This window comes from Mus musculus, chromosome Y (assembly GCF_000001635.26).
Source record: "Mus musculus strain C57BL/6J chromosome Y, GRCm38.p6 C57BL/6J".
Lineage (NCBI taxonomy): Eukaryota > Metazoa > Chordata > Mammalia > Rodentia > Muridae > Mus > Mus musculus.
The window spans coordinates 48437973-48510061 of record NC_000087.7 but is presented as its reverse complement, the minus strand read 5'-3'; positions in this window follow the sequence as shown (position 1 = coordinate 48510061).

Below are 72089 nucleotides of genomic sequence, written 5' to 3'. Positions count from 1 at the left end.
CACAAATTTATCTAGGAGAGGTCGTTTTTAAAATACAGAATAATATCTGTGATATCAATTCCATGCATTCTTTGCTCTATTCAAATACTATCACCTGTTCTTTCCCTAGCAAGTATGCCAGTGTTTGTCTATCCCCATAGCCTCTGAGGAGGAATTGTATGGATAAAACTTACCCATTCATTTATGAGATGGAAACTGACGTCACTGAAAATCTCACTGACTACCTCAGGTTATAGGGATCTATCCTGGTGTAAAATGGACTTGAGATCACAGCCTCCTAAGAACATGTCCATTTTTTCATATCATGCTCTGACTTCAACAATTCCTTGTCATGACCCCTTAGAGTGGGCACCAGACCAGGTAGCATTCTGAACCCTAAAGAAGAGAGTCCTCGGGGTCCCTCCTCATTCAGAAACTTTGGGCGATTGCCGTGCTACCTGAAGCAGAACTGCAAAGTGAGGCAGCCTAGGATTGGCCAGTGCAAGAACAAGGACAACCAATCTACAGGTTCCAGATTGGCCTGTGCAGGCAAGAGGATAGCCATTATCTAGGCTCGGGACAGGCCCGAGAAGGCATGAGGACAGCCATTCTCAAAATTTGCTTGATTCCTGAGACCACTGTTACTTATATTCTGTGCGATTTGCCTTACGATATGTCCAAAATTTTCAGGAGAGAGCATCACTCTTAAAGGATGCTGCTTCATTGTTTCTTTCTGCAAGTCACCATTGGCAAGTCCATTCCTTGCCCCGTTAAGGGTCAGTCGCCCATTTCATGTTTCTTGAACAATTTTCTTAATGATTAAATGGCAAGACATGTGGAGAGATGGCAGCGAGCCTCAGCACAGACTTGACCCTATGACCACAGACCACAGGTTTCCCTGCTTCCAGAGCCTGGTACTGCCTTCAGTGTCGCCCAAAGAATAGTGATACCCTACCCCAATCGGGGAATAGCCTGGGGCCCACTTCACTGACCCCCAGCTGTATTTAACACCTTAAGCCAACAGGGGAAGCATTTGACCAGCAGAGACCCGAGGGACTTTGTGCCTCCAGGGCTCCTTATACAGAAACGGCACAAGTTCAGGTGCCTAAAGCCCTATGAAGACCACACATTCAAAAAAATCTGATGCTCAAGTTGCAGAAGAGCTACAGAAACCCAAAGCTCTTATAAAGCGTTCAGCCATTAACACGACCCTGGGCCCTCTGAAGGAGCTAAAAGAGAACAAAAAAAAAAAAAAAAAAAAAAAAAAAAAAAAGGACAGTTACACTTTCTCTGATGTTTCCTGAGTTCATGAGTAACCCACTGAGCAGGGTACCAGACAATCTGTTTTACCACCTTCCACCAGAAAATGAGTGGCCTCATCTGCTGTGTCCATGCATAGACAGGTGAAAAGAAGTCAGCCTATGTCCACTGGGTTTGAAGAACCTAGGGATTTTGACCAGTCGGGTGCCAGAGTGCCTGCAGCATCTTCCAAACACAGGGCTGGAGATACCAGTCACAAATTCAAAGAAGATAACACAGTGCCTGGGCCATCGTCTGCTGGACAACATGGACAGGTAATTTCCCCACACATTCAAGGTTCCCTACACCCTTCCCAATCTAACCAAGGAGATCTGGGATCTTCAAATTCTCAGGGCAGGTCCTTATGCACCAAAAAGTTTTGAGAACTAACGCAAAGTTTCCAAGACTCTATGGGACATTGCACATCTGCCCAGGCATCCCATAGACTTCCCACGTGTGCTTAAAAGAAATTCATAAATGCCTCCTCTTCCAGAAGGAGTTCAAAAGTTTGTTCCCTACCCTACATAACTGTATTCTTTCCAATTCTCCTCCAAAGCATTTTGGAGAAGAACTCTCTTGTCAAGCAACAGGCCCCATCAGACAAAGAGGGCTCCAAACCTTCTTCGCCTAACGGTAATGTCAGTGATGTCTTATTAGTCCCTAATGCATCAAGTCCCACCTCCTCTTCCCAGGAGAATTCAACATGTTTGACAGATGCCAAGGCGGGGCAGAGGGCTAAGTCCTCTCAAAATGACAGCCAAAGATGTTCCCTTTCTCCCCAAAAGTGCCATATGCAATCTGCTTTTAGTAAAATGAGTTTGAGAGTGGACCCTGCTGAACAAGGGGGTTTCAAAACTTCCCCATTAAACCAAGAGGGATTTCAAAGTCATTTATCATTATAAAATGGGCTCATGTCATCTCTTACAGTAAAAGGGAATTAAATGCACAACTTCCTAAGTGAGCCTCACACAGCTCATACCTGCCCAAGCAGAGAGAAAAAAATTCCACAAGGAGCTCAAGTACTTTGCCATTCATGGAATTGCACTTGAGTGTTCCACACATACTCAAGATGTGGTAGAATCACTTAAGTCCTCCAAAGGGACTCTACTTTACTTCTGCACAAAGTGAACTAGAACCATAGGCAACTTCCCCAGGGGTTATGATAAATTCTCATTCTGTCAGGGGGCCAAGAAGATTATCCCCCTCTATGGAACAGATTCAAAGACAGTTCTTAAGTTTTCTCTACCACAGAAAGGAAGATTATATCATTCTCCTGCTATGAAATGTGACACAAACATTGTCATTCTAGTAGAAGACTGAAAGATGCTCTGTCCAAACAATGGGTCTTCAGAAAGTCCTGATCTGATCAAGAATTATTCAGATATCTCTTATCAGCCAAAAGAGCCCTCGTGATTTGTCAGCAGGCCCCAAACACCTGAGAGATTATTCCAAAACACTTCCAGTGAGCTAAACAATTTCAATATTTGTCGTAGAATACACAACTAAGAGGATATCACCCTCTCAGCTGCCACTGGGCACACTAGAGGCTGTGAAGAATTCCTCATATATGTCCAAGTTTCTAGGATTTCCAAAACCTGTACAGGAGTCTCTGCATACTTCTCTATCACATAAAGGGACTGTAGGACAGGATAAATCTACAGAAGAGAGTTCTAGCCACAGTCCCATCTTTAGAAATGGCTCATGGATATGATACATCTTCAAAAGATGTTCTAGGACAGATTCCATCTGTAAAGAAGGGTCTGGATCCAATCCTATGTGAACATGGTGCTATCGGATGTGATTTGCACGCACAAGAGTCTGTAGCATCCTGTACAGCCAAAGAAGGGAATTCCATGTATTCTACCTGTGCACAAGAATTCATATGACCTCCCCAAACTTCACAGGAGACTATGAGAACTTCTCTATCTCTCAAGAGGATCAGCCCTCTTCTCCAAATACACATTCTTATCCACCTGCACAAGGGCTGTTGGTCCTTCTCCATGCCTGCATAAGTCTCCATAATATATTCCAAATGCCTGAAAAAGCTCTGGATTTTACTTCATCTTCCAAAGGGCCCTTGGAACCTGTTTGCCCATCAAGTAGTCTATGACACCTGAAATATCTACACAGAAGTTGTTATCCAATTCTCTAGCTGAAGAAAATTTTCTTGGAACTTCCACTGTTACACAAGGAGGTCTAAAAATTTCACTAAATGCCCATGAGGCTCTTAGACCTTTTACACATGTCCATGAAGCTCTAAGAGAGGCCACATCTACGCAGGTATCTCTAGGGCCTTCTCCTAATTCTGAAGCTATTGTCAAGACTTGTACATATACACAAGGAAATTTAGACCTTCACCATCTGTGTAAAAGGTCATATGTCTATCATATCTGAACAGGGTGCTTTACAATTATTTCCATCTACCCTAGAGTGTTTATTTTCCTTGTCTTGTCTGGTTGAAAGCAGTAGACATTTGCCCTCTACCAAAGTGATCCACAGGCATCCAGTTTCTAGGAATTAAAAAAAAAAAACAAAAAACAAAAAACAAACAAACAAACAAAAAACAAACAGGTTAATTGTTGATCATTCTGAAATAGGACACTTCAGAAATTCTGTTAAAAGGTAATACTTGCATCATGTCCTGCTGAAAAACAAAACAAAAAAAAAAAAAACATCAAAAGCTACAACTATTCCTCAGGTGAGTCCCACAACATCTCTATCCAAAATACCTTGAAATGTTCAACAAATGACCAAGGGACTGTGGAAACTTTCTTGTCTACCCAAGAGCATGTTGCCCACTTACATACCTTATAAACAGACTCTGCATTCTTCAATATCTACACTAGGGTATTTCCATTTGCAAAGAAATGTTGAAATGCCATCACTGGCACAAGGAACACTAGAGTCTTTATATCATCCCACAAGGAAAGGTACAAAATACAAACCAGAATAAGACATTCTGTGACAGTCTATATCACCACGGGGGACTGTAGAACCATCACAAAGTAATACAAGGGCTTTAGGATCTACTCAACATGCTCATAGGAAGGCTCAAATATTTCCATCTACTCAAGGAACTGAGAAACATTCTTTGTCTTATAGAGGGGCTATGGGACTACCCAAATCTGAAACTAGGCCCTAAAAAATTCACCATCTGAACCAGGACCTGAGAAAATTTTCAGTTTTTTTTTTTTTTTTTTTTTTTTTTTTTTTTTTGGGGAAGGCTTCTACACGTTCTCTATTTTTGTAAGATACCCTGTGACATCTACCATTTGATACAGAGGTTCTTACATCTTCTCCATCTAACCAGGGGACTAAGAAAACATTGTTATCTTCCAAAGGGAATGTGAAACCTTCATCAACTGCAACACATGCTCAGAAACCTCCATGCACAATGACGGGAACTTTAACATATGTCAGATGTAACCAAGGGCCTCTAGAAGATTCTGTGCCTGTCCAGGTGAAGGAGGGATTTTTACTTCTATCTCAGGAATTCTAAGAGCATTCAGCACCTTTCCAAAAGAAGCTATGATACTTGTCACACATGGTAGAATCTCTAGATACCTTGCCATCTTTCCATGGGACTACAAATCCTCTGCCTTCTACATAGGTTATGTGACCTCCCAAATCTGAACCTAGGAAGTCAGAAACATCTCCATCTGAAAAAAATTCTTCATCCACCAGGAAAACTTAAAAAAAAAAAAGAAAGAAAAACAAACAAACAAAAAACAAAAACAAAACAAAACAAACAAACAAACAAAAAAAACATTGTTATTTTCCCAAGTGACTGTGAAACCTTTGTCTTCTGTACCATGTGCTCAGAAATTTCCACTAATTACATCAGGTACTCCAACAACTGTGAGATGTAAACAAGCAGTTCCAGAATATTCTATACCTGTCCAGGAAACTTTGGATTTTTTGCTGACGATTCCCGGGGTTTCTAGAACATTCAGCATCTTTCCAACAGAAGCGAGGGAACTAGTCAACATGGTAGAATCTCAGGATACCTCACCAATATTCCAAAGTACTACAGGCCCTTTGCCACATCCCTCAAGTCATACAGGATATTCACAACCTGACCAATGATCTCAGGAGTATTCTTTAGAAGTCCCAAGGGATCTAGCACCTTTGAAGTCTACCAAATTTTCATATCTGTTGAGGCATGTCTAGGCCTTTCACTATATACTCAACAGTCTATCCAGCAGTCATCATCTTCCCAAAAGATTCTGGGAACATCAGAGTGTGCCAAGTGTATTCATTAACATTTTTCTTTTGTCTCAGGTTCTTTGGGAATGTATTCATGTGTCCTATGGATGACAGGAACATTGCTACAAGTCCCAAAGCCTATTGGACATTCCTCACCAATACAAGCATGTCAATCCCCTCCACCATCTATGAAAAGAAACTGTGACAACTTGTATTCACAAGCAACTCTTGTAGCATAAATCTCTCCATTGTTCTCACCATCTACTCAGGTGAATGGACAAGCTTACCTCAATCAAGAATCTACTTTGGGACAGCCCATAGCTGCCCAGGGAGTTGAACAACTTTTGCTGTCTAGCCCAGGTTATAAAGAAAGTGACAAGCAGGAAATAGGAATTTTTCCATCTTACCAAGTACTTCTGGGAATTTCCTTACCTGCAGAGGTAATGGTAGGATCTTGACCATCTGTACAAAGGGTTCTGGGAACTTCCCTATCTGTCCAAGAGTCTCTGTTCACACCCAAACAAGAACCTGTAGGTACTCTGCATCTCTAACAAAGTCTTTCAAACATCAATCTACACACTAGAGGGCTCTCAAAATTTTTCCATGTGCTCAACATACAATGTTCATCATGTTCCCCACACTAATGAACCTCTCCTTTCTAGCCAGAAAAATCAGAAGAAATTTTTATATTTGCCAGGTTATCCAGAACACTACCTATCTGCACCAGATGGTCAGGGGCATATAATACCTACTCGAGTAGCTGTAATACTTTTGCTTACTTCTCAAGGGCACAAGAAAAACTTAACAATTGCAATGGAAACTTTGCATTTTCAAAGTTCTTTGTCATCCATTCAAAGGAATCCATTACCTTTGTCAGATTCCATAGGTATATTGGAATTAAGACAATGTAAACACACAGAGACTTTTTTGGACCCTTTGCCTCAAGTGAGGAAGGATGCCAGATCTTCTAAATCTGCTTTTCCTACTCTAGGAAATTAGTCACCATCACCTCGAGAACCTGTGAGACATTCATCTTTTCCTAAAGGAGGTATAGAAATGCTCTCAACTGGTCCAGGGAATCTAGTGCCTTTGCAATGAATCCAGGGGCCTTTGACACTTTATATCTCAGCCCAGACAATGACACATAACTCAGGATCTGCCAATGGGGTTGTACTGCATTCAGCTTCTTCCCCAGCAGTTTCAGAAAGAAATGAATATTCTCCATTTACCCAAGGGACTTCAGAAAGTTCCAAAAGATCTGGATTGCATCTGGATCTTACTACATCACTACCGGTAACACAATCATCTTCAAGATTTGAACAAGGAATTGTGGAACCTTGCTTATCTGAACAAGGGACTAAATTTAAAGAAACATCTATAGGGTTGTATGCTTATGCTCAGGATACTATGGGGCATTATTTATCTGCACAAGCCACAGTATGAACCTCCATGTCTGCAAAGCAGACTTGGAAACTTTGCCTACCACTACAGGACCTTTGGGGTCTACACAAGTGACTCTTGTAGTCTCAGAGTCATTGTCATCTGATCAGAGGCCTCTGGGAATTTATTTAACTTCAACGGGAACTCTAGGCTCTTCGTCTTCCATAGAGGCTTTTGGAATATCCCTTTCTGACCAAGGGTCTCTAAAACTGTCCACATCTAAATTAGGGTGTGTAGAAACTGTGACATCTTCTCCAAAGACTGTGCATCATCCAACATATTGCCAGGAAGCTATGAGATTTTCTCCTCTTTCTAACATTTTGGACAAAAATCTCCAGCTTTTTCAAGGTTCATTGGTCTGTTCCTACCTCGCCAGAAATCTCAAAAATCCATTTCATCATTCATCACGAGATGTAACATACTCATCATCTGTACTAGGTACTCAGGATCACCCTCTTTCTAGTCCAGAGTTTCAAGGATATTTTCTGACCTCTCTAAAGTCTAAGGAATGTTCCACAGCTGCAAAGAAAACTTTGACTATGCAAATTTCTTTGTCATCCATCCAAAGGTATGTAGAACCTTTGGCAGAATCCACAAGGATATTGGGAATGGGACAATGTAAAGACACAGAGACTACTGTGGGCCCATTGCCTCAAGTAATGAAGGATATAGAATCTTCTCCATCTGCTTTGCCTATTCTATGAACTTTGCCACCATCACCTCAAGAACCTGGTAGACATTCATCTTTTCCTAAAGGTGGTGCAGAAATATTTCCATCTGGTCCAGGAATTCTAGCACATTTGCAATCAGCCCTGGGGCCTCTGGCACTTTCCATCTCAGCCCAGGCAATGACACATCACTCAAGGCCTACTGACAGGGCTCTACTGCATTCAGCTCCTTGCCCAGCTGTATCAGAAACAAATGAATATGCTCCATCTTTCTGAGGGACTTCAGACACTTACAGATGTGCTGGACTGCATCTGAATCTTACTACATAGCTACAGATGACACCATCATCTTTGAGATCTGAGTAAGGAACTGTGGGATTCTTGTCTATCAGAAGAAAGGTGTCTGAAAGTGACTAAATCTAAAGAAAGTACTATAGGGTATTCCACATCTGCTCAGGCCACAGAGGGGCATTCTTTATCTGCACAAGCCATAGTAGGGAAGTACATATCTGAACAGTTGCAATTGGAAATTTGCCTGTGCAAAGTTCTTTGTCTGGGCACACTGTGCAGACGGTGGGAACTTTGCCTCCCACTCCAGGACCTTTGGGGTCTACCAAATATACTCAGGTGCTACCAGAATCTGTGTCATCTGATCAGAGGCCTCTGTGAGTTTCTTTAGCTTCACAGGGAACTCTAAGTTCTTCATCTTCCCAAGAGGCCTTTGGACATTTCTGTTCTACCCAAAGGTCTCTCAAACTGTCCACATCTAAACAAGGGACTGCACAAAATGTTTTATCTGCTCAAAATAGTTTGAATGCTCCAACTTCTTTGCAAACAGATATGGGATTTTTTCCAACTTACTAACATTTTGCATAAAGATCCCCAGCTTTCCCAAAAAACACTGGAATTTCCCTACCTAGTCAGAAATGTCAAGTATCCATTTGTCCTTCACCATCATATGGAGGACATTTCACACCTCTACTAGGTGTTCAGGAGCATATTGTACCTATGTGGTTTTAGAAGCTTTTCCATCTTTTCAAAAGCCCAAGAAAATTTTCAGGACAGAAGAGGGAACTTTGCGCATACAAAGTTATTTTTTCTTCAACCAAATAAATCTGGAAAATTCAACAGGTTTCACATGGATATTGACACACACACACAAAAAAAAAGACTCACAGAGTAGTTTAGGGCATTTGCCTGGAGTGATAGAGGATATAGAACCTTCTCATTCAACTTCAGTGACTCTATGAACTTTGCCACCATCACCTCCAAAAACTTTTAGACATTCATATTCTACCCAAGGATGTGCAGAGACTTTCCCATTTGGCTAAGGGTATCTAGCACCTCTGAAATTTACCCAGGGGCCTCTGAAACTTTCTATCTCAGCATAGGCAGTGATGAATACATACCAATGATATGAATGTTCTTCTAATTCTCTACGTCTTTCCTCCTCAGAACAAGGGACTCCAGCATCCTCAGATTCTCCTCTTGGAGGTGTGAGTCCCTGCCTCTCTGCACAGGGGACCTTATGTCTCTCCACATGTCCACAAAGGTCTACCCAAGATTCTACATGTTCCAAAGGCTTTTAAATCCTTCTTTACATAAACAAGTTATAGGAACTCAGTCCACATCTACATACTATACAGTAAAAGACTCACCAACTTCCCAGCTGTGTCAGGGATATACTGACCCTGCTCCAAATAAAGCAAGGACTTTTAGATCTATCCAAGGACCTCTGAGTATTTCAGGAACTGCATAAGGCTCTATAGAACCTTTGCCATCTCCCCAGGGGACTCTAGGATATACATCATTTGCATCAGGTGGACAATCATTTTCAACAGCTACCCCAGGACATGTGATATGCAGTGACTCAGCAGTGTAACTTGCAATTTCTGTCCATCTTAGTTCCTCACTTTTTTACTTAAGCATTTTGAATCCATTCATTTACACATAATCACTCTAAACCTACAGAGGGGTCTTAAACTTCATGCTACGGACCAAATTATTATTTGATTACTCCACAAATGGTCCAACAAACAGATCCATATGCTTCAGATGCTTTAGGATCTACTCATTCTTCCAAAGGCTTCATGGTAATTTCTTTATCTGGACAGGGAACACTATGACCTGTACCATCTGCCCTAGAATCTTTGAAAATGCCCTTATCTGCTCAAGTGAATCAGGACCTTTTTTATCTATTCTAGAAGTTGTAGGCCCATGCCTGTCTTCTACAGGAAAATCTGGAAGCTTGTCATGTACAAAAAGCAAGCCAGGAATAGCGAATGTTTCACCAGGAGCTTTGAAAATTTCACTATCTACCATAGTGAGTCTAGGGTTTCCTTTATCTGTCCAATTGGATTTGAGTGATACAACCTGGATTTTTTTCCTCAGAGACTTTCTCTGTATTCCCATGGTATAGTAGGACTATCAACACCTGCACAATGACCTTCAGACACTTCCTTTTTATCACAAGAGACCCAAAAACCCTGTTTGGAAAAAGAGGCTTTAGGTTATTCACCATCTGATTCTAAAGATCTTGGACTTTTTGCCGAGGACAAATTATAAACATGGCCATGGATGCAAAACCATTCAGATATAATACCTGTCACCAAAGAGATCATAGCATCTTTGTCATCCATGCAAGATACTCCCAGATAGATGGGTGGATGGATGGATGGATAGATGGATGGATGGATGGATGGATGGATGGATGGGTGGATGGATGGATGGATGGATGGATGGATGGATAGATAGATAGATAGATAGATAGATAGATAGATAGATAGATAGATAGATAGATAGATAGATAGATAGATAGATGAGATAGAAGAGATAGATGAGATAGATAAGATAGGCTGAGAGGTAGAGAGGTAGATAGGTAGATAGATAAAATATATGAAATATAAAGCACTTTAGGTTATTTTAGAAAGCTTTTTAGGGCTTTTTTAGGGTTTGTTTAAAGATGTTAAGGTTTTTGAGGGTTTCCTATTTTTAAGGTTTTAGGTATCTTTATGGTGTTATAAGTATTTTAGAGTTTTTACAATTTTAGGGGGGATTGAATGACTTGGGGCCTTTATGTAGGGTTTTAGTTTTTTTATGATTTTAAAAATAATTTTGGATTTTGGGGGGTTTTAGGGTTTTTTGGGGTTTATTTTTGGGGGGGTTGGATGTTTCTTGAATTCATATGGATTTTAAGGTATTTTGGGGTACTAGGATTTTTTAGGGCTTTTAAAGAATTTTAGGATATTTTTTTAAACCTTCTATCTGTTTTGTTTTGTTGCTGTTGTTTGTTTCTTTTTGGCTTATGGGTTTGTTAAAGGTTTTAGTTTTTTGGGGGGGCTCTTTTTAGAGTTCTAGAAATGTGTTTGTCTTTTTTTTAATTTTGGGATATTTTGTTAGTGTTTTATGTTCTTAGTTTTAGAATTTAAATGTATGTAGTTTTCTTTTTTAGGGTTTTGTTGATTTTTTAAAGCTTTCAGTGTTTTTTGGGTCTTTTCCAATTTTTCACTTGCCTCTTGATATCTGTTTATCTCAGATTTTAACTTGGCTTATTGTTTCTGACTGGATCCTGTTCCTTGTATGAGCTTGTGTACTGGTTGTGATGGAGCTACCAGGAATCAGGCTGTCTAGGGTTGTGGGATGGGATCTGGAAAAGTGGCTCTGGCACAGGCTAAGAAGTGGTCCAAAAGGAAGATGTGTCTGTAGCAGGGCAAGACAAATAGGTTTTGCCTGCACAGGGACCCTGGAGGTCCCAGGTAGTCCAGGTATTGCTGCAAGGGGTATCTCATCTGTGAGCTGGGCTATGACAGATCTCCTGGTAGTCAAGGTATCTTTGTATGTGGGAGGAGATCTGGAGCCCCAGCTCTGCCTCAGGGCTGAGTTGTGGCATCATTAAGAAATCTTATCTCTCTGGAATGATAAGACAAAAAAAGCTTTCCTTCTACTAGTTGTCTTGGTAATAATGGTTTATCACGGCAATAATACAGCAATTGCTACACACCATTTTATATTTTTTATGATATGTATTCTACTTTGTTTTCTATCTTTCTCCTAGATAATAATATCACTCAACCACACATATGCATGAAAATATATAAAAATGATCTCAAACCCATATGAGAGCAAACCTATGTTAATACCCTCATTCCAAATCTGTGTTAACTCACCTAACAAAACACTCTCCTTCCATCCATTTTCCTCCAAATGCCTTGATTTCAGCAACTGCTACAAACACACGAGTAGTGACCAGCCTGACAGGCCAAAAGCCTATACATGGTCCTGAGGCGAAAAATTCATGAAAACGTAGTCTCCTGTATTCATGGCAACATGTATAATGAATGCTCCAGTGCCCTTGCTTTAGTCGGTAGATCTGTGTGCTTTCTCTTAATATTGATTTATTGTAAGTGCCTCTAAGGATTGGTTTTGACATATTGCTAAGTTAGATTCCACACATATAAATTCCTCTCCTAGGCAGTCCTTGAGCACCCATGGTCTTTGAAATCAGTAAGGATGCTGCCTATTTGGGTACATTCAGATTAACCTCTAGTATTGTAAGAGAGACAGTGAAAGAAATCAGGCATTACTAACTGCTACTTAGAGTTAGAAATCTCAGGACAAACTACTACCATATGCAAGAATTTACCATTATCTCGAAATAAGGAATGTTATGTTATAAGGATCAAGAATAGATACTTAGAACTATAGATAGTTGAGTTTCAACCATGCACAGGAATTTACAATGGCCTAGGGTGGAGGGGTACTATATGATAGGCTAGAAGAGGAACCATTGCAAGGGCATGAGACCCTTGCCTATGGCTTCTAAGATTAAGCAAACCTTGGGGGGTGCTGCTTTTAATCACAGTTGTTAACATTGAATTCTATCCCAATTGGTCCCTCCCAGTCCTTTGTAGGCATTCCTATATTTTGTGTAAAAGTCACTTATAAGACTAGTGCTCGCTTTGAGACAAATTACATTCAGATCAACCCTCTGTTTGGTCGTGTCAGTTTCTCAGCCCCTCTTCTTGGATAATCCTTGCCCACCTGTACCCAGAACCCAAGTTAGGCCAATGGATCGGGGACCTAAGTGAGGTTTTTCTGTGGCAAGCTACTTTTCCTTTGACTAAAATTACATCATATATATATATATATATGTGTGTGTGTGTGTGTGTGTGTGTGTGTGTGTGTGAGTGTGTGTGTGTGTGTTTATGTGTGTGTGTTTATGTGTATGTGTATGTGTTTGTGTATATGTATATACATACACATATAAATCAATACATATACATATATATACATTATACACATATACACACATACATATACATATATGTGTGTGTGTGTGTGTGTGTGTACATATGATATATATGTACAGCTTCATACATGAAAAAATGTTATACATACATGCCATTGAGATCCACCCCCATTCTGTCTCAGCCATTCTACACACACACAAACACTCACACACACACATACACACACACACAGAGAGAGAGAGAGAGAGAGAAAGAGAGAGAGAGAGAGAGAGAGAGAGAGAGAGAGATGGACATGGAGATGGAGACAGAGATGGAGACAGAGACAGAGAAAGACAGAATAAATTTGGAAATCACCAAGACAACAGTGGATTTTTCTATTACACAATGCAATAAGTTAAACCAATAAAAGCATATTTGTGAAAATGCTCTAAGGAATCTTATTCCTTTGTACTCTGACAAAGAAAATGAACAGAATTTAAAAGCTTTATTAAAGAATATTAATTACTGTGCCAAATGCTACAAACCTACTATTCATTTATTTTTGTTATTAAATTTACAATGAATAAAAGTCATTTTGTTTGAACAACCTTATACTGCTGATATTAATAATGATATTTTTAAAAATTCACAGAAATCTTTTCCAAACACAAGTTAAGTTATCATCTTCAGAGATTTAATTTCAAAGTGAAAAATTGTAATTTCTTTTCAATATTATCAAGCTTAAAGCAGATGTTTCTTCATTTATAAACCACTACTCATTTTGCCTTTATAGATTATCTGAGTGAAACATAGCAACTGTAACTTAAATCAAGAAAGCTATTTTGTGTGGACATTAGAAATGTGAAGCTAATTCTCAAAAGTTATATATTATCTGAATCGATACTTATAATTTCCTACACATTTTACCATGCAGCAAGTTCTTCATGCCTAGCAGGATTATTCTGGTACTTAAATTTAATGTTTTCAAAGAAGTAAAAAGACCAACTGGAAATTCAGAAAAGCACAGTGAATACAGAATTAGCCAGAATACAAGTTACCCCCTATTGTAGGAAAAGAGTGGATATTCTGACAGTAAATAGCTTTTAAATATAAACTACTGAGATAAATTAGAGTTAAACAAAGAAAGGGGGTGCTAAAGCATTCAGGAATTCCAAGAAGAAAGAACTTATGGCATAGCATTGAGGCAATGACACAAGGAAATAATTAGATATTAGAAAGTGCCCCTGTGTTTCTGAATGATGCAAGCCTTTATTGCTGTGTAGCCAAAGGGAAACCGAAATCCTTCAGAAAAATCAAAGAGAGGAGCCAAATAAACACCTTTCATCCAGCAAGATCAAAAACTGCTCTTAGAAAACTGGCAAGGTATGCAACAGGCAAACGAAGTTTCTGTGTCAGTAAAGAAGGATCTTCACTTATAGCCTCAATTTTACACTTTCTTAGTGTATCAATTTCTATAAAACATGACCTCTCAAAGAATCAGTTTAACTAAGGGTTTAATAAATCATTCTGTGCAACTATATACCGGCTGCATCATTGGACTGAAAGTGAATGGTCCATGTGTTGCCACTGATGTGAGCCATTTGCCTGTTGTCCTTCAGGAGAATTATATGACCTTCAACAAGCAATCCAAATATGAAAAAGTAATAGGAACCCAACTCACGAACTGTGACAGACAAAGCAATTGTTTAAGGCCACAAGTGCTATTTTCAGGAGTCCAACTTTGTCTGTGTTCTGAATCTAGTCAAACACAGATATAAGTATTTGAAATAAAACTTTCATTTGTACTATAAAGAGATTACTAAAGTTTTGCCCTTATTCTCTGAACAATAGCATATTAATTGCACAATAATGATATTGTAGTAAGTATTATTTAGTAATTTAGAGATGTCTTTCAGCATCCAGTTATCACAGATTTATCTAGGAGAGGTAGTTTTTAAAATTCGAAATAATATCTGTGATATCTATTCCATGCATTCTATGTTCTTTTCAAATATTAACACCTGTTCTTTCCCTAGCAAATATGCCAGTGTTTGTTTAGCCCCATAGCCTCTGAGGAGCAAGGGTATGGATAAGCCTTTCCCATTCAGTTATGAGACAGAAACAAACATCACTGCAACACTCACTGATGACCTTAGGTTAGAGGGATCTATCCTGGAGTAAGATGGACTTCAGAGCATAGTCTCCTAAGAACACCTTGTCCTTAATTTCCAACCATGCTTTGCCTTCAACAATTCCTTGTCATGAACCCTTAGAGTGGGCACCAAACCAGGTAGCACTCTGAACCCTAAAGATGAGGATCCTCTGGGTCCCTCCTCATTCAGAAACTTTGGATGATTGCCCTGCTAATATGAGGTAGCTCAGGACTGGCCAGTGCAAACAGGAGGACAGCCAAACTGCACGCTCCAGATTGGCCTGTGCAGGCAAGAGAACAGCAAACATCTAGGCTCGGGAATGGCCTGAGAAGGCTTGAGGACAGCCTTTCCCAAACTTTACTTGATTTCTGAGGCCACTGTAACTTATATTCTTTGTGATGTGCCTTCTTATATGTCCACAATTCTCAGGAGGGATGCTGCATAAGCGTTTCTTGTTACAAGTCACTTTTGCCAAGTACATTCACTGTCCCTTTAAGGGGCAGTCATCTATTTAATGTTTCTTGAACAATTTCCTTAATAATCAAATAGCAAGACATGTGGAGAAATAGCAGTGAGCCTCAGCCCAGACTTGACAATATGACCACATACCAGAGGTTTCACATCCTCCAGTGCCTGGAACACCCTTAAGTGTAGCCCAAAGAATAGTGATACCCTACCGCAACTGATTTCACAGCCTCCATAGCCTTGGACTCCATTCACTGTCCCCCAACAGGATTTTACACCTTAAACTAACAGGGGAAGCAGTTGGCCAGCAGAGACTCAAGGGATTTTGTGACTCCAGGGCTCCATATACAGAATCGGCACAAGTTCAGGTGCCCAAAACCCTATGAAGACGAGAGATTCAAAAAAAAAAAAAAAAAAAAAAAAAAAAACCTGATCTCATGTTACAGAAAAGTTACAGAAACCCAAAGCTCTTATAAAGCATTCATCCAATAACAGGACCCTGGACCCTCTGAAGGATCTAAAAGAGAACATAAAATGGACAGTTACACTTCCTCTGAGGTTTCCTGAGTTCACGAGTAATCCTCTAACCAGGGATACCAGACAATCTGTTTTACAGCCTTCCACGAGAAAATGAGTGGCCTCATCTGCTGTGCCCATGCATAGACAGGTGAAAAGAAGCCAGCCTATGTCCACTGGGTGAAGAACCTATGGATTTTCACCAGTTGGATGCCTGAATGCCTGTAATATCTTCCAAACACGGTACTGGAGATGCCATTAAAAAGTTCAAAGGATATCACACAGTGCCTGGGCCATCTTCTGCCTACTCTTCTGCTAGCCAACATGGACAGGAAATTTCCCCAAACATTCAAGGTTCCTTACACCCTTCCCGATCTAGCCAAGGATATCTGGGATCTCCTAATTCTCCCCAAAATGCTCAGGGTCTTTCCTTATCCAGCCAAGAGGTAATGGAACTATCCAATTTTTTCCAAGACTCTATGGGACATTGAACATCTGCACAGGCATCTCAAAGACTACTCACTTGTGCTGACAGTAAAATCATAATGCCTGCTCTTCCAGAAGGCTTTCCAAAAGGTTATCCAGTACACTACATGACTCTCTTCTTTCCAATTTTCTTCCAAAGCATTTTGGAGAAGAACCCTCTGGTCAAGAGGACCTACAACAGGAGTGTAAGTCACATAAAGGGGGCTCTAAACCTTTTCCCCCAAGGGTAATGTCAGTGATTTGTCCCAAAAGTATCATGTCCCACATCCTTTCCCTAGCAGAGTTGAAAATGTTTGCCAGCTGCCAACACAGGGCAGAGAGCAAAGTCTTCTCAGAAAGACATCCAAAGATGTTTCTCTTTCCCCCCAAAGTGTCCTATGCAATCTGTTCCTACTAGAGTTATTTTGAGACCTGACCCTCCTGACCAAGGGAATTTCAGTCATTCTCCATGAAACCAAGAGGGCTTTCAAAGTCCTCTACCAATAAGAAATGTGCTCACATCATCTATTTCAGTCCAAAGGGAAACACATGCAATCACAATGTCCCAAGTGAGCCTCACACCTCTAATAAATGCCCAAGGAAAGAGAAAAATGTCCACACCTACACCAGGAGCTCAAGGATATTTGCCATTCCAAGAATAGGATCTTGTGAGTTCCATACATACTCAAGACGTGGTAGAAATTCCTGAGTCTTCCAAAAGGCCTTTCGCTTCGGCACATACAGGAAGTGAACTAGAACCATCAGCATCTTCCACAGGCAGTCTGAGACCTTCTCAATCTTTCAAAGGGCGACTTAGAGTGGACACCATACCAGTTAACACTCTGAACTCTAAAGAAGAGGGTCCTCAGCATCCCTCCAAATTCAGAAAATTTGAGCTGCCCCAAGCTTTACAGGAGACTATTAGAACTTCCCTATCACCTCAGGAGGATCAGCCTTCTTCCCCAACTAAACAATATACTATAGATTCTTACCCCCCTACACAAAAGCCTGTTGGTCCTTCTTCATGCCAGCATAAGTCTCTAGAAATTTTCAAATGCCAAAAATCCTCTGGGTTCTAATTCATATTCAAAAGGCCCCATGGAAGCTGTTTTGCCCATCAAGCTGTCTATGACACCTGAAAATTCTATACAGAAGTTGTTATCCACTTTTCCATCTGAAGAAAAGATTCTTGGAACTTCCACTAGTACACAAGGAGGTCAAGAAATTCGACTACCTGCCCATGGGGATTTTATACCTTATACACCTATCCATGATGCTCTAAGGAGAAGCCACTTTCATTAGTAGACAGGGAGGTAGAGAAATTTCACTACCTGCCTATGAGGCTCTTAGACCTTTTACACTTGTCCATGATGCTCTAGAAGAAACCATATCTACACAGGTATCTCTAGGGCCTTCCCCTCATTTTAAAGCCAAGGTTAAGACTTGCACACTTACAAAAGACATATTAAGACCTTCCCCATCTGTGCAGAAGGTCATAGGATTTGTGATATTTGAACAAGGTGCTTTACAATTATCTCCATCTACCCAAGAGTGTTTCTTTTCCATGCCTTCTCTGGTAGGAAGTAGTAGACATTTTCCCTCTACCAAAATAATACACAGTCATCCAGTTTATAGAAGAAGAAAAAAAAACAGGTTAAGATTTGATCTTTCTAACAAAGGAGACTACAGAACATTTTCTAAAAAAAAAAAAAAAAAGGGGGGGGGGAGACTTGAAACATCCCCCGATGCCAAAGAAACATCAAAAGCTACAATTTCTCCTCAGGTGAGTCTCACATCTTCAGTCTACCAAAGGGCATGTTGGACAATCCATATTTCCCCAAAAAGGCTCAAGATTATCTAACCAAAAGGCTCTTATGTGTTTACTATCTGGCCCAGGAAATTTCTTCATCTTTCTCAAATGATGCAGAACATTTTGACCATGCTTAAGGTAATTTGTCCTTTTGCAAATCAGACTTCAGGACTACACAATCTCCTTTGTGAAATCAAGGGCCTGAGGGAAAGTCCACATCTAAAAAAATCATCTAGAACTTGTCTTTAGCCCAAACACACCAGAAAATTTTCATATCTTCTAAAGTATCTAAAAACGCTTCTGACTAAAACATTATTGTTGTAGGATATTTACCATCTGCTCTAGAATATGTGAGACCATCATTATTTAACCATGGTCATCTAGAAACTTTGTCACCTTTGCAAAGGTGTTTTGGTTTTTCAGGATTTTTCCCAGGATATCTGGGTGCCCATGGAACTACGGAACTTTGTCATCTGGCCAAGGTGTTTAGAAAAATATTCCATCTTCAAAAAGTTATTCAGGACATTCACTCCACCTTCCAGGAGATCTGGATCTTTCCTCATCAGCACAATGAGTTTCAGGACATGGAATCTCAACTCATGGACCTCTAGAATCTTCTTCAGGCTCACCTGAGTTTTCAGGAATTTTGATGTCCTTGCAAAGGCCTGTGGATTGTTCCACAACTACTCAGAATACAGCTGCTACTTCACCAAGTACTCAAGAGAATTTATTACCATTGTTATCTCTCCAAAGTAAACTCAGAACCTGCCAACCTGCCCAAGAGATGGTAGGAACTTTGCCACTTAGACCAGGATCCCTGCCAATTTCCCCTTCAGCCATTGTAGCTCCTGGACCCAAACAGGTGGCTTCAGAACCTGTGAGCCTTTCACCATTATATCATGATATGCCATCAAATTTTCCCCACATTCATGGAGTTCTAGATTTATCTCAGTATGACTCAGATTCTCCCCTAAATGTAATGTCACTCACCCAATGGCAACAGGGAACACCCTCATCCTCAGAATGAAGTGTAGCACTTTTGTCTTCTGTTCAAGGGAGTGTGGGAATATCCTTAACTGCACAACAGACTCCAGAACTCACCACATCTAAACAGGGAACTCTCATTCTCTTTCTTGACCAGGTGATATGGCAACTTCCTCATCTTCTAAGGTTTATAAAGGACATTTGCCATCTGTGGATGTGGATATGTGGACATATTTATATCCTCAGAAATCTCCAGGACATTTGAAAAATGTCTCTGTTTTTCCAAAAAACATGCTCTCTGGCTAGGATCCTGTAGCAATTTCCTTACCTGCTATTGCTACTGAGGCTTTGGTATCATCATCATCATCATCATCATCATGCCAAGGGCATCAAGGTTCTTTGCTATCTACCTAGGATGGTGGAAAAGACTCACTTACTGCACCAAATGCTCAGAAAATTTACTCATTTTCTTCCCAGGCCTTAGAAACTTTGGTAAATATCCAAGGACCACTGCCCACTTACACACCTTCTAAACAGACTCTGCATTCTTCACCATCTACACTAGGTATTTCCATTTGCAAAGAACTCTTCAAATGTCATCACTGGCACAAGGGACCCTAGAGTCTTTTATATCATCCCAAAAGGAAGGGACAAAATACAAATCAGAAAAAGACATTCTGAGACAGTCTATATACCACAGGGGACTGTAGAACCATCAAGACGTAAAACAGGGCCTTTAGGATCTACTCAAGGTGCTCATAGGATGGCTCAAATATTTCCATCTAATAAAGGGGCTGAGAAACATTCTTTATCTCTTAGAAGGACTATGGGACTACCCAAATCTGAAACTAGGACTCTAAAATTTCACCGTCTGAACCAGGACCTGTGAAAAATTTCAGTTCTTTTCAGAAGGCTTATACATTTTCTCTATCTATGCAAGATACCCGATGACATCCACCATCTGATACAGAGGCTATGATATCTTCTCCCTCTACCCAGGGAACTAAGGAAACATTGTTATCTTCCAAAGGGAATGTGAAACCTTCATCATCTGCACCACCATCATCTCCTCACACTACAACAGGAACTCTAACAATTGTCAGTTGTAAACAAAGACCTCTAGAACAATCTGTACTGTGCAGGGGACTTAGGGTTCTTTTAGTTATACCACAGGGAAATTAGAGCGTTCAGCATCTTTCCAGAAGAAGCTAGGGCACTCATCATACATAGTAGAATATCTGTATACCTTGCCATGTTTCCAAGGAACTACAGATCCTTTGCCTCCTACAGGGGTTATGCTAACTCCCAAATTTGAAAATAGAAAGTCAGAAAAATTTCCATCTGAAAAAAGATCTTCTTCATCCACCAGGACATAAAAACAAACAAACACACACACACACACACACACACACACACACACACACACACACACACACACACACACACACACACACACAAACCCCAAAAACCAAAAAATCTCAACAACATTGTCATATTCCCAAGTGAATGTGAAATCCTCAACTTCTCTATGATGTTCTCAGAAACTTCCACAAACTAGCAAACTATATCAGGCAATTCAATAACTGTGAGATGTAAGAAAACAACTCTAGAACACTTGATACCTGTCCAAGAAACTATCGGTGCTTTGCCATCTTTCCCAGGGTTTTTTAGAACATTCGGAATCTTTCCAAAAGAAGCTAGGGAACTCAACACACATGGTAGAATCTCAGGAAAACTCACCATCTGTTCAAGGGACTACAGGCCTTTTGCCACATCCTTCAAGTCATACAGGACATTCACAACATGACCAATGATCTCAGGAGTCTTATTTTGTAGTCCCAAGGATCTAGCACATTTGCTATCTACCAAACTTGGCATATATGTTGAGGCTTCTATAGGCCTTTCACCATATACTCAACAGTCTTTTGATCAGTCATCATCGTCCCAAAAGATTCTGGGAATATCAGATTCTGCCCAGTGTACTCATAAACATTTGTCTTCATTCTCAGGTTCTTGGGGAATGTCTTCATGTATGCTAAGGGCAACAGAAACATTGCGACATGTCCCAAAGCCCCATGGCCATTTCTCACCAACACAAGCAAGTCGAGCCCCTCCATATCTTTGCGGACACTTGTCACAACTTCCCTATATCCATAAGCAACTCTTGAGCTGAATGAATCTGCACAAATTTCTTCATTACACTCAGCATCTACTCAGGTGCCTGGACAATCTTACCTGAATTCAGAATCCATGTAGGGACATCCCATAGCTGCCCAGGGAGTTGAAGAAATTTTCCCATGTAGCCCGGAGACTCTAGGTTACAAAGAAAGTGACAAGCAGGAACAAGGACATTTCCAGTCTGTTCAAGTACTTCTGGGAATTTTTGACCTGCAGAAGGAAGGTTAGGATCTTTTTCATCTGCACAAAGGGTTCTTGGAACTTCTCTATCTGCCTAAGGGTCTCTGTACACACCCAAACAAGAACCTATAGGTACTCTGTCTTCTCTACCAAAGTCGTTCAAACATCCATCTAATTACTAGAGGGCTCTCACATTTTCTCCATCTGCTCAACTTACAATGCTGATCATGTTAGCCACAGACTAATGAATATGTTCTCTCTAGCCAGGAAAATCAGGAGAAGTTTTTGTATTTCCCAAGTTATCCAGAACACTACCTATCTGCACCAGGTGGTCAGGGATATCCACTATCACTCTAAATGTAGAACATTTGCTAACTTCTTAAGGGTAAAAGAAAAATTGCACAGTTGCAATTGGAAATTTGCATGTGCAAAGTTCTGTGTCATCCATCCAAAGGTATCCAGAACCTTCGACTGATTCAACAGGTATATTGGGATTGGGACAATGTAAACACAAAGAGACTACCATGGGCCCTTTGCCTAGAGTGAAAGAGGATGTCAGATCTTCTAAATCTGTTTTTCTTACTCTAGGAAGTTTGCCATCATCACCTCAAGAACCTGGCAGACATTCATTTTTTTACTCAAGGAGGTGTAGAAATATTCCCATCTGGTCCAGGGAATCAAGTATATTCGCAATCAATCCAGGGGGCCTGACACATTCCATCTTAGCCCAGGCAATGACACATCACTCAGGACCTGCTGAAGGGGCTCTACTGCATTCAGCTTTTTCTCCAGCAGAATCAGAAACAAATGAATATTCTCCATCTTTCTGAGGGACTTCAGACAGCTCCAGATGTGCTGGACTGCATCTGAATCTTACTATATCACTACATGTGCCACCATCATCTTTGAAATCTGAGCAAGGAACTGTGGGATTCTTGTCTATCGCAAGAAAGAAGTCTGAAAGTGACTAAAACTAAAGACATGATTCTAGGGTCTTCCTTGTATTCTCAGGGCACTGAGGGGGCATTGTTTATCTGCACAAGCCACAGTAGGAAAGTACATATCTGTAAAGTAGACTGTGGGAACTTTGCCTCCCACCCCAAGACTATTGGGGTCTATGCAAAATACTCAAGTGCTACCAGAATCTATGTCAATTGATTAAAGGCCTCTGGAAATTTCTTCATCTTCACAAGGAACTGTAGGTTCTTCATCTTCCCAAGAGGTTTTTGGACATTTCTGTTCTGCCTAAGGGTCTCCTTAACTGCCCACATCTAAACAGTGGACTGCACAAAATGTTTCATAAGCTCAAGATAGTTTGAATGCTCCAACTTCTTTGCAGACAGTTATGAATTTTCGCCAACTGTCCAAAATTTTGCACAAAAATCCCCAGCTTTCCCAAGGGAAACTGGACATTTCCTACCTTTCCAGAAATCTCAAGAATGCTTTTGTCCTTAACCATCAGATGTAGGACATTGCCCACCTCTACTGGGTTCTCAGGAGCATCTTGTACCTCCTACAGTGGTTCTAGAAGCTTTTCCATCTTTTCAAAAGCCCCCAAAAATTTCCAGGGCCAAAGAGGGAACTTTATGCATATAAAGTTATTTTTCTTCAACCAAAGAAATCTAGAAAATTCAACAGGTTTCACAGGGATATTGTCACAATATAAAGAATCACAGAGTATTTTAGGACATTTTCAAAGAGTGAGAGAAGATGTAACATCTTCTCAGTCTACTTCATCAGCTCTAGGAACTTTGCCACCATGACCTCCAAAACTTGGTAGACAATAACATTGTACCAAGGAGATGCAGAGACTTTCCCATTTGGCCAAGGGAATCCAGAACCTTTGTAATCTGCCCAGGGACCTCTGAAACTTTCTATCTCAGCATAGGCAATGATGAGTACATCACAATGTTCTGAATGTTCTAATAATCCTCTGGGTCTTTTTTCCACTTAACAAGTGACTCTAGCATCTTCTGATTATTCTCATGAAAGTTTGAGTCCCTTTCTCTCTGCAAAGAGGACCTTATATCTGTCCACATGTCCACAAAGGTATATACAACAATCTACAACTTCCCAAAAGCTCTCAAATCCTTCTTTACATAAAAAAGGTATAGGAAGTCAGTCCACATCTACACACTACACAGTAGCAGACTCACCATATTCCTCAGTGTGTCAGTGATATACCCACCCTACTCAAAATATTGCAAGGATTTTGAGATCTGATCAATAATCTCTGAGTATTTTGGCAACTGCACAAGGCTCTGTAGAACCTTTGCCATCTTCCTAGGGGACTCTAGAATATTCCTCATTTGCATCAGGTGCACAAAAAAAAATCAACAGCTATCTCAGGATATGTGATATCCAATGACTCACTTCTGGCACTTGCAATTTTTGCCCAACTTATTTCATTACTTTTTTCCCTAATCCTTTTGATTCCTTTCCTTACACAGAAGAACCTTTAGATCTCTCTAAACCTACAGAGGGGCCTTTGACTTCATACCAGGGACCAAATGAGTATTTGAATACTCCACAAAGGGTACAAAAAACAGATCCAACTGCTTCAGATATGTCAGGTTCTTCCAAAGGATCCATGGCAATTTCTTTATCTGGACAGGGAACCCTAGGATCTCTATCATCTACCCTACAGCCTTTGACAATGTCCCTATCTGTTCACATGAATCCAGGACCTTTGTTATCTGTTCAAAAAGCTGGAGGCCCTTGCCTGTCCTTTAGAGGAGAATATTAAAGGTTGCACCTGTACAAAACACAAGCCAGGAATAGCAAATATTACACCAGGAGCTTTGGAATTTTCAGCATCTACCATAGTGCATCTAGGATCACCTTTATCTGTCCAATTATATTTGAGAGTGTCACAACCTGTCGTATTGACTCAGAGACATTCCCTGTCTTGTCATGGTGTAGTAGGAACATCAACATCTGCCCAACGGCCTTCAGAAACTTCCTTGTTATCCCAAGAATCTCTAGGACCTTGTTAGAAAACTGGGGCTTTAGGATATTCACCATCTGATCCTAAGATCTGGGACTTTCTAATTCTTCAAAGGAAAAACTAGAAACAATGCCAAGTATGCAAAACCCTGAGGAAATAGCATCTGTCACCCAAGAGATCATAGAATCTTTGTCAGCCACATAAAATTCTCCCAGATTACCAGTTTCTTCAACACTTAGTCCAGAGTTGGAAGAATCTCTGCCATGTAACCAATCTGTTTCTAAGAGTTCAGAATCTGTGGCAGGGTCTCTAGAATCTTTGCTATCTTTGCCAGGGTCTCTGTGTCTTATGAAACACAATGTAGATGTGCTGAGCTCTTTAGTATCTGATCAAGGGATCCTTGGAACACCAACATTAGCCCAGGAATATCTAGAACTTTCTCAACTAGCTAAGGGGACTCTAGAACCTATGCCATCTAGAAAAGACACTGTGGGTACTTCCTTTTCAACAGAATTTCCCAGACTGTCACTTTGTACAGACAGGGACTTAATTCCAACCCCTTCTCATGAAGATGGCCAGATAGTTACTCTTATCAGAGGAAGAGCCCGAGTACTTCCAATTCTAACCAAAGGACATTGAAACATGTCTCATTTTCAGAAGGAGATATCAGATACTGCCTCTCAGAACTTGATGTTTTAAAATGCATCTCTTCTGCCAAAGGTAGCCTCACATCTTCCAAGTATGCTGAAAGGAATCCAGTCCTACCTCTACTCCTCCAAGAAGCATCTCCCCCTTTTAATCTTCACAATTGAGTTTCACATCTAGCATTCCTTATAAGAAAGATCTCAGTTATTCTCCTCATCCAAGGGGTTGTCCCAAAAATTCTATACTGCAAAAAATAAGACTAATGTTTTCCTTTGTAGATCAAGCAGGCCTGAAACCTGTCCTCTAAAAAGATGCTAGCTGGAAACACTGCCACTATTCCAAAATGCTGGTAAGATCTTGCACATCTAAGAAAAAAAGTTGCAAATCTTAAAACTGTGACTACCATAACCCTCACTACTTCTGATACTGCTAAAGGAGCCTTTGGATGCTCACCATCTCATGAGGAGGGCCTCAGAAGTCCTCCACCATACCAAGGTGAATACAGACCATCCAAATCTATTTTATCTTATCAGAAAAGGACCGTTCTGAACAATGGGACAGTCAAGCTTCCCATTCAGAACATGAGAGTGGCAAACCATGATCCATGCCTAGAGAAAAGTGCACATAAACCACTCTATTCCTCATGAAGAGAGCCTCAGACTTTACATGTCTCCTCATGAGATTCTCTGAAATGCTACTTCTAATAGGAGGAGAGAGAGTAGTGTCTCTAATACCCAAATAGCCCTGTAAACTTCTCCTGCAGAACAAGAAGGCATTGAGTTATCTCCAGATGGAGAAAGTCCCCATAGAGGTGTCAAATTCTTGTCATCACCCCAAGAGGATATCAACCACCCTATTTTTACTAAGTAGTGCTCAAAACATGTTTCTACTGCCAAAGAGAGAGAAACACATAACTTCCATTAATACAAAAATGGGAGCCCACAGCATTGGCTATTTTCCTAGTGGGATTCATACATCCATGAATTCCAAATGGAGGTGCCACTTCATTCCCTGTTATGCAAAGTAATTACACGTAATATCTCAAACACAGGACATGATACTTGCTCTCTCTTGCCCAGGGAGAAAACAATCATTACAATGTGAATTTGGGTGTCCCTTTGTGACCCTTCTGTCCTAGGAGGCCACAAATATATACATCATATCAAAATCAATTTCAAAAGGATCACGGAGCAAAAGGGGAGCTGTAGTTCTTTCTTCTCCCCTAAAAGGGAAAGTCAGACCATATCAGTCTGAGCATTGTGAACTCAGACTTTCCAGTTCTCACCAAAGGGACATTGGCTATGTGTCCTCTTTCAGTAAGGCTCAGAATGCTTTAGCCTGAAAGAGGCAGGCTCTCAAATGCCCAATCTAAAAAAAATGTGCTTCACAGATGCTTTCTATGAAAAAAGAGATATCATAAATGCTCTAGGAAGCTTATGACTTAATCCTCACTCCCGAATTACTCCTTTGACCCAAGGACACACCAGAACTTTACAGCTTGCCAAATGGATCCTGTAAGGCAGTCCTTCTCAAGAGGGTGACCAGTGCACTTCTCTCTTTTACCCTGGCATTTTCAGTACTTTTTTTGACCCACAGGGTGCCCTGTTTTTCCCTTTCTTTGCCTCTTATGAGCAACATGAGTTTAGAACTTTTACTTCTCATCAACCATCTCTACATCTTACAATTTCTACTCCTAGCTGCTTCAGATGCACATTGAAGCATCACATATGTCCCTTGGACTAAAAGTACAAACAAACCTCCCTTCTGATTAAGAGTATCTAACAATTTGTAGCCATAAGAGTTTGGTATATAATATACAGCTCATGTAGAATAGTATGTGCTTCTTCTGATCATTAAGGACCTAGACCAATTAGATCTGATGTAATCCATGGCAAATTGATTCCCTTGATATAAGGTGGACAGAGTGTTCCTTATTCTGATCCTCTGACCTCATTACCTCAGTCCAAGGATCTGGACCCATGTGCTTCATTGGCCAGAGTCTAAGAGTAGCCAGCAATTTCATAAACCCAGGACATATACTTATATGTTGTCCAGTAGAAATGAGTAAGCCTTGCCATGTACAGAAGTAGGCAGATGATTTACCAGGAGAAATAGCTGGGAAGTTCCTCCTAGCATACTGGCGATTGATTATGCTGTTGCATGGCCTGCATGATATTCATATTCTGGGTTCCCAGGAAGCCTCGATAATGAAATATTCAGGCTTTCTTTCCTCCCAAAATTGACCTTTTATCTTGAAAAGATACAAGAGTGTTTGATATTTCTGCTTTCCCAAATGTGGTATGAGACTTTCTAACTCTAATGGATGGTGTTTTTAATAGGTTATTTGTGGATAAATCGATATTTTCCTTCTTTAAAAGGGTCCTCCAAATTGTTTTTCTTTCAGAGAACCCTACGATGTATTCCCCTATGCTTGAAGTGGGGTGTAATGAACTCTCCATGGCTCAAGGACATGTGAGGTGCAATTGCTCTAAACCAGTAATCCAAATACAGATATTTTTCTCTAGTAATTTTTAGACTTACAACTTAAGAACCACAGATCTTCCAAATTACTGTATACCAAAGTGACTTCTGATCTGCAAATGCTGAAACAGGTATTCTCAGATTTTATCCAATTCCCTAAGTGACCTTAAACTAAACTGTCTAGAACCAATGTGCTGGAGCTGCAGAGATAGCTCAGCAGGTAAGAGTACAGAATGCTTTTGCATAGGTCCTGAGTTCAAATCCCAGAAAACACATGGTGACTCACAGCCATCTGTAGTGGGACCTGATGCCACCTTCTGGTGTGTTTGAAGGCAGTGACAGTATAAACATATACATGAAATAGAATATATATGCCTCACAACTTCCTTCAATAAGCTAACGGTTGTTCAGATGTACCCATTCTACATCAAATATGTTAGAAACTCACCAGTGTTGTAGGCTGCATTGACTCATGAGAACCAAAATTTTCAGACATTCTTTAATTGCCCTCAGAATTATCACTTCAGAACAAAGGTGTCATCTGGTCCTCAATGAATGAAGATATCCGGAGATATATGACATGAGAAGCAAGACTTCAGATTTCAACAATATCTTAATATGGCCACAAATATGGCTCTTTTACTATCAGCGTGCAATAGCTTTGATGAATTCACATCAGGGGGCTTCAGATGTACCCCACTAGAACTGGTATAATTTATATTTCCAGCAGAAATAGGAACTCCATCAAGTCACGCACCCTTAAAAGTAAAGTATCCCATGATTTCAAGAGGGCTGACACCCAGTTGGATTATCTTTTGAAGAAGGCCTTAGCCTTACTTCCTGTAAACATAGTAGTCCCTGACATTAAGGGTATGACAAAGGGGTCTGCTGACCTTCAATAAAAACACTTTGTTCTTTCTCTGTCTGCACTGGAGGGGTCTGAGACATGGCCCTCTGATGAAGAAAGTATAGAACTGACATTTGAGAGTAAGGAGTGTGTCTCATACATTCAAATACAGCTCTGGTGTGCTAAAAACGGAACCCTTGTTACCAAGAATTCACAGGAGTTTCATTCTTTGTTCATGGCTGACTCAGGTCTACCATTCAACTACTATAGACCAGAGATTCTCTCTCAGAAATTATTGTTTAGGGGATACACCTTTCACCACCAATAAATTCAGAGAAGTCTGGATTCAAGTCCCATGGCCAATGAATAAAAAATTCAGCCTAGATACAAGGACATCTCTCTTTATGTTGCTCATCATAAAGGTAATTGTCCTCAACACCCATACTTGTGTGGCCTATTGTAAGTATAAATAGGAAACAGATCCAGGGACTTTGAGCAGTCTTGTCAGAAGAAACCTCAGAGTGCTGTCAAGTGTGCAGTAGAGTCCTCAGGGATAAGAATTTTCTAGAGTTCTCTGAAGATGTGGAGTTAAGGAGTGCCTGGTCCAACCTCCTCTACAGAAGGTAAAAAGTGATACTCCCCTACTGTCCAACAGGATTGAGGGACTTACTTGGTTCCACAGTTATGGTGTTTCCCTTCCTGTGATGATTGAGGTCTTAAAAATCACCCCTTTGAGTCAATGGGCTCTCATAAAAATCATTTCTGTTCAGGAACAGATATTTTACCTCTGACAAGGAGCATTTTTTTCCCTCTGGTCACATTTCAGGTAAATCAAGTCAAGGAGGCCAATCCTGGAACCCTATGCCTCTTCCTTGACTTCAGTCACATGACATGGTGTGAAATGATCATTCTAACACAGTTCTGGTGGTTGAACATAATTCTTAGGAGGCAATCATGCTGAAGAGTGTAGCTCAAGCTTTTCATGAATCATGGTATCTATATTTGGTGTCTTGCTAATTCTGTTAAAGATATGGATACTCCAGAATGTGAAGAACTGTTACGTGTGGCAAAGCAGGACCTTATGAGTTAAGGTATGCAATTTTTTTGTACAAACTATTATGGAGATTTTCATACTCTGATCATCTGTCCTGTTACAAGGATAACACCACCTCATTTCTCCCCAAGTAATACTTACTCCATCTGTCTTTGATTAAGGAGTCATCAGATCTTACCTTGAATCAAAGGGAGTCTCTGATTATACCACTATGTCCAAAGGAGTTTTGGACATACTTTTAGGTCGAGGAATCCCACACAACTTGCTGATATTATGGACTGAACTTTAAATATATTTACTAATGTTTCCGAGATTTTCCCTTCAGTTCAAGGTAAATTCTAGGTTCAAAAAATTTTCAATGAAGAATCTTTGACATAAATATTCTGACAAGGAAGAAACTTACATTTTATCTTTGAATTGGGGAAATATAGACACACCCCTCAGTTTGAACAGGTCTTAATACAAATTCTGTTGCTTAGGGAGCCTACTGAAAAGCTACTAATATGAAAACTAAAGTTGATGTTTATTTTTGCTTGTGGAAACTTTAAATCAACATCTCTTGACCATGCATATCTCAGAAAATTTACTTTTCTTAATAGAATCCTCAGGACTATTCTTCTACGAGTTCCTAAAATTTCCCATGTTTCCTGTGTGGCCAGGCATGCTCAAATAAAGAAGGGATGTCAAACAACTCTGAAATGATGTCCTGAGACATGACAGTAAAAATATGAGCTATAACCTAACTTCTATTTTTAAGCCTGTCACTTGAAATGGAGCAGCTCCCTCTTTGTTGGCTATGCCTGGCATGCTGCTTTACAGAGAACATAGAGTAAGAGATTACCAAACAATTTGTAAGAAAAATGCTCTGATTGTTGGCAAGCACACCTTAATTTCTCAGAACACATTTGTATTCTGAATTGTGAGTTCGTTTGCACTTGATAAGCTGTTTTCGACATCTTCTTCCAATTCCAAAGATTAACATTTTCCTGAGGGTTTCTGGGATCTTTCTTATCTTCTTTATCCTCCCAACATATTCTCCTTCTCAAAAATGATATTCCTATATATGGTCAAAGTAGTTTTATCCCTAACTTATCAGGCAAATTTCCAAAAGTGACTCCTTCTGTAAACAGGTTCCCTAGTTCACTTTGGTGTGAAGTCCCATAGTCCAATTTCAAACTGGAACAAAGAACCTGTGCCATCTGTTTCCACACAATTCAATAGAAATGAAATAACTTCATAAATTCTGCTTAGATCTGGATAATGAACAAAGTTAAAGAAGTATCCTAGCCAGCAACAGTCATCGAAAGTCTTTGTAAGAAGGAATATGTTGCTTCCTTGTCTCTCCTGAATGAACACAAACTATGAAAATAAAAAAAATAAAAATAAAATAAATCTCTGAAAATTAATTGAAAATTGGTAATCATTGCTGGAAACATACTCCACTGTATAAGGTACCAGATACCTTTACCTTGGACCGAAGTTTATATGGCAACATCACAGTCGGCCTCAAGTAGTTTCTGTACTCCTCTTGCAGTAGGGCTTCAGAGATTTCCTTTCCAACATGGGGCTCATATTTTCCAATGTTAACTTACTTTTTCTCACTACACTGAATAGAATGTCAGAACTCTCCTAGAACTAACACTGCCCTAGAACCTATTAGCAAAGTGTGGCCCAAAACATGTATTATTATACCTTACATTGAATATTCCTACCATGTAGCTTTGAGCCTTTATTTCCTTAAAAGGCTTTTAGACCATGAGAGAATTATACCACTTATTCTACATAAAAGGGCATCTAACATTCCCTGTCTTCTCAGTAGGAGTATGGGTCTATTGTCTACTTCCATTTACCAAGTGGATTTTAAACATTCAGTTTCAGCAAAAGGGGCCTTGGGAAATCAAATTCTAATAAAAGGACTCTCAGAAGTAGCTTCTGTGTAGAAGGGGAGTTTCAGACCTCCACCCTCTGTACTAGGACACTTCAGATCCACCAGTGCAATTAAAGAACCACCATAGATTCTCTACTGGATTTGCCTCACAAATACCCCGATCAACTAAGTTTGCTTTAAACATATCCCATTTGTCCAAGATATCCACACAACACATATGTGAACAATGTCATCTCACATTTCTCCCCTTTTAGATGATAGGGCAGAAAATTAAAAAAAAAAAAAAAAAAAAAAAAAAAAAACTGAAATTGTCTCCCATATCTTGTGCCTCAAAATTGGTCATCAAAATGCCCCATTACTATCTTTTATTCACAGATGTGTGCAGCTGAAAACAGCCTTGTGGAAACATCAATTCTTACATAACTACTTATCACGTTGGGAGATTGTTGTGACCATTGCCTGGACACTCAATGTTGTTACACAGGGTATGTATATGGGGAAATTTCTTGGAAGCTAGTGAGGAAGAGTCTGAATAGTCTTACAGTTCCCAGTGGAGTCTAGGAACTTCCCATGATGTCCATAACTGAACTGGATATTTCTTACCTGGAAAATAAGACTTGGGACCTCTACTTTAGGATCCAAGATTTTCATGATTTCCCCTCTGTTGAATGTGGTCTTAGAATGTTTCATTCTGAGAAGAGGTTCTCAGAACTCTTCTATTCTTAAGATGCCTCTCGCACTCCTTACTTTTTGAAGTAGCCAAGAGAACTAACCTGGGTGAGGCTCATTGAGCCTCAGTCTTTTCCTTCCCCCAAATATGGCCTTAGATCTTGGTGACATCTGCAAGGTTGAACATTAACTCCTGTATTTGACCAAAGGAAGGTCAAAATTTCCTTTATACTAAATGTGAAATTAGATATGCTCTGTTGAATCCTCAAGCATTCTCTTATGAGTTTGAAGTATATCAAATGTTTATTCTCTAAATAAGAAAGATTTAAGCTTTTCACCTTTTATAAGGATGGCGAGGGAAATATATTGTTGCTCTCTGTTTTGTCATCCCAGGCACTATGTATAGAATTATTGATTGGATCATATGCTATGCTATGCTCTGCAATCAAATTGAATAGTTGTTGTCCACATATGTACATATTATGATAAAATGAAGGAGTTAACCTAGCCATGGACAGACATTTAGGCTGGTTTAAAACGCTTGGGTTGTTGTTTGAACTCCCCCAGACTAAAAACACGATGTGGAACTTTTATCAACTAAGAAAGAGTTGAAAGTTCAACAGCAGTGGAGGAACTTCCTTTACTGAACAAGGTAAGAGGGACATTCATGTGCAACAGGATGTTGCATAGCAATAACCCTCTCCTCAACGATTTTCTAATGCATACCATTGTACAACCAGGCCTCATCATTTTCTCTTATTCCTAAGTGCCCAGTACTTCCTCTCTTCCCAAGTTAGCTCAGTCTTTTTTTTTTCACTGAAGAGTGTGTCAGACCTGCCTCCTATGACTAAGGTTCCTACAGACCTTCTCTGTTCCCCAAAATGATCTAAAGTACCCATTTAGTGGAAATACCATCAACCTTTCTGCCTTTCAGTTTCTTTGAAAGGTGGACTTAGTCATTTCTCTTATGACAAAAGATGCCCCAGACCAGTGCCTGGCAAATACAGAACTGGATGCTCACAGTCATCCATTGAACAAAGCACACAGACCCCAATGAAATAGCCAGAAAAATACCCAGGGAGCTGAAAGGAACTGGAGCCCCATAGGAAGAACCTTAATATGATCTTACCAGTAACCTCAGCTCTCCATGGAACTATATCACCAATCAAAGAAAACACATAGTGGAACTTGTGACTCTAGCTATATATGTAGCAAAGGATGGCCTTGTAGGTCATCAATGGGAGGAGAAGCCCTTGGTACAGTGAAGGCTGTATGCCATAGTATAGGGCAATGCCAGGGCCAGGAAGAAGTAATAGGCTGGTAGTGGAAGAAACAAGCTGGAGTAGCCATCCTAATATCTGATAAGATTGACTTACAACCCAAAGTCATCAAAAAAGACAAGGAGGGGCACTTCATTCTCATCAAAGGTAAAATCATCAAAGAGGAACTATCAATTCTGAATATCTATGCTACAAATACAAGGGCAGCCACATTCATTAAAGAAACTTTAGTTAAGGTCAAAGCACACATTGCACCTCACACAATAATAGTGGGAGACTTCAACACACTACTTTCACCAATGGACAGATCAAGGAAACAGAAAGTAAACAGGGACATAGAGAAACTAACAGAAGTTATGAAACAAATGGATCTGACAGATATCTACAGAACATTTTATCCTAAAACAATAGGATATACCTTCTTCTCAGCACCTCCTGGTACCTTCTCCAAAATTGACCACATAATAGATCACAAAACAGGCCTCAACAGTTACAAACATATTGAAATTGTCCCATGCATCCTATCAGATCACCATGCACTAAGGCTGATCTTCAATAACAAAATAAATAATAGAAAGCCAACATTCACGTGGAAACTGAACAACACTCTTCTCAATGATATCTTGGTCAAGGAAGGAATAAAGAAAGAAAATTATGGACTTCTTAGAGTTCAATGAAAATGAAGCCACCTCATACCCAAACTTATGGGACACAATGAAAGCATTTCAAAGAGGAAAACTCATAGCTCTGAGTGCCTCCAAAAGGAAACTAGAGAGAGCATACATTAGCAGCTTGACAACACACCTAAAAGCTCTAGAACAAAAAGGAAGCAAATTCACCCAAGAGGAGTAGATGGCAGGAAATAATCAAACTCAGGGGCAAAATCAACCAAGTGGAAACAAGAAGAACTATTCAGAGAATCAACCAATCGAGGAGCTGGTTCTTTGAGAAAATCAACAAGATAGACAAACCTTTAGCCAGACTCACTTGAGGGCACAGGGAAAACATTGTAATTAATAAAATCTGAAATGAAAAGGGAGACATAAGAACAAAATCCTGAAGAAATCCATAAAACCATCAGATCCTTCTACAAAAGGCTATAGTCAACAAAACTGGAGAATCTGGATGAAATGGAGAAGTGTCTAGAAAGATACCAGGTACCAAAGTTGAATCAAGATCAGGTTAATGATCTAAACAGCCAGATATCCCCCAAAGAAATAAAAGCTGTCATTAATAGTCTCCCAACCAAAAAAAAAAAAAAAAGCCCAGTACGAGATGGGTTTAGTGCAGAGTTCTATCAGACCTTAAAAGAAGATCTACTCCCAGTTCTGCACAAACTATTCCACAAAATAGAAACAGAAGGTACTCTACCCAACTCATTCTATGAAGCCACAATTACTCTGTTACCTAAACCACAAAAAGACCCCACAAAGATAGAGAACTTCAGACCAATGTCACTTATGAATATTGATGCAAAAATCCTCAATAAAGTTCTTGCTAACCATATCCAAGAACACATCAAAACAATCATCCATCCTGACCAAGTAGATTTCATCCCAGGGATGCAGGGATGGTTCAATATACGTAAATCCATCAACGTAATCCAGTATATAACAAACTCAAATACAAAAACCACATGATCATCTCGTTAGAAGCTGTGAACGCATTTGACAAAATCCAACACCTATTCATGATAAAAGTCTTGGAAAGATCAGGAATTCAAGTCCCATACCTAAACATGATAAAAACAATCTACAGCAAACCAGTAGCCACCATCAAAGTAAATGGTGAAAAGCTTGAAGCAATCTCACTAACATCAGGGACTAGACAAGGCTGTCCACTCTCTCCCTACCTATTCAACATTGTACTTGAAATCCTAGCCAGAGCAATTAGACAACAAAAGGAGATGAAGGGGATACAAATTGGAAAGGGAGAAGTCAAAATATCACTTTTTGCAGATGATATGATAATATGTATACATGATACTAAAAATTCCACCAGAGAACTCCTAAGCCTGATAAACAGCTTCAGTGAAGTAGCTGGATAAAAAATTAACTCAAGTCAATGGCCATTCTCTACACAAGGACAAACAGGCTGAGAAAGAAATTAGGGAAATCAATGCAATCCCATCAAAATTCCAACTCAATTCTTCAACGAATTAGAAGGAGCAATTTGCAAATTCATCTGGAATAACAAAAAACCTAGAATAGCAAAAACTCTTCTCAAGGATAAAAGAACCTCTGGTGGAATCACCATGCCTGACCTAAAGTTTTACTACAGGGCAATTGTGATAAAAACTGCATGGTACTGGAATAGAGACAGACAAGTAGACCAATGGAATAGAATTGAAGACCCAGAAATGAACCCACACACCTATGGTCACATGATCTTCCACAAGAAAGCTAAAACCATCCAGTGGAAGAAAGACAGCATTTTCAACAATTGGTGCTGGCACATCAGGTTGTTATCATGTAGAAGAATAAGAATCGATCCATACTTATCTCCTTGTACTAAGGTCAAATCTAAGTGGATCAAGGAACTTCACTTAAAACCAGAGACACTGAAACATATAGAGGAGAAAGGGGGGAAAAGTCTTGAAGATATGGGCACAGAGGAAAAAGTCCTGAATAGAACAGCAATGGCTTGTGCTGTAAGATCGAGAATTGACAAATGGGACCTAACGAAACTCCAAAGTTTCAGCAAGGCAAAAGACACCGTGAATAAGACAAAAAGACCACCAACAGATTGGGAAAGGGTCTTTACCTATCCTAAATCAGAGAGGGGACTAATATCCAATATATATATATATATATGTTCATAGCAGCCTTAATTATAATAGCCAGAAGCTGGAAAGAACCCAGATGCCCCTCAACAGAGGAATGGATACAGAAAATGTGGTACATCTACACAATGGAGTACTACTCAGCTATTAAAAAGAATGAATTTATGAAATTCAAAGCGAAACGGATGGACCTGGAGGGCATCATCCTGAGTGAGGTAACACATTCACAAAGGAAATCACACAATATGTACTCACTGATTAGTGGATATTAGCCCAAAACCTAAGATACCCAAGATATAAGATACAATTTTCTAAACACATGAAACTCAAGAAAAATGAAGACTGAAGTGTGGACACTATGCCCCTCCTTAGAAGTGGGAACAAAACACCCTTGGAAGGAGTTACAGAGACAAAGTATGGAGCTAAGATGAAAGGATGGACCATGTAGAGACTGCCATATCCAGGGATCCACCCCATAATCAGCATCTAAACGCTGAAACCATTGCATACACTAGCAAGATTTTATTGAATGGACCCAGATGTAGCTGTCTCTTGTGAGACTATGCCGGGGACTAGCAAACACAGAAGTATATGCTCACAGTCAGCTAATGGATGGATCACAGGGCTCCCAATGTAGGAGCTAGAGAAAGTACCCAAGGAGCTAAAGGAATCTGCAACCCTATAGGTGGATCAACATTATGAACTAACCAGTACCCTGGAGCTCTTGACTCTAGCTGCATATGTATCAAAAGATGGCCTAGTCGGCCATCACTGGAAAGAGAGGCCCATTGGACACGCAAAATTTATATGCCCCAGTAAAGGGGAACGCCAGGGCCAAAAAGGGGGAGTGGGCGGGTAGGGGAGTGGGGGTGGGTGGGTATGGAGTACTTTTGGTATAGCATTGGAAATGTAAATGAGCTAAATACTTAATAAAAAATTAAAAAAAAAAAGAAATTAGGGAATCAACACTCTTCTCAATAGCCACAAATAATATAATATACCTAGGCGTGACTGTAACTAAGGAAGTGAAAGATCTGTATGACAAGAACATCATGCCTCTGAAGAAAGAAATTAAGGAAGAACTCAGAAGATGGAAAGATCTCCCATGCTCATGGATCGGCAGGATCAATATAGTAAAAATGGCTACCTTGCCAAAAGCAATCTACAGATTCAATGCAATCCCCATCAAAATCCCAACTCAATTCTTCAACGAATTAGAAAGAGCAATCAGCAGATTCATCTGGAATAACAAAAAACCTAGGATAGTAAAAACTCTTCTCAAGGATAAAAGAACATCTAGTGTAATCACCATGACCAACCTAAAGCTGTACTACAGAACAATTGTGATAAAAACTGCATGGTACTGGTATAGTGACAGACAAGTAGACCAATGGAACAGAATTGAAGACCCAAAGAAAAATCTACACACCTATGGTCACGTGATCTTTGACAAGCAAGCTAAAACCATCCAGTGGAAAAAAGACAGCATTTTCAACAAATGGTGCAGGCACAACTGGCGGTTACCATGTAGAAGAATGTGAATTGATCCATTTCTATCTCCTTGTACTAAGGTCAAATCTAAGTGGATTAAGGAACTCCACATAAAACCAGAGACACTGAAACTTATAGAGGAGAAAGTAGGAAAAAGCCTCGAAGATATGGGTACAGGGGAAAAATTCCTGAATAGAACAGCAATGGCTTGTGCTGTAAGATCGAGAATCGATAAATGGGACCTCATAAAATTACAAAGCTTCTGCAAGGCAAAAGACGCTGTCAATAAGACAAAAAGACCACAAACAGATTGGGAAAGGATCTTTACTTATCCCAAATCGGTAAGGGGACTAATATCCAATATATATAAATAACTCAAGAAGGTAGACTCCATATAATCAAATAACCCCACTAAAAAATGGGACTCAGAACTGAACAAAGACTTCTCACCTGAGAAATACTGAATGGCAGAGAAGCACCTGAAAAAATTTTCAAAATCCTTAATCATCAGGAAATGCAAATCAAAACAACACTGAGATTCACCTTCACACCAGTCAGAATGGCTAAGATGAAAAATTCAGGTGACAGCAGATGCTGGCAAGGATGTGGAGAAAGATGAACATTCCTCCATTGTTGGTGGGATTGCAAGCTTGTACAACCACTCTGGAAATCAGTCTGGCAGTTCCTCAAAAAATTGGACATAGTACTACCGGAGGATCCTGCAATACCTCTTTTGGGCATATATCCAGAAGATGCCCCAACCGGTAGGAAGGACACATTCTCCACTATGTTCATAGCAGCCCTATTTATAATAGCCAGAAGTTGGAAAGAACCCAGATGCCCCTCAACAGAGGAATGGTTACAGAAAATGTGGTACATTTACACAATGGTGTACTACATAGCTTTTATAGAAATTGAATTTATGAAATTCTTAGCTAAATGGATGGACCTGAAGGGTATCATCTTGAGTGAGGTAACCCAAGCACAAAGGCATTCTCACAATATGTACTAACTGATAAGTGGATATTAGCCCAGAAACTTAGGAAAACCAAGATATAAGATACAAATTGCTAAACACATTAAACTCAAGAGAAAGAAGACCAAAGTGTGGACACTTTGCCCCTTCTTAGAATAGGAAATAAAACACCCATGGAAGGAGTTACAGAGACAAAATTTGGAAGTGTGATGAAAGGATGGACCATCTAGTGATTGCCATATCCAGAGATCCATCCCATGATCAGCTTCCAAATGCTGACACCATTGCATACACTAGCAAGATTGTGCTGAAAGGACCCGGATATAGCTGTCTCTTGTGAGACTATGCCAGGGCCTAGCAAACACAGAAGTGGATGCCCACAGTCAGATATTGAACGAACCACAGGGCCCCCAATGGAAGAACTATAGAAAACACCCAAGGAACTAAAGGGAACTGCAACCCTATAGGTGGATCAACAATGTGAATTAAGCAGTACCTGGCAGCTCTTGTCTCTAGCTGCATATGTATTAAAAGATGACCTAGTTGTCCATCACTGCAAAGAGAGGCCCATTGGACTTGCAAACTTTATATGCCCCAGTACAGGGGAACGCCAGGGCCAAAAAGGGTATGTGTGTGGGTAAGGGAGTGAGGGGGGGCTTCATATGGGGGACTTTTGGTATAGCTTTGGAAATGTAAATGAGCTGAATAACTAAAAATGAAAAAAAAAAAGAACTGACCATAAATTTCACCAAAGGAGCAGGTTGTAATTTTAAGAAATAAAAACAAGTGGTTTTACTATTAAACAAAGAAAAAAATTATAATAGCTGAATGCTGGAAACAACCCAGATGTCCTTCAATGAAAAATATATACAGAAAATGTGGTACATTTACCCAGTGAAAGACTACTCAAGAGGCAGGCAGATTTCTGAGTTCAAGGGCAGCCTGTTCTACAGAGTGATTTCCAGGTCAGCCAGGGCCATACAGGGAGATCCTATCCCGAAAGAAAAAAAAAAAGGAAACAAACAAACAAACAATAAAAAGAAAAACAAAAACAAAAACAAACAAAAAAAGACCACTCAGCTATTCAAAATGAGGATATCAGTTTTTTTTTTCTTTTTTTTTCCAGGAAAATGCATGGAATTAGAAAATATCATCCTGAGTGAAGTAACCCAGACACCAAATGAGATATGTATGAATATATGGTATGTACTCACTGATAAGTGGATATTACCCAAAAAGTTCAGAATATCCATGAAGTATTCACAGACCTTGTGAAGCTTAAGAACAGGGAAAGCACAAATGTGGATGCTTCAATCTCCAATCTCACTTAGAACATGGAACAACATAATCATTGGAGGCAGAGGTATGGAGGGACATGTGTGAAACAGGGGAGGTGGAGGGAAGAAAAGGAGGCAGTATCTGGTATGAGGGAGACAGGAAAGAAGCCCTGAGGGCCAAGAAAATGAATATAAATATCTAGTAGTGTGACGTGGGGAATAAGAAGAACCACTACTAAATCCCAGACAGCATGGTTGTGGGAGGCTCTCGGGACCCAATGAAGATATTAGACGAAATTCCCAACAGCACTGTGATAGAACCTAAAGAGACCCTTTCAAGTACAAAGTAAAGTGGTCCTATTTGAATATATAGAAACATTCACATAATTTTTGCCCTTAGATATGCATATGTGTTCTATTATATCGTTTCATGTGTGGTAAATTGTGATTATGATGGCATATCTCTGATGTAGAGCCAGTTTGATTATGGTGATTTTTTTTTCAATGTAGTATGAATCTTTTTTCTACTAAGTTTGCAAACCTGGAAACCACTTTTGAAAGGAGAGAAACAGCTTCTGAAAGTTGTCCCATGACCTGCACGTTCATGATGTGACGTATGCAACCACAGAAATGAAAGTATATATAGAGAAACAAAAATGTAGTTAATTTACAAAAGAAATTCTGTAGTCTGGTAGAACTCATTGTTAAATCCATCTAGTCCTGGATTTTTATGGTAATTTCCCTGCCATGATACCATTTCCACATTTCAAGAACATGAGTTCTTATATTGGTTTTCTTTTATCCCCTTCATTTAAATATGTAGGTAATATATACCTATATTTTTTTCATTTTCTTCAAGATTTTATAGTTTTTGTATTATTATTTCAGAATATTTTCTTATGTTTCATTGAATTTCTTTGGTATATGTTGAACTATACATGGTTTTGTTGACTTCTGTACTGTACTGTCCTTAGCAATAAACTGCCATCTAGTAGTATCATTTCTACCCCTGAGAATAGAACTACCAACCACCATGTCTTCCATAGTGCACATTTAAATTTTCTACAAAGTTTGTGACTTTTTCACTCTTCTAAGTTATAGATTATTTTACTCAAACTTTCTGCATAAGATTACTCCAGTGACTCAGAATTACAATTCCTATGATTTTTGAATCTGCACTTTAGCTCAATCTCTAAGGAAGAAAAATAAAAATAAAAAACACATCTCAAGATGGACTCAGGTTGAGCATCCAGAAAAATGTAAATGATGTAATGGATTTTTCTCTTCTTTAAGAGAGAATCTATGAGATGAAAATATCTTTGCAACTGATTCAAACAGTAAGAGATTGCATTTCTGGCTCAGACTGCATGTTAATGTGTGTGTGTGTGTATAAATATATATAATGAATTTTGTTATGCTTGAGGTGTGCAGTTTCCTTCTAACTTGTATTATCCATGTGATTGTCTTAAAGGTGAAAATCTGGTAATTATATTCATTGTTCATAAAAAAGGGTGGAATTTTTTAAATATCATATTTGTATTTCTGAGCACATGCTGAATTTACAGTGTTGCTTTTCTTAGATTTGCCATTTGTGTTATTTTGACTTTGTTTTTTACCTGTCTGACTTCTAGAGATAAATATTAATTATCTACATTGTTTCCCAAGTTTTCCTGACTCTAAGCCTAATATAGATATAATATTTCTATATTGTATGTAGAACGGAAATAAAAATTACCAACTATCCCTGTATTCTCCAATTAGAATGAATTCTAAAATTCTCGAAGTATTAATTGTCATTTCATTGGTGAGATGAAACTTTTGAATTTAGATTCTACTTTCTGAAAAAAAAATCCACCTATCTCTTTTATTCATTTTTATTTTGCTGTTTCTTTTCCAGAAGTATCTGCTGTGGCCAATTTCTGAATCTTTAAAGTTTTGCAACACTGGCTGGATTGGCTCTGGACATTCCTCACCATCAAATTTGGATTCAGTTTTGTCTTCTTGGCTCAGTTGATTACTTTCCATTCATCTTTCAAATTACTGTGTTCTTTCATGTGAATTCACAGCTGGTCACTTGATATTAAGTAACTAATTTGGTTCCTTTTTTGGCAAAAAAATAAATCAGTCACTATTTATAACAAATTTTAGATTAATAAAGTCAATGGCCTTTATAAAAATTATGAACTGAATTGTAGTGGGTTTGACCTAATGCTGCTTTTATTATAATTTTCTGCGTGTACAACACTGAGAGATTCTGCTCTGAGTTGGTTTTGATTGGTAAATAAAGATTCAACCAGGTAATGGCTGGCTAGGGCAGACAGAGGTAGGACTTTTAAGGTTCCAGAGCTTAAAACAGAGAGGAAGTAGTACAAAGGAGTTCCATCAGGCTGGGAGAAGAAGAGGTGAAATGCCATACATGAGAAGAGTGGAGGGCAGGAGTCATAGCCAGCATTTTAAGGTGCTGGAGAGGGCACACAGTCGTCTGAATACTGCCAGCTACCCACAACACCCGCCAAGCGATCTTAAGACCTCTGGTGAGTGGAACTAAGTATCTGCTCCAATCCAATCTTGCGGGACTTGACACTGCATTAGTCAGGGAAGCAAAAACCCGGTCTGAGTAGGGGCACAAGCCCCTTTTGGTCCAAGCAGCACCGGGGTAGCTAGGGCGAACAGTTGGCTGACTACCGCCAGATAAGCACAACACCAGCCAGGCCATCTTAAGAATTCTGAGGATTGGGATCTGCCCGGCACGGGAGCCCTTTGGCCGAGTATTGGCAACAGACATCTTAGTTCTGGGACCCTGCCAAGTGTATCCTACACAGGTCCAGAGAATACCAGATGGCGAAAGGCAAACGTAAGAATCCTACTAACAGAAATCAAGACCACTCACCATCATCAGAACGCAGCACTCCCATGCCACCTAGTCCTGGGCACCCCGACAAAAGCTAGAAGCTAGACCCAGATTTAAAAGCATATCTCATGATGATGGTAGAGGACATCAAGAAGAACTTTAATAACTCACTTATAGAAATACAGGAGAACACTGCTAAAGAGTTACAAGTCCTTATAGAAAAACAGGAAAACACATCCAAACAGGTGATGGAAATGAACAAAACCATACTAGACCTAAAAAGGGAAGTAGACACAATAAAGAAAACCCAACTGAGGCAACTCTGGAGATAGAAACCCTAGGAAAGATATCTGGAACCATGGATGCAAGCATCAGCAACAGAATACAAGAGATGGAAGAGAGAATCTCAGGTGTAGAAGATTCCATAGAGAACATCAGCACAACAATCAAAGAAAATGCAAAATGCAAAAAGATCCTAACTCAAAACATCCAGGAAAATCCAGGACACAATGAGAAGACCAAACCTACGGATAATAGGAGTGGATGAGAATGAAGATTTTCAACTCAAAGGACCAGCAAACATCTACAACAAAATTATTGAAGAAAACTTCCCAAATCTAAAGAAAGAGATGCCCATGAACATACAAGAAGCCTACAGAACTCCAAATAGACTGGACCAGAAAAGAAATTCCTCCCGACACATAATAATCAGAACAACAAATGCACTAAATAAAGATAGAATATTAAAAGCAGTAAGGGAGAAAGGTCAAGTAACATATAAAGGCAGTCCTATCAGAATTACACCAGACTTTTCACCAGAGACTATGAAACCCAGAACAGCCTGGACAGATATTATACAGAAACTAAGACAACACAAATTCCAGCCCAGGCTACTATACCAGACCAAACTCTCAATTACCATAGATGGAGAAACCAAAGTATTCCACGACAAAATCAAATTCACAAATTATTTTTCCACAAATCCAGCCCTTCAAAGGATAATAACAGAAAAGGAGCAATACAAGGACGGAAATCACGCCCTAGAACAAGCAAGAAAGTAATTCCTCAACAAACCAAAAAGAAGGCAGCCACAAGAACAGAATGCCAACTCTAACAACAAAAATAAAAGGAACCAACAATTACTTTTTCTTAATATCTCTTAATATCAATGGTCTCAACTCTCCAGTAACAAGACATAGACTAACAGACTGGCTACACAAACAGGACCCAGCATTCTGCTGCTTACAGGAAACCCATCTCAGGGAAAAAGACAGACACTACCTCAGAGTGGAAGGCTGGGAAACAATTTTCCAAGCAAATGGTCTGAAGAAACAAGCTGGAGTAGCCATTTTAATATCGGATAAAATCGACTTCCAACCCAAAGTTATCAAAAAAGACAAGTAGGGATACTTCATACACATCAAAGTTAAAATCATCCAAGAGGAACTCTCAATTCTGAATATCTACACTCCAAATGCAAGGGCAGCCAAATTCATTAAAGACACTTTAGTAAAGCTCAAAGCACACATTGCAACTCACACAATAATAGTGGGAGACTTGAACACACCACTTTCATCAATGGACAGATCAAGGAAACAGAAAGTAAACAGGGACATAGAGAAACTAACAGAAGTGATGAAACAAATGGACCTGACAGATATCTACAGAACATTTTATCCTAAAACAAAAGGATATACCTTCTTTTCAGCACCTCACAGGACCTTCTCCAAAATTGACCATATAATTGGTCACAAAACAGGCCTCAACAGATACAAAAATATTGAAATTGTCCCATGTATCTTATCAGACCACCATGATCTAAGACTGATCTTCAATAACAAAATAAATAATGGAAAGCCAACATTCATTTGGAAACTGAACAACATTCTTCTCAATGATACCTTGGTCAATGAAGGAATAAAGAAAGAAATTAAAGACTTTTTAGAGTTTAATGAAAATGAAGCCACAACATACCCAAACCTATGGGACACAATGAAAGCATTTTTTAGAGGGAAACACATAGCTCTGAGTGCCTCCAAGAAGAAACGGGAGAGAGCACATACTAGCAGCTTGAAAAAACATATAAAAGCTCTAGAAAAAAAGGAAGCAAATTCACCCAAGAGGAGTAGACGGCAGGAAATAATCAAACTCAGGGGTGAAATCAACCAAGTGGAAACAAGAATAACTATTCAAAGAATTAACCAAACGAGGAATTGGTTCTTTGAGAAAATCAACAAGATAGATAAACCCTTAGCTAGACACACTAAAGGGCACAGGGACAAAATCCTAATTAACAAAATCAGAAATGAAAAGGGAGACATAGCAACAGATCCTGAAGAAATCCAAACACCATCAGATCCTTCTACAAAAGTCTATACTCAACAAAACTGGAAAACCTGGAGAAATGGACAAATTTCTGGACAGATACCAGGTACCAATTGAATCAGGACCAAGTTGACCATCTAAACAGTCCCATATCCCCTAAAGAAATAGAAGCAGTTATTAATAGTCTTTCAGCCAAAAAAAGCCCAGGACCAGACAGGTTCAGTGCAGAGTTCTATCAGACCATCAAAGAAGATCTAATCCCAGTTCTGCACAAACTATTTCACAAAATAGTAGTAGAGGGAACTCTACCCAACTCATTTTATGAAGCCACTAATACTCTGATACCTAAACCACAAAAAGACCCAACAAAATTGAGAACTTCAGACCAATTTCTCTTATGAATATCGATGCAAAAATCCTCAATAAAATTCTCGCTAACCGAATCCAAGAACACATTAAAGGAATCATCCATCCTGACCAAGTAGGTTTCATCTCAGGGATGCAGTGATGGTTTAATATACGGAAATCCATCAATGTAATCCATTATATAAACAAACTCAAAGACAAAAACCACATGATAATCTCGTTAGATGCAGAAAAATCATTTGACAAGATCCAACACCCATTCATGATAAAAGTCTTGAAAACATCAGGAATTCAAGGCCCATACCTAAATATGATAAAAGCAATCTACAGCAAACCAGTAGTCAACATCAAAAAATGGAAAGAAGCTGGAAGCAATCCAACTAAAATCAGGGACTAGACAAGGATGCCCATTTTCTCCCTACCTCTTCAACATAGTACTTGAAGTCCTAGCCAAAGTAATTTGACAACAAAAGGAGATCAAGGGGATACAAATTGGAAAAAATGAAGGCAAAATATCACTGTTTGCAGATGATATGATAATATATATATAAGTGACCCTAAAAATTCCACCAGAGAACTCCTAAGTCTGATAAAGAGCTTCAGTGAAGTAGCTGGACATAAAATTAACTTAAACAAGTTAATGGCCTTTCTCTACACAAAGGACAAACAGAGGCTGAGAAAGAAATTAGGGAAACAACACCCTTCTAAATAGCCACATATAATATAAAATACCTAGGCGTGACTCTAACTAACGAAATGAAAGATCTGTATGACAAGAAATTCATGCCTCTGAAGAAAGAAATTAAAGAAGAACTCAGAAGATGGAAAGATCTCCCATGCTCATGGATCGGCAGGATCAATATAGTAAAAATGGCTATCTTGCCAAAACAATCTACAGATTCAATGCAATCCCCATCAAAATTCCAACTCAATTCTTCAACGAATTAGAAGGAGCAATCAGCAGATTCATGTGGAATAACAAAAAACCTAGGATAGCAAAAACTCTTCTCAAGGATAAAAGAACATCTAGTGGAATCACCATGCCCAACCTAAAGCTGTACTACAGAGCAATTGTGATAAAAACTGCATGGTACTGGTATAGTGACAGACACGTAGACCAATGGAATAGAATTGAAGACCCAGAAATGAACCCACACACCTATGGTCTCTTGATCTTCGACAAGGGAGCTATAACCATCCAATGGAAAAAAGACAGCATTTTCAACAAATGGTGCAGGCACAACTGGTGGTTATCATGTAGAAGAATGTGAATCACCCATTCCTCTCTCCTTGTACTAAGGTCAAAATTAAGTGGATCAAGGAACTCCACATAAAACCAGAGACACTGACACTTATAGAGGAGAAAGTAGGAAAAAGTCTTGAAGATATGGGTACAGCAATGGCTTGTGCTTTAAGATCGAGAATTGACAAATGGGACCTCATGAAACTGCAAAGCTTCTGCAAGGCAAAAGACACCTTCAATAAGACAAAAAAACCACCAACAGATTGGGAAATAATCTTTACCTATCTTAAATCAGATTGGGGACTAATATCCAATATATATAAAGAACTCAAGAGGGTGGACTCCAGAAAATCAAATAGTCCCCTTAGAAGATGGGGCTCAGAGCTGAAAAAAGAATTCTCAACTGAGGAATACCGAAAGGCTGAGAAACACCTGAAAAAATGTTCTACATTCTTAATCATCAGAGAAATGCAAATCAAAACAACTATGAGATTCCATCTCACACCAGTCAGAATGGCTAAGATCAAAAATTCAGGTGACAGCAGATGCTGGTGAGGATGTGGAGAAAAAGGAACACTCCTCCATTGTTGGTGGGAGTGCAGGCTTGTACAACCACTCTGAAAATCAGTCTGGCAGTTCCTCTGAAAATTGGACATAGTACTACCAGAGGATCCTGCAATACCTCTTCTGGGCATATATCCAGAAAATGCCCCAACTGGTAAGAAGGACATATGCTCAACTATGTTCTTCGCAGCCTTATTTATAATAGCCAGAAGCTGGAAAGAACCCAGATGCCCCTCAATAGAGGAATGGATACAAAAAATTTGGTACATTTACACAATGGAGTACTACTCAGCTATTAAAAATAATGAATTCACAAAATTCCTAGGCAAATTGTTGGACCTGGAGGGCATCATCCTGAGTGAGGTAACCCAATCACAAAAGAACTCAAAAGAAATGAACTCACTGATAAGTGGATATTAACCCAGAAACTTAGTATAGTGAGATATAAGGTACAATATGTAAAACATATGAAACTGAAGAAGAACGAAGACCAAAGTGTGGACACTTTGCTCATTCTTAGAATTGGAAACAATCACCCATGTAAGGAGTTACAGAGACAAAGTTTGGAGCTGAGACAAAAGGATGGTCCATCTAGAGACTGCCATATCCAGGGATCCATCCCATAATTAGCTTCCAAGCGATGACACCATTGTATACACTAGCAAGCCTTTGATGCAAGGACGGTGATATAGCTGTCCCTTGTGAGACTAGGCCGGGGCCTAGCAAACACAGAAGTGGATGGTCACATTCAACTATTGGATGGATCAAAGGACCCCCAATGGAGGAGCTAGAGAAAGTATCCAAGGAGCTAAAGAGATCTGCAACCCTATCGAAGGAACAACATTATGAACTAACTAGTACCCCAGAGCTATTGACTTTAGCTGCTTATGTATCAAAAAATGGCCTAGTTGGCCATCAATGGAAAGAGAGGCCCATTGGTCAGGCAAACTTTATATGCCCCAGCACAGGGGAATGCCAGGGCCAAAAAATGGGAATGGGTGGGTAGGGGAGTTGGGTGGGGGGACTTTTGGAATAGCTTTGGAAATGCAATTGAAGAAAATACGTAATAAAAAAAATTAAATTGCGAAATACTCAAAATAATTCAGCAATAATCAGGAACAAGAAAAGGCTGTTCAGTCTCTGCAAATATATTTAATAGAGTACTTGATATTCTAGTTAGAGGAATAAGACAAATAAAGAGGATCAAGGAGATACAAATTAGAAAGGAAGAAATCAAAGTATCATTATTTATAAGATAGTATAGATAAACAGTTCCAACAATGCTACCAGATGATAAACACCTCGAGCATAGATGATAAACACCTGGAGCAACGTGTCTAGATTCAAGATTAATTAATTAAATAATTATAAATAAATAAATAAATAAATAAATAAATAAATAAATAAATAAAAGTAGAAGGTGCTGGAAGAATGTGACCCAGTTTGGCAGTTCTCTGGTTCCAGGGCAACAAAAGTAACATAAAAGAGTTAGTAGGTAATAACCAGGATTGTCAGTGGGAGGTTGATTAACCACATAGAGGCTAGAAAGTGGCCCAACTGTTACACTGTTTAAAGCATAACAAAATATAAAATTTCTGTGAGTTATTTTCATAAGGGAGTGCAAATCATTGGGGCAGGAAACAGAACCATGCCACTATGATTTATACATAACAATATTGTTACCCTGAATATAATAAAAAATAAGTTCCGGAGAACTAATGAATTTTGTACTTGTTATACTTAGTATTATCATATACATATACAGTGAGTTAATTGTGAATATTCTTTAAACTCATTATAAAATACCATAACTGTATCAAGTAATAGATGCTATTTCAATAGTTGTAATCAGTTCATTATTATTTATACATATAAAACATGTATAAGACATATTTGTGACATACACCTTAGTAAAAAAAAAGGTAATACAAATTTTACAAATATTACAGAACTCCGCCTATGTATTCTGGATGCTCTTAAATGTATATTAATACAAAAAAAAAACAGCCAAGAATCACTGCCATTGAAAAATAAATAAAGTTGTTGTACAATTTACCCTATTGATCCATGAAACTCATTATACTATAGAAGACATATTTCATAAAGTACAAAATAGGTGAATTAGAGTGTTTTAATTACTTTTCTGTTGTCACAATAAGACACTGTGGCAAAAACAGCTTACAAATAAAGAGTTTATTAGGGGTTTATTCTTGGTTTCAGCGGCTTGGAATTCCATGGTCATCATAATGGAAAGCATAGCAGCAAGTAGACCCACATGGTATTGGGATAACAATTTGAAGGCAGACAGAGTAATCTAACCAGAAATGGTAAAAGCTTTTAAATCTCAAATCCCACCCACAGTGACACAACTTCTTCAACAAGGTCATATCAACTAATTATTCCTAAAAATTTACACTAACATGGGATCAAGTACTCAAATATTTGAGTCAAATGAGATCATTCCCATCCAAAGAAGCCCCCAAAGCATACTTAATTTGTTTTTCAGATCATCTGTTAATGTGTTTCTTTATTGTCTGTTGTGGTGTTTACTTTTAATTGTCATCTTGACACAAACTAGAATCACTTGATAAAGCAATCAAAATTGTGTGGATAAGACTGACATATGGGCCACGCATGGTGGCACACACATTTAATCCCATAACTTGGAAGGCAGAGGCAGGCAGATTTCTGAGTTCGACGCCAGCCTGGTCTACAAAAGGAGGTCCAGGACAGCTAGGGCTATACAGAGAAACCTTGGCTCGAAAAAACAAAACAAAACAAAACAAAATAAAACAAACAAACAAACAAACAAACAAAACAGACGACATACGTTTGTGAGGAACTGTCTTGATTATTAGTTGATGCAGGAACACCCACCGTGAATATAGTTGACACAATTTTTATTTTGGCTGTGGACATTTCTGTGAATGTAAAAAGTAGCTAAGTGACAAGAACATACAAGGATATACTCATTTCTCAATCCTTCTGAATGCAGACATGTGACCATCTGCCTAGGCAACATTCATTAGATGAAAAGTGACAAATTGTAACTTCTAATTACAAGCCAAGTTGAGCCTTTCTCCCTAAGATGGTTTGTTTAGAGCATTTTATTGTAGTAATAGAAATAAGACTGGAAGACACATAAACTAACAAGACAAATTTATAAGTTCTCATCGTGTACTTTTCAAGTTCTGTGGCATTTTTTTACACACAATAATTTCTACACACCCTTTGATTAACATGGATGTTTGCTGAAATTATAAACAAAAAGTCTAGACCATCTTCAGGCACCCCAGGTAACATTCCACTCTAGGCTCTAGGCTCACCAACTCCCCTTCAAGTATTTTGAACAACTATAAAGTGCAACCCATGACCTGACTCCATATTCCTTCTCACAACTTGAGCTGAAGATCTCTGCTTTTTTTTTTTTTTTTGGAGGCCCTACCTATGGAACCCAGAGGTAATGTTGATACCCAAAACCTCAGAAGACAGAGGAGTCACAAAACTCTCAGCAAAGACACCCTCCTGGACCTGAAGACTTCCTGGTCACTAGAACCTCAAGGCATTAACACCAGAAAACCTGGAGGAAACAGAGATCAAGGGAATAAAAACATCAACAAAACAAAACAAAAATCCATGCATCTGACAATTACATATGTAGAAATCAATATATAAACCTCAAATAATCTCAAAATTCAAGTAGCTAGAGGCCAATCTATGAACACTCTACAACAATTTGGGAAACCTGACAGCACTTAGCCACAGATGCCATACTGTAGAACACTCTGGCTGTTCCATCATAGGTGAAGCACAAGAAAATGATCTTAAATCCAATTTTATGGAGATAGTAGATGTCTTTAAAGAAGAACTGCAGAAGTCCCTTAAAGAAATAGAGGCATGAACAATGATACAGGTGAAGTAATTAAATAAACTGTTTAAGAACTGAAATTGGAAATAGAAACAATAAAGAATTAAAAAAGTCACTAGGAGAGAGAAAATGTAATGAGTGACTTTCTGAAGATAGTCCAACATTTTGGACAGATGTGATGGATCTCTGAATTGCAAGGCCTTCATACATTTCATTTGAGGAATCGAACTTTCCTCTAAGTATTCTAGAGTATAATTTTCCCTGGCATATAGCCCATCCTATTGGATGCAGATCAACAAACATGTACTCTTTTGTAGTAATGCTATGTAAATAAATTAATGATTTCTTACTACTTTATATAATTTTATAGAATTACTAAATGTACATAAGTAATTTTGAGCTCTTTATTGAAAAGCTGCAGTTGAAGTTCTGTAAGACTTCTTGTGTCACAGACTAATTGCATTAGGATAAAATGCAGGCTTAGAACAAATTTATAATCAGAGAAACTATTCCTTCTATGATAGATGTGAATGCATTATCTGATAAGTATTTTCACAAACTGAGAATGAACAATTTCTAGGACGTTCAAAGACAAAAGATAAAATATTGACTAGATTTATCTGTACAAAACTTCAAAATGAATGAGACACTAGGCAGATGATTGACCCCCTTGACATAAAATTTAGTTAAAACTTGTTTGACCTTGTGGAATTACTAGCAGCTAATGAATATATAATTAATAAACAGTCACAATAGACTTGCAGGTAACATTCTTCCTGATATTCCTTATTTGATTTATTGACTTGTATTAATGTTGTGAACTTGCTAGTACCTTTTATAAAATAGAAGCTTGGAATACCATACGATCATGTATCCTGAGAAAGTGTAAGATTTGAATACAATAGGAAATAGGTTCCCCCTTTTCTCTCTCTCCTAGAAATAAAGTCTAAAGCCTTCTTTTGAAGTGCGTACTTTTTCTTGTGAATGTGAATTTCTCTGGATACACAAGGTTTAAGAACTTTTAGCACTGAGCATGGAAGGCACTGTGTCCTAACTCAATACTCCACTATTAAACCACAAGTATTAATCATCAAAGGTGGGCAAATTTAACCACAAAATAAGCCATAAAGTTTTAAGCTTCCAGAAGCCATCAGCTTTCAACCATCAGCCAATTAGAAGGAAATTTAAAAAGGAAAGAGGAATTAAAGATTTTCTAGAACTCAATGAATTGCACAAAATTCCAAGTAAATGGGGTACAATGAAAACAGAGCTAAGATGAAGGTTCATAGTTATGAGTGTCTTCATAAGAAATTGTACAGATCTCATACTCACCAATTAACAGCATGTCAGAAAGCTCTGTTTCAAACAGAAGCACAGCCACCAAAGATAAATAGACAGCAGGAAATAATCAAACTCAAAACTAAAATCAATAAAAAAATCAAAGAGAACAAGACAAAGAATCAGGCAACAAATATTTGGTTCTTTGAGGAAATCATCAGGATGGACAAAACTTTTTTTCAAAACTAAATAAAAGAAAGAGAGCGAAAGCATACAAATTAACAAAATTAGAAATGAAGAGGAAGACAGAACAACAGATACCGAGATCATTGGGTTTCACATCAAAAACCTGTACTCCAGAAACATGGAAAACCAAAATAGAAAAAATAAAAAGGACAATTTTCTCAATAGATACAATTTGGTAAAGCTGAAGTAAGATCAACTTGAATAGTCCTATAGCCAAAGGAAATATAACCTGTCATTTTATATCTCCCCCAAAAAACCAGACAAGGTCAGATGGTTTTAGAGCAGGATTATACCATACTTTCAAAAAAGTGCTAATACTGATACACAAATTATATCACTAGATAAAAACAGAAGGAAAGTTGACAAAATTTACTTTATGGGAATACAGTCAATGTGATACTTAAGTCCCACAAAGACTCAACAAAGAAAGAGAATTTCGGACCAATTGCCCTTATAAACATCGATTTAAAAATACTCAATAAAATACTTGTAAACAGAAATCAAAGATATATGAAAAATATCACCCCTATGATGAAGTAGAGTTCAATTTACATATGCAGGGATGGATCAACATACCAAACTCTTTCACTGTAATCTACCATGTAAGCAACTAAAAGGAAAAATTACCACAAAATTATCATAGTCAATGTTGAAGAAGACTCCAACAAAATCCAACACTCCTTGATGATAAATTTTTAAAGAGATGAGGGATACATGTCACATGCTTGAACATAATAAAGCCAATACATTGAAAGCTGACACCCAATATCAAATTAAATGTAGTGAAAAAAATATTCCCTAAAAAGCAATAATATGGTAAAAGTATATATTCTCTGTATCTATTCTGTATAGCACCTGAAGTTTTAGCAACAACAATAAGGAAAGGAAGAAGATCAAGGTATACAAATTGAAAAGGAAAAAGTCAAACTATTGCTATTCAGATACAGTAGTATGCATAAGTGACATGATGCAAAATTAACTGAAAATAAACAGTATACTTCCTAAAAACAGTCTCTCTTCCTATTGATGCCAGATAAGTCCATCCTCTGCTACATGTGCAGCTTTAGCCATGGGTCCCTCCTTTGATTACTTTGGTTGGAGCTTTAGTTCCTGGGAGCTCTGAGGAGTCTGGTTGGTTGATATTGTTGTTTTTCCTATGATATTGCAAACCTCTTCAGTTCCTTCAGTACTTCCCCTAACTTCTACATTGGGGTCCCAAAGCTCATTCTGATGGTTGACTGCAAGCATCCACATCTGTGTCGGTAAGGATTTGGCAAAGTCTCTCAGGAAACATCTATGTCAGGCTCCTCTTAGCAAGCATTTGTTGGCATCTGCAATAGTGCCCGGGCTTGGTGGCTGCATATGGGATATATCCCCATGTGGGGCAGTCTCTGGATGGCTTTTCCTTCAGACTCTGCTTCACTCTTTGTCCCTGTATTTCCTTTCAACATGAACAATTCTGGGTCAAATTTTTGAAAATGGTATGGCACCCATCTTTCAACCAGACCTAATTCCTAACTTCTGGATATGGTTTCCACAGGTACTCTCTCCCCTTTCTTGGGGATTTCACCTAATGTCATCCCCGTAGGGTCCTGTGATTCTCTTGTTTCCTGGAATCTGGAACTTTCTGTTGGCTTCCCCCAGTTCCCTATCCCCAGTTTCAAGCTGTACTACAGAGAAGAAGCGATAAAGACTGCATGGTATTGGCATAAATACAGATAGGTTGATCAATAAATTGATGTGAAGACACAGAAGTGAATCCATACTTATTAACACTTGATTTTAACAAGACGCCAAAACTCTACAATGGAATAGATGAAACATTTTCAACAAATGATGCTGGTAGTATTGATATCTGCTTGTAGAATAGTACAAGTAGATCCACATCTATTTCCCTTCACAAAAGTCAAGTCTAAATGGATCAAAGATCTGATCAAGAAACCCTGATATACTAAATCTGATAAAAGAGGAAGTGGAGAATAACCTTGAAATCTTTGGCACAGGAGATGACTTCTTAAACAGAACTCTAGTAGTTCATCCACTAAGATCAACAATTAATAAATGAAACCTCATTAAACTGAAAATATTTTGTAATGCATGGGGCACTGTCAATAGAACAATATGTCAGCTTATAGAATGGCTTAACCAACCCTATATCTGACAGAATGTTGATATCCAAAATATATAAAGAACTCAACAAATTAAATATCAAAAAAAGCAAATAATACATTAGAAATTGGGAACAGTGCTAAGAATTCTTGATAGAGGCATCTAATGGATGAGAAGCACTTAAATAAATATTCATTATCCTTTGTCATAAGGTAAATGAAAAATGATATGATCCTGAGATTTTATCTTACAAACATCAGAATCGTTAACATCTAAGACTTAAATGACAGCACACTCTGCCTCAGGGACAAAGACAGACACCACATCAGAGTAAGAGTCTGGAAAACAATTTTCCAAGCAAATGGTCTGAAGAAAAAAGCTGGAGTAGCCATTCTAATATCAAACAAAATCGACTTCCAAACCAAAGTAATCCAAAAAGTCAAGGAAGGACAGCACATTATGTTGAGGTTGTGGAAGAAATGGAAGACTCCTTCATTGCTGGTACGATTTAAACTTGTACAACAACTTTAGAAATAAATTTGTTGGCATCTCAGAAAATTGGGAGTAGTTGTATCAAAAAAAAACAAAAAACAAAAAACAAAACAAAACAAACAAACAAACAAACAAAAAACAAAACAAAACAAAACAAAACAAAACCCAAAAAAACAAAACAAAAAACAGCTATAACACTCCTAGGTATATACCAAAAGGAAACTCCATCCTAATCCCATAAGAGTACTTACTCAAATATGTCCATAGAGACATTATTCATAATAGCCAGAAACTGGAAACAACCTAGATATCCCTCAATCAAAAAAAGAATAAAGAAAATGTGATACACTTACACAGTGGAATACTTCACAGCTATTAAAAACACAGACAATTTGAAATTTGAACAAAAAATAGATGGCACAAGAAAATATCACCATGAGTAAGGTAACCTAGACCCACTTAGGAAAACATTGTACATATTCACATATAAGTTGGTAATGATTATAAAGGATAACCATGTTGTAATCCAAAGATGCCAACAATGATATCTCACTGAGATTGGAATATAGACTAGGCATTTTCACTGGACATGGGACTAGCACTGGACAAGAGTTGGTGTTTGGACGCAAACCAGAAGGATCATGTTGGGGAAAGAATTGAGGTAGGGAGTACTAGAAAAGACAACTGAATTGGGGGAATTCATCTCTGGAATGAGCTAGAAACCTACAGAAATAGAAATTCCTCAGAATCTAAGACACTGAAATGAGGGTAACAAAAACTAACCCTATTTACAATGGGAAATATGAAGCCTGAAATGTCCATCTCCTGTAACCAGGAAAGATTTTCAATGGAGGGAATGGGACACCAGTCCTACTATAAAAACTTCATCCTCCAATTACTCCTGCCTACAAGATGTGCAGGGGTAAAGTTAGAACAAATATTGAGGGAATGGCCAAACAATGACTGGACCAGCTTGAGACATATGCCAAGAAATAGAGCACATCCTTGATATTGTTAACAATTTTCTGCTATACTGGCAAATAGGAGTCTAGCATAACTTTCATGAGAAAGACTTCAACTAGCAATTGATGGAGGCATATGCAAGAACCACAGACAAATTTTCATTTGACTTTAGGGGATCTGTGAAAAAGGAAGAAGTTTTATTGGAGTCAAGGAGGTCAAGGAAACCACATGAAAATTCACAGAATCAACTTACCTGAGTTCTTGCTTCCACACAGACACTGAGACAACAAGGTAGCATTCATGAGAATGACCTTGGCCCTTGGCACATATGTAAAATTTATGTAGCTTGGGATTCATGTGGAACCCTTAACAATGTGAGAACAGTCTCTCCCTGTCTCTGTAGCCTGCCTTTGAGACATTTTCAGCTGATTGAGCTGCCTCTTCTAGCATTAATAGGAGAGGATGTTCCTAGTCTGTAATTTGATATGACAAGGCAGTTTTATATACATGAGAGGTCTCTCCTATTCTGAAGAGAAAGAGAGGAGGAATGGATGTGGGGAAGGTGAGCTCCTGGGAAGGAATTCAAGAAGAGGAGGGAGGTGAAGCTATATTTGAGATGTATTTTCTGATTACAGTTTCCCCTAACAGTTACTCCTTCAGGTTCCTTCCCACTTCTCCTCTAATCCAGATTCCAACTGTCTGTCACTTTTTAGGAAACAAATATTTATCTAAAGAATACTAATGAAATAAACCAAACTAACTGAATAGGACAAAACAACGAAAGAAAATAAACAAATGCACACACACACACACACACACACACACACACACACACACACACACACAAACAAAAAACAAAAAAAAACATATATAGATAAAGAAACGCAAATTCAAATACTCTATCTAATCAAAACCCCAAACCAGAAAACATAATATACACAAAGAACCTGTATGGTAGGAAAGCAAACAAACAAAATACCCAAAGTTAACTTTCTTAGACAAAGAGGCTCTAAAGATGCTGTCTTAGGGTTTTACTGCAGTGAACAGGCACTAAGACCAAGGCAAGCCTTATAAAGGACAACATTTAATTGGAGCTAGCTTACAGGTTCAGATGTTCAGTCCATTATCATCAAGGTGGGACATGGCAGCATCCAAGCAGGCATAGAGTTGGCACAGCTGAGAGTTCTACATCTTCATCTGTAAGGCTGCTAGTGGAAGACTGACTTCCTCACAGCTAAGATGAAGGTATTAAGCCCACACCTATAGTGACACACCTACTCCAAGACCACATCTCCTAATAGTGCCATTCCCTGTGCCAAGCATATACAATCACAGATATCATTAAGTGGAATCCATACTCAACAATGCTTGAATGGCCAAGAACCTGAAACTAGAAATGCCAGGGATCTAGAGAAAGACCAAATACTACTATTCTACTAAAGGAGTATAGCAGTTAAATGACTCCTGTTGATATTTTGCTATACTCACAGGTCTGTATATTGCTCATTCATCATCACAGAAGTATCCTCATGCAGCAGATGGAAACAAATACAGAGACTTGCAGCCAGATAATATGCAAAGTCTGAGGGACCTTCTAACATTCAGTCCTACAAGGGAGGTCACCATCAAATCTCCACCTCAGTGTTCAGGAAACACTGTAATAAAAGACAGAAACAGTGTAGGATCATAAAAACTATCTTGATTGAAACTACTAGAATTTAGTCCTAGCTACACACTTTTATTAAAAAAACTAACATCAATGACATTTATATTGTAGAGTTGTTTCTACAAAAGAACAAAAGATCTACATTTGGGGTTGGTCTTCCTATCTCACATAATCAAATCAGGAAAAAAAAATCCTCACAGGTGCCCAAAATTCCCAGAGTTTTAGTGAATTCCTAATATTGTCAGGGTTACAACCAAGACTAGCTATCATAAGTGTAACTCTTGTCAATAAGACATAAAATCATATCTCCTTATATTATGTTAATTTCCAAAGGAAAGCAATAGTTATGCCTAGCATAGTATCCAATATCCAATATAAAACTGCAAATAAAGTATATGAATTTCCAGGGCAGAATCATGCTTAACATGAGATAAAATTCCATATACAACTACAATCATATTTTATCTTTTAGAATAGATTACAATTTCTTAATTGTAACACCATATAAAATCAAAGACAAAACATTGTTTACTTTCAAAGTACACTGACATGAATATACATTCTCATTCAAAATAAGAGGAAAAGAACCATAAACAGGAAATACTGGAACAAATCAAGATCAAATCTAGCTAGACAAACCCCAAATCCTAAATTTATGTACATTGTGGCTTAAAAAGCTCTTCCTATCTAGTTTTATGACTACAATATATTTCTCTGTCTTGGGCTGGTTCCAATCCTTGTTTGTAGCTTTCTTTGAGAGATATTCTACAGCTTTGGACCTTCTTACATCCTGAGTGCTATATCACAATATAGGCTTCCCTTTCATACCTTCACAAAAAGCCTCTCTAGACATCTATTCAGGGACTTTGCTGCAACCTGGATGCCCTCAGTGGCTTTCCATAACCACGTAGGAAGACTCCATGGCTCTTTTACTTCTGTATCCTTCATTATCTGATGAAAGAACTACATGGTGGATGTTGCCAAGTTCTTTTGCCTGCTTAAGATAGAACCTGCCTGCTTCCTTGAATACTTTTTCATAAATTTGATATGTTGTTTTTCTGCTATAAACAGACAAATCCTTAGGACATTTCTTTGCACAAGTTGCAGGATTAGCTTGGTAGATTCTCACCTCGAGGAAACAATTCCATTTATTACATTACTCCTTATAACTTTCAACACTAGCTATGGCTCCCACAAAAAAAAAATTCTGGTGCTCTTTTTTTCTCCAAACTTAAATTCTAGCTCACCCCTTGATGAATGAGTACAACCAGGAAAACAAAAGTCAAGAAGCATTAGCGATGTGGGAATAAAATACAGCTCTACTGCTGGTGGGTGTTTAAGTTGGTACATCCAGGATAAAATCAGTGTGGAATTTGCTTAAAATATCTAAAAATAGAACTAACTGGTGACTCACCTATATCACACTTGAGTGTAGAAAAGATAGCATGGTTATCTAGTGATACTTGCTCAGTCATTTTTGTTGATTTTGTTTTCAAATTATCTAGGAGATGCAATCAGTTGTAACTAAATTTGCTAGAGAGTATATGGAACTTGAAAATACTATATAGTAAATGTGTTAAGTCAGGCCTATAAAGAGAAATGCTACGTGTCTGTAATCACATTTGGTCTAGCTTCAACTTTTAGGTTTTATGTTTAAATTGGAGTATCTGTGGAGATAAGGAACCCCAAAGTGGCACATGGCATGGAAGAAAGGATGAAGCCTTTATGGAAGGAGGGAATGACAGAACACTTGCAACATAATAGGAGGAGGAAACATTAGAGATTACAAGTTTAGGTAAGCATGAGGATAGGATTATGTCTGTTATTCCCTTATGGAATGCCACAATTTAGGAAGTTTATTTAAAATATTACAGTTAAGTGGCATTACTCTTGGTTACAGTCCAAAACTTGATACTACAACAGTTTTTGAAGAAACCACATACTGGAGTAATAGAACATGAATAAATAAAGTTATAACCAATCTTGAAATTTAATTCTTAGGGCTTGCTGTTATATAGTGGCAGAATGTTCTGTTTATGCTACTAGCAGAGAAAGTAATCAAGCATATTACACATCTGTGATCCGTGACAACAAGATTAGTGACTCATTTGAAATATACAGTGTACATATATATCATCTAGGTTTATAGTAATATATTCCTGTTGTCTATTTTTCTGTGTTTACTTCTAGATCATAGGAACTATTTTACTGTTTCCTAGAACTGGTTTTAGAACGAGGACAGAATACTTTGTCTTAATAATTTCATGCCTACCTAAAAATAAATACACAATATTGTTTAAAAATAATAATTATGAATATTTTCTATCTGCATTGGGTAGTTCCATAATAAGTACGTATTTCAAATTACTGATTAATAATATGAAACAAAAAAATGTTAAATTTTAGGATAGATAGTTATAATACTTCATAAAGTTGTCAACAAGTTACGCAAGGAAGGAGAAATAGAATACATCGGTTTCTCCATCTATGGTTATTGAGATTTTGGCCAGGTATAGTAGCCTGGGCTGGCATTTGAGTTCTCTTAGTGTCTGTATAACATCTGTTCAGGCTCTTCTGGCTTTCCTAGTCTCTGGTGAAAAGTCTGGTGTAATTCTGATAGGCCTGCCTTTATATTTTACTTGACCCTTCTCCCTTACTGCTTTTAATGTTGTATTTTTTTTTAGTGAATGTGTTGTTCTGATTATTATGTGTTGGGAGGAATTTCTTTTCTGGTCCAGTATATTTGGAGTTCTGTAGGCTTCTTGTATGTTCATGGGCATCTCTTTCTTTAGGTTTGGGAAGTTTTCTTCTACAATTATGTTGAAGATATTTGCCGCCCCTTTAAGATGAAAATCTTCATTCTCATCCACTCCTATTATCCGTAGGTTTGGTCTTCTCATTGTGTCCTGGATTTCCTGGATGTTTTGAGTTAGGATCCTTTTGCATTTTGCATTTTCTTTGATTGTTGTGCTGATGTTCTCTATGGAATTTTCTACACCTGACATTCTCTCTTCCATCTCTTGTATTCTGTTGCTGATGCTTGCATCTATGGTTCCAGATATCTTTCCTAGGGTTTCTATCTACAGCGTTGCCTCACTTTTGGTTTCTTTATTGTGTCTACTTCCCTTTTTAGGTCTAGTATGGTTTTGTTCATTTCTATCACCTGTTCAGATGTGTTTTCCTGTTTTTATTTAAGAACTTCTACCTGTTTGGTTTTGTTTTCCTGTTTTTATTTAAGGACTTGTAACTCTTTAGCAGTGTTCTCCTGTATTTCTTTAAGTGAATTATTAAAGTCCTTCTTGATGTCCTCTACCATTTTCATGACATATGCTTTTAAATCCGGGTCTAGCTTTTCGGTTGTGTTGGGGTGCCCAGGACTAGGTGGGGTGGGAATGCTGTGTTCTGATGATGGTGAGTGGTCTTGATTTCTGTTAGTACAATTCTTACATTTGCCTTTCACCATCTAGAAATCTCTGGAGCTAGTTGTTATAGTTGTCTCTGGTTAGAGCTTGTTCTTCAGGTGATTCTGTTAGCCTCTATCAGCAGACATGGGAAACTGCATCTCTCCTCTGAGTTTCAGTGGTCAGAGCACTCTCTGCAGTCAAGCTCTCCTCTCACGGGAAAGGTGCACAGATATATGCCTTTAAGAACTCCCTCCTGGCCGAAGACGAAGGCCCAAAACAGGACCTTTCCTGAAGCTGTGTTGCTTTGGCCTTTCCCAGAAGGTGTTAGCTTCTGTATTCTACACTCTCACACGTCCAGAATACACTTTGAGGAGTCCTGGAACCAAGATGTCTGCAGCTGATGCTCAGGCAAAGCACTCCTGCACTGGGCACACCCCTCTCCTCTGGCTGGGAAAGTGGCCAGATGTCTGGGATCTGTGCAGAATAATCTCGGCTGGGTCCCGGAACCAAGATATCTGATATTGATGCTCAGTCAAAGCGCACCCGCACCGGGTGGGCCCTTTTTTCTGGCTAGGATAGTGGCCAGCTGTCTGGGGCCCGAAAAGGGGGCTGCCTTAGAAGCTCTGTGGCTCCTGCCTCTCCAAGAAGCTTTTGGCTTCTGTAGTCCGTACTCTCACCTGTGCAGAATACACCCGGCGGGGTCCCAGAAGCAAGATGTCTGTTGCCGATGCTCAGGCAAAGCACTTCTGCACCGTGCAGACCCCTTTCCTCTGGCTGGGAAAGTGGCTGGATGTCTGGGGCCTTTGCAGAATACACTCGGCAGGGACCTGGACCAGTCTGGTGGTTCTTCAGAAAATTGACATAGTACTACCAGAAGATCCAGCAACACCTCTCCTAGGCAAATACTCAGAAGATGTTCCGATGGTTAATAAGGATTCATTCTCTATAATGTTCATACCAGCCTTATTTATTTATTTTGTTAATATTTTTATTATTACGTATTTTCCTCGTTACATTTAGAATGTACATTTAGAAAGTCCAACATACCCTCCCTTTCACTTTTCTACCCACGCATTCCCATTTTTTGTCCCTGGCATTCCCCTGTACTGTGACATATAAAGTTTGCATGTCCAATGGGTCTCTCTTTCCATTGATGGCATACTAGGCCATCTTTTTATACATATGCAGCTAGAGTCAAGAGCTCCAGGGTACTGGTTAGTTCATAATGTTATTGGACCAACAGGGTTGCAGATCTCTTTAGCTCCTTGGATACTTTCTCTAGCTCTTCCATTAGGGGCCCTGTGCTCCATCTAATAGCTGACTGTGAGCATCTACTTATGTATTTGTTAGGCCCAAGCCTTTTCTCACAAGAGACAGCTATATCCAGGTCTTTTCAATAAATATTGCTAGTGTATGCAATGGTGTCATCGTTTGGAGTCTAATTATGGGATGGATCTCTCGTCATTACAGTCTCTAAATGGTCCATCTTTTGTCTCAGCTACAAACTTTGTCTCTATAACAATCTGGTGGTTCCTCAGAAAATTGGACATGGTACTACTAGAGGATCCCAAAATACCTCTCATGGACATATATCCAGAAGATGTCTTAACCAGTAAGGAGGACACGTGCTCCACTATGTTCACAGCAGTCTTATTTATAATAGCCAGAGGCTGGAAAGAACTCAGATGCCCCTCAACATTTGAATGGATACAAAAAAAATGTGGTGCATTTACACAATGGAGTACTACTCAGCTATTAAAAAATGAATTTATGAAATTCCTAGGCAAATGGATGGACCTGGAGGGCATCGTCCTGAGTGAGGTAACACAATCACAAAAGAACTCAAATGATATTTACACACTGATAAGTGGATATTAGCCCGGAAACTTAGCATACCCGAGATATAACATACAATTTGCAAAACACATGAAACTGAAAAATAAAGACCAAATTGTGGACACTTTGCCCCTTCTTAGAATTGGACACAGTCAGCAGCCTTATTTATAATAGCCATTTGCTCGAAAGAACTCAGATGTTGCTCAACATAAGAATACATGGATACAGAATGGATACAGAAATTCTGGTACATTTAAACAATGGAGTACTATTCGGCAGTTAAAAACAATGAACTTATGAATTTCTTAGGCAAAAGCATGTATCTGGAGGATATCATCCTGAGTGTTGTAATCCAATCACAAAAGAACACATATGATATGTACTGACATATAAGCAGATATGAGCCCCCAAACAGACTACTCAAGATACAATTTGCAAAACGCATGAAACTCGAGATGAAGGAAGACCAAAGTGTGGATACTTCATTGGTTCTTATAATGGGGAACAAAATACCCATGGAAGGAGTTACAGAGACAGTTTGGAGCTGAGAAAAAATAAAGGACCATCCAGAGACTGCACCACCTGGTGATGCATCACATAGACAACTACCAAACCAAGACATTATTGCATATGCCAGCAAATTTTTTTGACAGGACACTGGAATGGCTATCTCTTGTGAGGCTATGCCAGTTCCTGGCAAATACAGAATTGCATACTCACAGTCATCTATTGGATTGTACACACGGCCCTTAATGTGGAATCTAGAGAAAGTACCGAAGGAGCTAAAGGGGTCTGCAACCTTAAAGGAGGATCAACAATATGAACTAACCAGTAACCCCCTGAACTATGTATCTAGTTGCATATGTGGCAGAGGATGGCCTAGTCAGCCATCAAAGAGAGGAGAGTCACTTGGTCTTGTGAAGATAATATACCCAAGTACAGGGGAATGCCAGGGCCAGGAAGCAGGAGTGGGTGAGTTGGCAAGCAGTGTAGGGGAAGGTATAGGAAACTTTGAGGATAGCATTTGAAAAGTAAATGAAGAATAATATCTAATAAAAAATGAGTTAAAAAATATTAGCAAAACCTTATATTAGCACGTTAAAAGCACATCCTAAAGATCTCAAACACAAAGAAGAAATGACACCCAAAAGAAGTGGTGGCAGGAAATAGTAAAACTAAGGGTGGAAAAAAATAAAATAGAAAGAAAAATACAAATAATTTTTTGGAACAAATATTGGTTCTTTGACAAGATCACTAAGATCAACAAACTACTATCCAAGTTAACTAAAATAAAAAAGATAATATCCAAATTAGCAAAATAAGATATTAAATGGGTGGGGAAATAACAACAGACACCTGATAGGTCAGAAAGTTTCGCAAAGTGCTTCTTCCTCCTAGAAGCACACTTGCTCAACCTTATTAACTGCTGCTGTATTCATAATTGTCTGCAACTGGAAACAACCTACATGTCCAAAAACTGAAGAATGTATAACATATATGTTATATTTATACGATGGAACATTACTCAGCTGTTATGAAATGGATGGAAACAGAACAAAACAAAAAACAAAAAAAACAAAAACATAATCTGAATAACATATCCCAGTCCCAAGAAGATAAATATGCAATGTGTTGATTTATATGTTGATATTGACTGGGCTGGATAGTTTTTTGTCAACTTGCCACAAAGTAAATTCCCCTGAGAGTAGGGAAACTCAATTGAGAAAATGTCTCCATAAGATTAGTCTGTGCAAGAAAGACTGCAGGGCATTTTCTTAATTAATGATTGATGGGGAGGATTTCTGCCCATTGTTGATACTGCCATCAATGTGCTTGTGGTTCTGAGTTCTCTATGAGAAAGCATGAAACCATGGGGAACTAGCCACTAAGCAGAATGCTGCAGACACTCTGGGCCCCTTTGTCTGCGTGGAACGGATCTCTAGTCACAGGTGGGCAAAGCATTGGATGAAATGATAGACAGATACACACAGGAGAGGTTGTGTAGAATCTGAATGTAATGTGTCAAATTGAGCATCAAACTTTTTATACAGAAGAGAATAGGGAATTTGGGTAACACACAAGCAAGGTACAAAGAGGTTACTGGATTCTTACAGAAAACAGAGGAATACAAACACAGAAGTTCTGGCAGGAAACACCTGGGATACAATTCATTGTTAACAAATGGGATAAAAAAGAGCTCCACCAAAGATCCACTTCGTCTTAGAAGCCAGGGTCAATGGCTTCATGCCCTTGCTATAGTTCCTCTTTTAGTCTATTGTATAGTCCACCTTCCCCCTAGACCATTGTAAATACGTGTATATGTGTGGAACTCAGCAATCTATAGTTCTAAGTATGTACTCTGCTTCCTCCTTAGGTCTCAAACTTCCTTCTTCCTAGATGATGATAAATTCCTGTGTAGGGCAGTGACTTAGCTTTTATTCAAAGTGGTAGTATAATACCAGAGGCAATTTGAATGCCACTGAATAGGCAACATTCTTACTGAATTCCAAGCCCATGGTCAGCTCAAGGACTTTCTAGGACATTGGAACACTGGCAAAAGCTTAGCTATATCAGAATTCAATCTTAAAAAGAACTTATAAGGGCGTGATTTCCGTCCTTGTATTGCTTCTTTTCTGTTATTATCCTTTGAAGGGCTGGATTCGTGGAAAGATATTGTGTGAACTTGGTTTTGTCGTGGAATACTTTGGTTTCTCCATCTATGGTAATTGAGAGTTTGGCCGGGTATAGTAGCCTGGGCTGGAATTTGAGTTCTCTTAGTGTCTGTATAACATCTGTCCAGGCTCTTCTGGCTTTCATAGTCTCTGGTGAAAAGTCTGGTGTAATTCTGATAGGCCTTCCTTTATATGTTACTTCACCTTTCTCCCTTACTGCTTTTAATATTCTATCTTTATTTAGTGCATTTGTTGTTCTGATTATTATGTGTCGGGAGGAATTTCTTTTCTGGTCCAGTCTATTTGGAGTTCTGTAGGCTTCTTGTATGTTCATGGGCATCTCTTTCTTTAGATTTGGGAAGTTTTCTTCTATTATTTTGTTGAAGATATTAGCTGGCCCTTTAAGTTGAAAATCTTCATTCTCATCAATTCCTATTATCCGTAGGTTTGGTCTTCTCATTGTGTCCTGGATTACCTGGATGTTTTGAGTTAGGATCCTTTTGCATTTTGTATTTTCTTTGACTGTTGTGTCGATGTTCTCTATGGAATCTTCTCCACCTGAGATTCTCTCTTCCATTTCTTGTATTCTGTTGCTGATGCTCGCATCTATGGTTCCAGATCTCTTTCCTAGGGTTTCTATCTCCAGCGTTGCCTCGCTTTGGGTTTTCTTTATTGTGTCTACTTCCCCTTTTAGTTCTAGTATGGTTTTGTTCATTTCCATCACCTGTTTGGCTGTGTTTTCCTGCTTTTCTTTAAGAGCCTGTAACTCTTTAGCAGTGCTCTCCTGTAAATCTTTAAGTGACTTATGAAAGTCCTTCTTGATGTCCTCTATCATCATCATGAGAAATGTTTTTAAATCTGGGTCTAGATTTTCGGTTGTGTTGCGGTGCCCAGGACTAGGTGGGGTGGGAGTGCTGCGTTCTGATGATGGTGAGTGGTCTTGATTTCTGTTAGTAGGATTCTTACGTTTGCCTTTCGCCATCTGGTAATCTCTGAAGCTAGCTGTTTTAGTTGTCACTGTTAAGAGCTTGTTCTTCAGGTGACTCTGTTAGCCTCTATGAGCAGACCTGGAGGGTAGCACTCTCCTTAGTTTCAGTGGGCAGAGTATTCTCTGCAGGCAAGCTCTCTTCTTGCAAGGCAGGTACCCAGATATCTGGTGTTCGAACCAGACTCCTGGCAGAAGTTGTGTTCCACTCACTAGAGGTCTTAGGATCACGTGTGGAATCCTGTGTGGGCCCTTGCGGGTGTCAGGCGACTCAGCTGGCAAGGTAGCCCGGGGCTCGAGTGGAGTGGAAGGGGTTTGTGCCCCAGATCAAGCCCGGGTAGCCTGCTTCCCTATGTACCGCAGTCTCAAGTTCCGCGAGATTGGATTGGGGCAGGCACTGTGATCCACTCACCAGAGGTCTTAGGGTCCCGTGGGGAGTCCTGTGTAGACCCTTGCGGGTGTTGGGCAAGACTCTGCTGGCAAGGTAGCCCGGGGCTCGAGTCTCGAGTCGAGCGGAAGGGACTTGTGCCCCAGATCAGGCCCGGGTAGCCTGCTTCCCTATGTACCGCAGTCTCAAGTTCCGCGCGATTGGATTGGGGCAGGCACTGTGGTCCACTCACTAGAGGTCTTAGGGTCCCGTGGGGAGTCCCGTGTGGGCCTTTGCGGGTGTTGGGCAAGACTCTGCTGGCAAGGTAGCCCGGGGCTCGAGTCTCGAGTCGAGCGGAAGGGACTTGTGCCCCAGATCAGGCCCGGGTAGCCTGCTTTCCTATGTACCGCAGTCTCAAGTTCCGCGTGATTGGATTCTGGCGGAATCACCATGCCAGACCTAAAGCTTTACTATAGAGCAATTGTGATAAAAACTGCATGGTACTGGTATAGAGACAGACAAGTAGACCAATGGAATAGAATTGAAGACCCAGAAATGAACCCACACACCTATGGTCACTTGATCTTCGACAAGGGAGCTAAAACCATCCAGTGGAAGAAAGACAGCATTTTCAACAATTGGTGCTGGCACAACTGGTTGTTATCGTGTAGAAGAATGCGAATCGATCCATACTTATCTCCTTGTACTAAGGTCAAATCTAAGTGGATCAAGGAACTTCACATAAAACCAGAGACACTGAAACTTATAGAGGAGAAAGTGGGGAAAAGCCTTGAAGATATGGGCACAGGGGAAAAATTCCTGAACAGAACAGCAATGGCTTGTGCTGTAAGATCGAGAATTGACAAATGGGACCTAATGAAACTCCAAAGTTTCTGCAAGGCAAAAGACACCGTCAATAAGACAAAAAGACCACCAACAGATTGGGAAAGGATCTTTACCTATCCTAAATCAGATAGGGGACTAATATCCAACATATATATAGAACTCAAGAAGGTGGACTTCAGAAAATCAAATAACCCCATTAAAAAATGGGGCTCAGAACTGAACAAAGAATTCTCACCTGAGGAATACCGAATGGCAGAGAAGCACTTGAAAAAATGTTCAACATCCTTAATCATCAGGGAAATGCAAATCAAAACAACCCTGAGATTCCACCTCACACCAGTCAGAATGGCTAAGATCAAAAATTCAGGTGACAGCAGATGCTGGCGAGGATGTGGAGAAAGAGGAACACTCCTCCATTGTTGGTGGGAGTGCAGGCTTGTACAACCACTCTGGAAATCAGTCTGGCGGTTCCTCAGAAAACTGGACATAGTACTACCGGAGGATCCAGCAATACCTCTCCTGGGCATATATCCAGAAGATGCCCCAACAGGTAAGAAGGACACATGCTCCACTATGTTCATAGCAGCCTTATTTATAATAGCCAGAAGCTGGAAAGAACCTAGATGCCCCTCAACAGAGGAATGGATACAGAAAATGTGGTACATCTACACAATGGAGTACTACTCAGCTATTAAAAAGAATGAATTTATGAAATTCCTAGCCAAATGGATGGACCTGGAGGGCATCATCCTGAGTGAGGTAACACATTCACAAAGAAACTCACACAATATGTATTCACTGATAAGTGGATATTAGCCCCAAACCTAGGATACCCAAGATATAAGATATAATTTGCTAAACACATGAAACTCAAGAAGAATGAAGACTGAAGTGTGGACACTATGCCCCTCCTTAGATTTGGGAACAAAACACCCATGGAAGGAGTTACAGAGACTGAGTTTGGAGCTGAGATGAAAGGATGGACCATGTAGAGACTGCCATATCCAGGGATCCACCCCATAATCAGCATCCAAACGCTGACACCATTGCATACACTAGCAAGATTTTATTGAAAGGACGCAGATGTAGCTGTCTCTTGTGAGACTATGCCGGGGCCGAGCAAACACAGAAGTGGATGCTCACAGTCATCTAATGGATGGATCATAGGGCTCCCAATGGAGGAGCTAGAGAAAGTAGCCAAGGAGCTAAAGGGATCTGCAACCCTATAGGTGGAACAACATTATGAGCTAACCAGTACCCCGGAGCTCTTGACTCTAGCTGCATATATATCAAAAGATGGCCTAGTCGGCCATCACTGGAAAGAGAGGCCCATTGGACTTGCAAACTTTATATGCCCCAGTACAGGGGAACACCAGGGCCAAAAAGGGGGAGTGGGTGGGCAGGGGAGTGGGGGTGGGTGGATATGGGGGACTTTTGGTATAGCATTGGAAATGTAAATGAGTTAAATACCTAATAAAAAATGGAAAAAAAAAGAACTTATAATAAGATAACACTAAAAGAGAGCATGTGGATCCATACACCAGACTAACGCTGGAATAGGGTATGAGTATATGGGTTAATGAGAACTCCAAACCTTCCATGAAACTATTTACCTCATGAGCACTTCGAGGCCTCTAGGCGTGTCAAGCTGACTCGACTGGTGTGCGTGGCAGCAGCACCCATCCATGGTCTCTGTATCAGCTCCTGACTCTAGGTTCCTGGCCCATTTCAGTTCCTGTTCTGTCTGTCTTCAGATGATGAATAGCAATGAAGAAGTGTAATCAAAATAAGTCCTACCCTCCCCAACTTGTGCTTGGGTTATAGTTTTTGGTGACAGCAATAGAAACATTAAGACATTCAACATTACATATGTGATGGCCTGTCTACAATCTGTAGATCCAGTGAAGTTAGATATAGAGGAAGGGACTTGGGTGCATACATTGATGCCCATGGTATGGGGATATAGAATGGATTTTATTAGTGGACAAAGGTGGACAAGAAGGAGAAGATCAGGTTGCATGGTGGAGGGAGATGGGGTTGAATAAGGAAATGCAGAAAGAGATATTTGAAAGAGAACTATTTGATGAATGATGACCGAAAGGGGGAGGAACTGGAGAGGATGGGAGGTAGTAAAAGAACCGTGGAGAGTAAAATTTGGGGGGACTGTAAGCAGGGTCTATTAAATGAGAAATTAATATTATTTTTAATTTTAGTAGAATATTATGCATGGCAGAGGGGCTCCAAGGAATGTACATTTTACCTCCAAAATACTGGGCTTTGACGGATTCTTGGTGAGGTGAAACACTTAAAAGCTCTTACCACTCTTAAACACTTAAAAGCTGGTACCACTCTGTTACCACTCATGCTGTTGTAGAGTTTCTCTCTACTTGCTGCCCTCACATCACATCCCTCATAATCTATGGATTGTATGAAAATTTAAGGGGCGTTCCAGCCCCTCTCTGGGCAATATCATTGCCACCCACAGTGTTATTTAGATTCAACTTTCTCAAGGATTGAAGCTGATGCAGATTAATACTTCAACCAGGATCTTGGAAAGAATTACTACAAAAAACAAGCCTTTTTTTGTTTGTTTGTTTTTTCAAAGTCAGGCTGGTGTTCAGATGATTATTATTTCCTTGTACCTATTTCGTCATCCTGATTCCTGATATGATTTAAGAAAAACATGGTTAATGAACAGATGTGCACCCTGAGGATTCAGGGTATTCAGTAGAAAGGGATGATAGGTTTTTATATAAAAGTTTACTTTTGTGATTCTTTTAAGATTTTTGAAGGATTAATTTTTGAGATAGATAAAAACTAATCCTTTCTGTATAACAGCAAATTTCAGTCTACCAATAAGAGAAACTGGCTGAAAAAAATTTTCCTTACTTGCTTACAACTTGTTAATCTGTAACAAGTTTTTTAGTTAGAAATGTGTGTTGGTTCTTGAGAATAATATTGGATATTTATAAACATAATTTATAAATAGCTCATCATAAAAGTATAGTGAGAAGATGATTTTCCTTATATATACTCATAATTATTCACTAGAAGAAAATAGAAAGTAACCAGTATAAATTTGATACTAATTGAAAGATTGTGCAGAGAAATATATGGAGTGTGAGAAAAATAAAGTTGGTGCTTTGTTCCATCCACCAAATGTGAGTATATATAGAAAGTGATTGAAGCTTTGCACTGTCCAACCAATGTCTGTGTGTGTGTGTGTGTGTGTGTGTGTGTGTGTGTGTGTGTGATTGTTTGTGCTTCTTAAAGCTTGCTTCTTCTACCATGTATGTAAATGTGTCTTGCCTGCTTTATATGCCATCTAACCAACATCCCCTCCTTGAATCACTGAACACTCTATCACAGCTACTCTTGGAAAGACAGAGAGACAGCAAACACACAGAGCCCTACTGGGCATAACTTGAACATGTTTGAGACCACCCACCTCCTCCAGTGACACCCTTCCTCCATCAAGGAAACACCTAGTCCAACAAGGTTACTCCTCCGAATACAGTCTATGTGCCAATTGGGAATCAATTACATTAAAACTACCACACATACCTAGCTACATGCATGCATATATTCATGCATAAGAGATAAACAGAGAAAGAGGGTGAGAGAAATAGAAAGAGAGAGAGTGATAGTTAGATGATAGAGAAATAGATGCATACATATCTATATAAATACATTCAATCATTACTTCATACATACATACATACATACATACATGCATACATACATATATAGATGACGAATAGACAGATAATTATATGTGAAATTAATCTAAACACTAAAGACATGGTGCCCTTTAATTCACACACACACCCTGAGCATTGTTTACAATCCTCAATTAAGACATAAAGGTTGGACATTCGAACTACAAAGACATATACAAACAAACCCACAAAACCCACAATGTTCTTTGGTGTGCATAGATTTGATTAATATCTAGGATTTTCTTTTTTGTGTATATTATGAGAGATTACACCCTAAAATCTTTCTCAAACTTGTCCATTATTTTAGTTACTATTGTGTACAACCTGATACTTATAATCCACTAGATAGTAATGTTACAGAAGGTGTTTATTGTGCTGAAG